Genomic DNA, 72089 nt, shown 5'->3' on the forward strand with positions numbered 1-72089 from the left:
AAATGAATGTGGTGGTAGATTGTTTTTCCAAGGGCTTGTCAGAAGGTCCCCCAGAAAAGGGCTGGCAGGAATGTAATGCTCTATGACTGCTCCCTCAGTGCACTTCGCATCTTGAGTGCTCACTGATTTAAGTTTCAATGGAACTGCAGATGGGGAAATGAGATTTGTGGGGGCTTTCATCCCTCATCCCTCTGCAGTAATGTAGATTACTAAAGGTTGTTCGAATTAGCAGAAATAAGGACAAATCCTTTCCCTAAATTGCAAAAAAAAAAAAAGAAAAAGAAAAAAGAAAAAGGAGAAAGCTGCTCAGAAGTTTGGTTTCACCAAGAAATGCAAGCCTACTGGGCTTGAGATTGTTGAGCCTGATTTGTTTGCAATACCTTGGGCTGAAAGAGCAGACGGGGTAGAAGGCTGGGCACTGACTGAAGCCTGCCTGGATTCCTGCTCCTCAGTCAGAGCTGCTGGCTTCAGCAACGGTGGGATCTCTAAAGACAGGAGTGCAAAATGAACTCTGGCACTTCTTACACAATGTAGCTGTAAGTTTAAGGAATGATGAATGATTTAATACAGAGCATGAAAGATGTTTTTACCTCCAGGTTCAGTTATTGCAAGTCAGATGACTGAGCTACATCAGATGATGAATTTCACAGGAAAATGTTTTTCTTTTCAAAGGTCCTCAGTATTAGGAATTCATGGAGGGAATCAAAGCAGCCACAGATACTAACAACCAGTCATGCTTCAACTAAAGGGCAGCAGATTGTGACTTCAATTAAAAGGCAGCAGCTGAGAAGAATGGACTCTTATATAGCTTTGGAATTATCTAGGTATATTTAGATTTAAATGGCATGAAGGTAGGTTTACTCATCTCTCTGTGGTTGTTTTTTTTTTTGCTGTCGGTTATAAAGAGATGGTACAGAAATCATTCTGAAATCAAGAACAGCCGTACCTTTCTGCTTTCCTCAACATGCCACAAATTTGTGAATGCAAGAATCAAAACCTTTCTCAAAATTGTTCCAGCTCTGTGTCTTCCCAAGAGCCTGCTTTAACACCTGTGCTTCATAGTAGCTTCAGAGTAATTCAAGTCAAAAGAGAAAAAGCTTTATCTTGGGATGTTATCTCTAAAATCTGACTGTGTGGAAAGCTGTGAAATGCTCTGAATGTAAACCTCTGGCCACAGTCAAGGCTCTGGAAAGGACAGAGCCCTGCTTGAAACTGAGTTTGTTATTGGGAGACTTCGGTGTGACTAAGTAGTGGTTTAGCCCCAGTCAGCAATTAAGTACCACACAGCTGCTCCCTCCCCCTCCGCCTCGGTGGGATGGGGGAGAGAATCAAAAGAGCAAAAGTGAGAAAATTCGTGGGCTAAGAACAGTTTAATAATTGGAACACACACACAAATTGTAATAAGAAGGAAAACAACAAGAGAGCAAGAGAGGAACAAAACCCAGAAAAAAACAAGTGATATAACCCCTCACCACCTGCCGACCAACGCCCAGCCAGTCCCTGAGCAGCGATCGCTGCCCCCTGGCCAACTGCCCACAGTTTCTATACTGAGCATGGCATCATATGGTATGGAATAGCCCTTTGGCCAGTTTGGATCAACTATCCTGGCTGTGCCCCCTCCCAGCTTCTTGTGCAGCTGGCAGAGCATGGGAAGCTGAAAAGTCCTTGACCAGTGTAGACACCACTTAGCAACAACTAAAACATGAGTGTGTTATCAACATTATTCTCATACTAAATCCAAAACACAGCACTGTATTAGCTACTAGGAAGAAAATTAACTCTATGCCAGCTAAAACCAGGACAGACTAACAAAACCTTGGAAGCCATTTTTGCAAGGGATAGGGTGATCTTGACTAGGAGCTGCTTGACCTGTTGTGCATGTAGAGAAGGAGTCATAATAGGATGCATAACACATAACTGCAGGCATTAATGCACAACTGAGAGAGTGTACCCTGGAGGTTCCTTCTGTGATTAAACTGATACCTTAAAAATACAGTGGCTTCTAGGATGTATGTGGAGAATCAGGCTCCAAACAGCATTATCTCATATGCTTTCAAGCGGTGTCTAGCCAAGATATTTATAGGCTATTAGCCACCACACTGAATGCCATTACTCAACAAGTGGAATAATCCTGTACTTATGTCACATTACTTTGGCCATTTTGTACATTTTAGAGCCTTTAAGTTATCTACTTTCTCTTGGGGTCTGCAGTGCGAGATCAGCTGATGATGCTCTGTTGAAGCTGGAGCATTCCGTTTTTCTCTACTATTTATCCCCTTCTTTTGCTGCTCCCTAGCATGACGGTCACATTTCTATCAAGGAAGATTGCTTAGGACTGTCAGAGCTTTTAATGACACTCTAAACAAGTAATTTTCAACATGTTTTGATACTTAGAATTTTTAAAAAATGCTAAAGACCCCTTTAGAAATTTCAAGTACGTGGATTGTTGCAGAGTCTATGTGAATTTGCTACATCTTAGCAACGTTTCACAGAACCCAGAGAAATAACTGACGGGTACCAACAACCCACAGACCAGAAAACTTCTAAAATGCCTCAGACAGACTGCTCCTTTCATGTGAGAGATGAAGCCATCTTAACCACTTTTTCAGTCCTGAACAAAATATTCCATTTCTCCAGGATTTTTCTCCTATGCCTGTTGCATCTTGCTATGCAAATAATCTTTTATCATAATTAGAATCTTCTTTGTCCGAGGTTGTACTTTTATACTTCTGTTTTCACATATTCGCAAGCCTTCGTTTTGTGTGTTGTTACCTTAGCAGCAGTAAAGTTCTGTTTAATCTTCCATGAAGATCTGGCATAACAATGAATCATTCTTACCATGAAATCTTTAGAAACTACCCTCTGCCCCCCATAAATTCACATTTTCAATGCCAGTCTTAGAATGCAGTGTTTCTGTACCTCCTGTAAACATGGAAAACTGCTCATAAATCATTTTAACGATGTTTTTAATTTATTACAGTTCTTTGATTTAACTAAATGTTTGCACCATTTGGTCTTCAAGCCTCTAGAACTGTACAATAGAAATGGAGTTAAAGGTATGGCCTCAGGACATTTAACAGCAGCGGCTGCAGGACGGAGGGTGATGGCCAGTCTTAACCTGTACACCACCCGAAAGTGCAAAACATCACGTGGCAATGTCCGATAGGTTTTACCCTCCACAGAGTAATAGTTCTCTGCTTAGGAGTCATGTAAAGTAAGAGGCTGCTCTACAGGCTTTGAAATCTTCAGCTTCTCAGTGCAATATTTCTTTTTCCTAACTTTCTGGATTACTTCCACAACATAACTAGTTACTTTGTGTGTATGGAAACACTAGCAAAAGAGAGAAATCAAAAAGCTGCCTGGATTCTCACGGCCCATGCTATATCAAAGTTGATACTGGGAAGTTATAGGTGCAAGATTTTTAGCCCAAAATATTATAAATTGACTTAAAAAAATTGAGAATTACAAGAAAATTCATTGAAATACAGCTTGAGATTGTTCAAAATGTGTTTCAAAGTGTGTTTGAAAGGACACTTTAATGAAGTTGCTGCATTCATTGTCAAGTGGTTGAATGCAGGCAGGAATCCCCCTGCTCTGTCTTTGATGGTATCTCTAAATATTTGTGGAATAAGGATGCTGAAGCGTTGGCTAGAAGCTGTGTTAAGTGTGATGGATAGAAGATCTCCATGAGCTCTGGCACTTTAGCTCAATTTGGGTCTATCAACTCTGGCCATGAATTTGGCTGCTCAGACTCTGTTTTGAAGTTCAAGCTGTAGGAGTCTACTCACCCAAGGGCTACAGGAACAAAAGGGACACTCTAAAAACAATGAAAAGAAAAATGTGCATTGGCTTGGCTGACTGGGGATCAGTTTGGGGCATTTGAAATGGAATAGTGGGTTTGGATTTTTCTAACCGGTGCTGTTTTTACCTGGTTTTACCTCTTTTTTCCCATAGCTTTTGAGAATTTATGCAGCTCTGTAACACTTTCAAGTGAACTGAAATGAAAGTAGTTTGTTTTCCAGATGGGAAAAGAGACTAGATTTGTGGCTTTTGGAGCTAACAAACTAGAGGGCTCTTACAAGGAGAGGAAACAACCTTAAAAGTACCTTAGTTACAGTTTTTACAGTCCCACCAGAATTTCTTAATTTTCTTATTTACATTTCATGCTTTTTCCAGTTAGTGCCATTGCCACGTGGTTTCTCTAGGTTATTGGTTATGTGTCAAGGCTGTCTCTGAGAGGTAGGAGCATCCTCTTCTTCTGTTTAGTGAGAGTTAAAGATGTTCAGCACTCTTCAGAATCAGACTTTGCTATCTTTTTTTCTGTTTTGCTGTATTTAAGAAACATATTAGAAGGCAGGAGTTATTAATATTATAATTTAATGCTATATATTAATGCTGTGAGAGAATCAAATACAACCAGCTGCAGTGAGTTGTCCTGGTTCTATTTGTTTCATATAGTAACAGTAGGGCCAAACTAGAATATTAAAACCAGTATTTTCTAGTAGGGAGTAAATAGGGAAGCAAGTGGGAAGTAAACATCTCCATCTTTTAAAGAAAACTTAGAGAAACACAGGAAAATATGTTGTCAGAAATAATCCTGCAGTGTGAAGGAAATTCACTGAGTAAGGTAATGGGGATTTTCCAGCAAATTCCTATAATTACTTCCCTATCACAGAATTTTAACAAGTTACTTGGGGTTACTTTACAAACCAACATAAAAAAAGTTTGCCTCCTTTGCTCCCTTTCCTGGTCGTTCAGCAGCAATTAATCAGTAAAAACTTGTTGGTCACTGGTTTGTGGTTCCCACAGTTAAGCGTTGCGCTCAAATGAAGGCAGGAGCACTGAAGCCAGAAAATCTTAACCTTTGTACCTAAGTTTACTCTGATGAAGTTCACTCTTTCAACAAGCACTCTCATGAAAGCAAAGTAATGCATAGTTATAAATCTTAGCAAGATTGGTACCTGAATTCCCATTACAGGATTGGACTTTATATTGCTGATATTGAGCTCTGCTCCAGAGGACAGTGAAGTCAGTGGAAAGCCTCCCAATGACTGCCACAAGGTATAAATCAAGCTCAAAATGAGCACTGAGCGTCCTGATTATTTTTTATAGCTCTTGCTACGTACCTTCCATGAGACCTGCAGGATTTCAAAATAAATGATCAATATTAAAATATAAAGAAAGTTTCAAGGACATATTTGGCAGCAAGTCGAGGTCTGTGCTTAGTCTGGACGGTAGAAGTTCACTGAAGGAGGTGGTGATGCAAAAGGGTGAAGGAGCACTTCGCCATCGGGGTGAAACGGTGGGAAGGAAGAGCTTAGTCAGAGGGAATGAATAACCATCTGGCTGCGTGTAGGGAAGTAAGAGGATGAGGGTTATGACTGTAGTAACACGTATAAGGCTGCCAGCTACATGGTTCCGAGTCTTTAAATAAAGACCCAAAAGCTGATGAGGGCTGTAGGCATTCCCCTCAGTCACTTGCAGATGAGCTGACTGATGAAAGGTTATTTAGGATTATCTGCTTATCCTGTTGATTAATAACATCTGTTCCACAGCTGACAATATTGAGAACTGTACGTCTATACCAGGGAGTGAAAATAGACAGCACTGTTTAACTCCTTTGAGATGTAGGGTGTAGGAGAGCCCTTTCGCCAGTGGCCTACCTCCCTTGCGTTGTCCCTTTTGCCTGCCCTGACAGGAATGTGCTGTGCGGCCTGTCCAGAACGGCACCATTTTCCACCCCTTCACCACTGTAAATGGCGGCCAGCGGGGCCAGGCCCAGGCCTGGTGGAGCAGAGGTGGTGCTCCGCATGGGGTAGGAGGACCAGGAGCGGCCAGGCGGGCTGAGCTGTCAGGGAGGAGCAGCCCTGATGGCAGAGGGTATGAATTTAAGCACGTTGTTCATCATGCACTGGGGCCACCTCAACCTGTGGGCAGCACACCTGGAGGGCAGCACAAGCCCCTTCTCAGCCTCTCAAACGCGAATGGTGGCACTTGTCAGCCCCGGGCGTTGGGGGCATGGCAGCTTGGAGCACGCAGGCTGCCGGCTTGGCTCGGTTTCGCTGGGGAAGCACGACAAACAGCCGGCTGTCCCCCGCCCGGGGAGAACTACAGCGCCCGTCGGCCCCTGCGCGCCGCCCCCACCTTTCCCGCCTCTCGCCGTTATCGCCTGCCTCCTGTCAGCGAGCAGCCGGACCCGGCTCGCCCGAGAGGGACTGCCGCGGCGGGGAAAGGGGGTGCTGCGGGTGGCGGCCACCGTCGGGGAGCGGCGGCGGGGTGGAGCGGGGCGGCCCCGTCTCCGTCTCCGTCTCCGTCCCGTGCGGGGGAGCGGCGTCCCCGCAGCCTCGCTGCCGTCCCGTCCGGTCCCGTCGCCGCGGCGGCGGCGCGGCTCATGAGGTGAAGATGGTGATCCGCGTCTTCGTCGCCTCCTCCTCGGGCTCGGTGGCGGTGAGTGGGGGCGAGCGGCGGGGAGAAGGGAGAATAGCGGGGCGCGGGGCCGCCGCGGCCAGGGCTCAGCCTCCGGGGCCGGGGACAGCGCGGGGCGAAGCTGCCCGGTGGTTTTCAGCCGTCGCTCGCCGTCCCCGCGGTTGCCCAGCCTGCCCTCAGCTCCGAGACCTCGCCCCGCACGCCGGCCTGGACCTGAGGGTCAGACTTGCGAAACGCGGGTCTGAATTTGCCGGGGTAGCGTGTGCGATGGGGGAAAAAAATGACAACTCCCCCCCGCGAAAGGCTGCCAAAGCTTAACTTGTTCGTAAATTGCCTTTGGCAAACCAAGCCCCCCTGAAACCTTTTTGTAAGGGACAAATATTGTGTGTGTTTAAAGGGTCTTAAAGGTGATTAAAGTGGGCTAAACTTGCCTGCTTGGGAGGGGGGTTCAGCGCCTTGGTGCAGGGGGAGACCACCCTGCGGCACACTGAAGCCAGTCAGGTGCAGTGCCTTGGTGCCTGCCAACTACTGCAGGTTTAAAAAATAAATAAAAGGAGAGCCTACAGACAAACTTCAGGCCACTAGCACCTCTCTGCGTTAACAAATACTCTGGAAAAGGTACAACTCCTTTCAGACTCGGTTTTGAAAGGCATCACTGTGTCCTCTACTTAACTGAAGCTCTTATAGCTTTTTCTTGTTGAATTAATTATGCATGTGACCTAGGAATTTCCATATTTTCATATAAAGTGACAGCTCTGATTTCCGTTAGGGCAATCTGAGCATAAGCTTTCTACTGAATTTGTTCTTTAATGAGAAACATCAGAAGGACTGAGATACAATTGCTGTTCTTTATGCTTCAGCAGTGAAGGCAGCAGCATTTTTGCGCTGCGGAAGGATGTAGCACTGTATTTTCCCATCTGAAGGTTTATTGTGTGTTCACTTCATTCAGCCTTTTACTGCGCGAATCTTGTTTTCAGTTCAGTGGCATGGTGACAGGTATGTCTTCTGATATGTTTTGGCATGAAGTGTTCAAAATGCTTAGTGGCTGCATTACAGCTAATAAAAACTAATTATCCATTTCAGTAGCCAACTGAGTAAACACAGAGCGTCTTCAGAACTCTATAATCCGTGTTCATCAAGCATCCATAATAGAAACATCTCCTTCCCTGCATGGGCAGTTGGTTCCTGCTGTGGTAGCTCAGTATTGCTAGGTTTAGTTTCTGTTTCATGCCTCATAGCTTGAACAATAATGCCTAGTTTTATATTTTGCTTTTGTTGAAGGGGGGGAAAAGGGCCACATAATTAGCTCGCCCATATCTCCTGTTCTAACCAGTCTGCAAATAGGTTATTGATGGGAGTTTTTAATTCTGCCTTCTTCTTCCCCTGTCTCTGCCTGCAAGGTACATATCCCGTTAGCAGCAGCAACATAACCCTCTTCACTATCTATTAACTCAGCAAACCAAATCGGAGGTTGACAAGCAATTTAATTTGCACATCAGTTCATTTGCTGACTTTTTTCTGGGTTGAACAACAAGAAGATGACTTATAATATGGATAACAGTTTGCATACTGGTGATAGTCAACTTTCTTCATCTAGACAGCAGTACATCTGAGTATAGCCTAGCCAGAGAAGAATAGATAATTTAGCAATTGAAGGTACTGTTACACAGGACCAGAGCTGTGACATCTCTTTTCTGTCAGTTTTTCTTCATCTGTGTTATCACAGTATTTAGGAACCTTGGTTATGGGCTAGGTTCCTGCTGTGCTCAGTGTCGCATCACCAAGGCTTTTTACTGTGGGCTTTGCAGGGGGTGTCCATAGATCACAGCTAAGTGATTGAGGAAAATGACAAAGAAAAAATTATTATCAGCTGGTTATGTGGGAATCCGCATCTGGAGAAATGGTGGTTACTGTATTGCACGTCTCTAAACAGGGAAGTTTTAAACTTATTTTCATTCTCCTGGAACTAAACATTAGTAAAAGGAAACAAAAAGTATTTTGAGTAATGTAATTCCTTGTCGTCTCCTCCAGCCTTCAGCACAACTACGCCAGCTACTTTTTGGGATCCTGTGCATGAGACAGGATGATTTTCCTGTCTACAGAAATGAGTATCCCTTATAGATCCTACTCTGTCTTCTGCTAAAAGCAGTGTCAGAATCCATGGTTTAATTTCCACCTGTAGGTCAGCTTGAGTCAAATTGTAGGCTAGCTGCTTGTGAGAGTGCATGTGGCTGAGATTAGTATCTGTCCTGGTGTAATTGACCAAAACCTTCTATATGTAATATTTGCTGATAAAATAAAAGCAATGTCATAGTGACACGATTCACTTTGCTAATCTCACTAGGGATATTTTGTTAAATTACTCTTTATTTTAAAATGAAAAGTCCATCTGGTCTCTAGAGTAAGCTTTTGGTTTTGTTTGTTACCTCACCAGCAGTGTGCTGTTAAAGCAGGGGCACTTCTCAGTCCTCTTTCCTCTGTGCCTGGAATAAGACTGGTTTGAGTTTGCAGAGAGGGAGGGGTGAAAACACTGATTTGTTTAAATAAAAATAATATGCAGCAATTTCCTTATGTTAACTGGTGAAAGAGATGATATTACCTAGCAAATATAATGAGCTAAACTCTTTGTGTATGACTCCTTTTCAAATCTTCAGAATACCCAGGTCAAATGATAGGCATTTGGCTGAAACATTCCTGAGAAATATACTGGTTGTGTAGGCAGCAAAGGCTTCAGTTTGCATAAATATAACTTTCCCCGGAAACTTTTGAAATTTTTATTGATCTTGATACTTGATGTAATTTATTTTGTGCTAAAGATAAAAATACGTAATAGTCATACATGGTTCTAAGAGTTCAGTGCATAAAATCTTTTGGGGGTCATTCTGGAGAATGAGAAAAGGAAATAATTGGAGTGGATGCAAGGAAGCCAAAAACATCGTGAACCTTCCCTCCATTTGGTCTTGGACTTCTCCCTGCAGCATCTTCCTCACATCTGAAGGTTCTTAGACCCCTGAGGTGTTAATGGTAGTAACTATTTTTTGTTGTTTTTTTAAATAAAACTTGTGAATATAAATGCCTCATGAGATCAAAAGAGCTCACAAATCCCAAAACCTAGTTGTTGCTTGAGTGGAAGCATTAATCTTCAGTGTTTATGGAAGCTGAACTGTGGGTTTACCATGTAGGGATGCTGTAGACAAGTTCCTGAGACCTTCTTGTGGGAAGGGAGGAGAGGCATTGTGTGTATGTGTACATTTCTAAATAACCTCTTGTTGTTTTAAGCATGCATTAGGCAGATCCAATTGAATCACAACGGAAAGCCTCCGAATAGGCAGGCAGGCATGTTTCTACAAGCCTTACTATCTCCTACTTTTTCTGACCTGAATTTCTACTTGTTGTTGGTAAGCTGTGTCTCGAATTCCAAGCACTTCTTTGTAGGACTGGAGAGGCAGGCTTTGCTACTCCTCCCTGATAAGGACAATCAGTGTTCTTTTGTGCTTAGGAGAAAGGCTACTTTAAAATTAGCGTTTACTTTTCTCTCTTAGCAGTGCTTCACTGTTTTCAGGAAATAGTTTATGCCCTCGATTTTCACCAAATCATTCCAAGGTGACTGTAATTTAATCTGTTTCACATTTTCCACTCTATCAATAAAAATTTACACTTGTGCTACCATACCATGTATTGACTCAGTTGTTAAATGGTTTTCAGTGTTTTAAAGCAGCTCTACCTTTGACAGGAAGCTGGTAGTATGAGATAAGTAACTCTGTGCCTGGAATTCCCACAGTTATCTAGAGATGTCAAACCAGGGGAGACTTCGGTCCTCTTGCAGTCAGAGGACTGAAGATCAGGTAAGGGGAATGTCACTGAAGAGCTTTCACATGATGGAGAAACTTCAAACAACTGTCTCACTTGTACTTTCTCCTCTGTGGTAAAAATTTATTGCCTTGCAGCTTCATCTGTTAAGCTGAACAGATAATATAGGGGAGTTACTGAAATAATGGAACAGCGGATAGAATCTACTCTGACTAGTGAGAGATGTGAAACACTTTCCCATTGAAATTTTTGTGTGTTCACAACATGTGAAAAACGCATCACTGAAATTAATTCCATTTAGCATACAAGGGCAAGTGCTGCTCAGCCACATTCTCCATGAGAACATGTTTAAGGGTACAGGAGGGTTTGGGGAGGAACAGCACCAACCTGAAAATAATAGACTTTTTTAAATGACTAAAACTTGGACTTTGACTCTTGCTACTGAAGAGAATTATGGATTTTTTACTAGGAAGCTGGATAAGATAGGTGCAGTTATAGTTAAATTGTTTCTATAGCAAATATTGGTTTTATGAGACTAAAGCTCTGCTTTTGTTTAAGCATATTATGGAGGTCAAATGAGTTGGAATTTTTGTTTCCTGGAATTACTTTAAATCACAGTATGAAACATCAGAATGTCAGAATAATTATGGTCATGTTTGTTTGATTCATGTGTTGTTGGATAATTTAATGAAGACAAATACAATGCTAGCATTCTTAAGGCTAAGCTTGTCTCTTAGCGATAATGATGAATTCCAACTCCACCCTTGCTTGTACAAAGTCATTGTACCTCAACATTTCTCATAGCACTTCTCAGGAAGAATGTGCTTCTTGTTGAGAGGTGTGAAATAAATTAACTTAGAATATGTCAGTTCTAGAATATCCACCATCTAACAGATTTTTTTGCTTCTCTGCACCACAAAAGAACAACAGGCAAAACTGAAAGTGATTTGGTTGAGTGATACAAGTGCCTTTTGTGAAAACTGTATTAGTTATGGTGGTCATTTGGAGGGATTTAGAACTTGTTGCATGTGATTTACGGAAATTCAACTACCTATGATAAAAATATTAAGCTTTGCAAATTATAAACATTATCATTATTTTTTAATATTACAAGGTTGTAAAATCAGATCAGAGCAGCAGGTAAGTTAGCTTTTCAGAAATGAGACAATAATCTTTACAATTAGAAGTGATCCTGCAATATTTACATGGGAAATAGCAGTATTTTAAATGCATAACCACAGTATTGTCTAACATCTGTCAGCATGCTGAGGATATACCTGTTGGATTGGATCCTCAAAGCCTGATTTATGAATCTTACGTGAACATTGTACTGTGTCACTTCACTTGGTCAAGATGGTGGTGCTTTTGGTTGTGCACTTACAGAGTGGTGCTGTAGCAACAGCAGTGATACTGGAAGAAAAGTTCAGTCCTTGCTCAGTCACAGGACATGGCATGTGTTTCCATGTCTTGGACCGTAGCAATTATATCGTGCCCATAGGAGAGATCTGGGGACTTTCTGGATCTAGTCCCTTTGACTGACAAAATTAGTTCCCTCATCCTTCCTCAAGTTTCTTATTGTCAGGTCAGGTGGCTCATATCCATCTTTGCTGGCTTCTGTCAGTCCTGTTTTGCGGGATTCATGTGGCAGAGGGAGCCTGAGAGTCTCCTCGTTCGCAACTGTGAATTCTGCGAGGCAGGGAGATCAGCGCTGAAGGCTTTAGCTATTTTTCACCCTAAGGACCCTCTGTGGATCTAGCTCTCAAGTCTGTATTCCAAAGAAGTCTAAATTCTAGTTACATCTTCCTGCCTCGTGATGGAGAGAACTAAGAGCCTCTGAACAGTGGTTCAGATAGCTTAAGGAACGTGTTCAGGAGGGAGCCGGGTGAGAACCCTAGTCACAAGGATACAGGTGGAATTTAGACCGTATATGTATGGTATTCAGTACCTAACTGTTGCACCATTCTTGTGTGCTCTAGCGCTTTTCAAATATTTACCTTTCTTCTTGGCAGATAGATTATGTCGGAAATAATGCTACCTTGAAGAACATGCTTTAGACTATGAAGTGTCATGAGCAGGAGGACCATTACTGACCTTTGATTGCAATTGTAGCTGTAATAAAACTTCAAAGGAGGTATTGTTCTGACTGGGTTTCTGAACACTGCTTGGAGTGTGTGTTTCAACTCTCCATATACTGATCTGCTTTGTACAGGCATATAGTTCAATGTCTCTAACAACTATATAGTGACATTTTCATTAAAGATTTAGCTCTATATTTTGAATATATTCACGTGAGTTGGAAAGAATAAAATGAGTAATAAAAGGCAGCTTGTTCATTTTGAGAAGGTTTTTCCCCTCTGTTTTTCTATAGACAGTACAGCAGTGTCAAAGTGCAAGTCCCTGAATGGACATACTTCACTGATGGTGACCTATTCTCCTTAATCTTCCACCCATATCATCAAAGCCTAGAAATTCTTTTTCCTAACCTTGGTCATAGTGTCAGTGATCACAGGAGGTCACATATAACTGAATTTGGTTACATTAATGAAAAAAAAAATGAAGTAATAACTAACTTGCATGCAATTTATTAGTACAAATTACTTTTGGATTACTTTTATTTTCCACATTGTTTTGTGAAATGAAAATTAATTTAGGCAGATAACTCACCTGTCTGTTTTCTAGAGGGTACAACCCAGGAGGAAAGGGAAGGAATGAAGCATATGCCACTCTTTGGTTGTCCTCATTTGGTTGTCTGGCACGAGTACACCAACATATAAACTGCCACATTTACGGTTGTCATCATCACATTATTCTCTGCCAACGTTGCTCCTGCAGAGAGAAACTCTAGCGGAGGGGCAAGGCGGGCAGCTCTCATGCTATAACACATTGGATCATTGCAACCACTTGCTTCAGTGCTGCTGAACTGGAAATCTTGGTACCAGCAACTTTAATCTGGTGAATTCAAATTGAAAGCAGCATGTTTTCCATATGCAGTCTACTGCAGGCTTGGTGTCTGGTTTCTTGTCGCTACAAAGGTTGCTCAGCCAAGGGACAATGAACTGAATTCCATTACGTTTGGGCATCACAGAACTGCCTTCACAAAATTTATTCAGCTATTCTTCTGTAAACCTAGGTCAGATATTCACTTCTTCACTAGATTTAAATTTTTTTTCCAAGAAGTCTTATTTGGGCAAAATATGCTAAGCACCAGAGCGTCAGTATTTTTTTTTTCTTTTGGAGCTAAGTATCTTTGTAAAAAGAGATATTAAAAGAAGATGTTGAATTAAAGTCACTGCCGGACTAATGTGAATCCTGTGATCTGCAGTCATTTACTGGGATGTGGTGTCTAGTGTAGTAAATTCATGTAAGATGTGATCCAAAGCTTGTTGAAATTGGTGAAAACATCTTCATTGACTGACTGGGCTTTCATCCAAGCCAGGTGGCTTCCATGCTTACCATTAAACCTGAATGGTGTCTGGTGTGTGTGAAAAGTTCAGGACTTTAATAATGTTTATTGTTCTAAATGTTTTTGTTCATGCATGTAAACGGTACAACGCTGCTGGCTCCAACTTGGAATTGCTCCAGTACTGTCTGCAAACATAACATGTCCTCATTAGCAGTAAGGAGAAATGAACCTCGGGATTTACTCTTCTACCTAAAATGAAAGAACTAGATTGTTAGTAGGTTTGTATTGGACTCCTAAGCCTCTGTCCTTGGGCAAACCATAGCAAGTTAAGTACCAGTTGCATGACTTACAGACCACATTCTAGGCAAGAGAGCTGAATTTCCTGAATTTCCACCATTCTAGTGGACAGTGAGGCTAGAAACAAGTAACTAGCTCTTGCAAAGTTATGTCTCTCTTCTATTCCTGAATACTTCCCCATTTTTAAAATTTAAGGACCTATAGATAAAATTCAAGAAACAGCGAAGATATACCAGTAAATGTGAAAGTCAAAGTTACCTGATAGTACCAAAGCCCAGCAAAGCTTGCCAATGTAATGGGACAATACTTATTTGGAGTAAATTACCTTTCTTAATACTTGCAAGAGCTTAAGAAAACCCCTATATTTTAACTGATATATTGAATATTCTGGTTCTAATAGTCTTGTCAAAGGTGAAGTATACTGCTGAGTAAGTCCATTTCCCTTGCTACGTGAATGCTTTTGATTTTAATTAAAATCCAAATAAAAATTAAATCTATAATGCAACATGTTTCAGTTGACCTCTGTTAGATTCTCTCTGGTACTCTTCTGTACAATCCATCTTCCAATTTAATTATTTCAGGCAGTTTATACTTCTGTTTATCCAAAGAGGGAAATGTAGAAGAAATTAGGATTTGTGGAAAAATAGTCAGCATTTAAGGAAGTTCTTTATTGTATAAAATCAGGATCACTTTTGTCTTTAGCAATCTGAGCGCAACTTGGAGATAAAAGAATTGTCACTAAGCTGGTAACCCAGAGTGTATCATTTTGCTAGCAAGTGCACTAAGGGCAACAGTTTTCTCACCTGCAGCCTCAAGTGCTGGTCTCCTAAGGGAAGGAAATACTGCAGGAAACCCAGAAGGAAATACTGCAATCTTTGTTTTGCTTGCAGTGTGAAAGCTTGGTAAGAAGAGGAATGAACACAGAAATGCTGTAGTCCCTGGAATCTATTCTTAGTTGAAATCTACTGGATCCAAAACCATGATCATGTTCCAGCATGTCAGTAGTTTTTACCAGCTTAATCTTTTGATAAGTTTTACAGAAGATAGTTAATGTTTTGCAAGTCCCTTAAGTTGGTGGATTTCCTTCTTGGTGAGGTGAGGGGAAATGTAGAGGTGGTGGTAGTATTTCTTACCTGTGACTGTCAATGGAAACGGTCTGCAGTTAGCTGCAGTAGCTCGGAAGACCTTCTGAGTTCCTCAGTAGCCATGAGATTGTTTCCTTAATCGTCTCTCCTGGGGTTGGTTCGTTGTTTAGTCGGCACCTGTTGGATGGGCAGATGGAGTCAATTCAGAAACCTAAGTCACTGTTGACTCTCATTTCTAAAAACAAACATCAGATTCATTTTAGTGGGACTCATGTAGGTGAGCGAAGTGTGACCTGATCATTCACGAAATGACTCAGAGTCGTTGGTGAACTTCAGCTGCATTGACTGGGAGGAAGGGGTGACTGAGATACAAACATTGTGCAGGCAAGTCATTTAACATAGTTTGTCTCATAGCAAGAGAGCATGTATACAAAATCTGCTTTCTTGTCTTTCTTGGGCTTTAGGTTTCTGTCTGTGAAGTATTTTGGGGTGAAGTCTTTTGAGTCTTATGTTCAAGGCTGTGGCAGTCCTTCCATTCAGGTGTGCTAGTTTACTCTAAGTTATTTTTCACCACTCTGAAGGGCCTGAGTCTAAAGCATGTGGATATCCTTCTTTTGGGGTGGTAAGAGCTATAGTGATGAGAAACCTTCTTAAAACAAGTTATTTCTATCTCATTAGTGGGGGAAGAGAAAAACAACTGGATTTTACAACAGTAAACAAGCTTATTTAGTATAAATTTAATATTGTACTTCACTATAAAGTAATTGAATTTGGCACAGAGGAAGGGGAGTAACTGTCTTGCTAGCTGATTTATGAAGAGAAGCTCTTAGCAGATGCAGGTTGTTCAGTGACTCATGTTAATGATCAATAACAGCATGCCCTTCTGTTGTTGCCCATCTCCCTTGGGAAGGATAGAGCTTGTCTTGACAGTTAGAGTTCCAGGATTTGTTGTTGTTGGTTTTGCTGTTTTACTTCTGAATAACTAAGCCCCACCATTCCTAGTAAGACAATGGGGAAAACTGCAAGATGTTTCTCATTTTACTGCAAGGAATAAACTTGTAGAAGTTAATGCCTGGGAGTGACCTTTGCATATGTATCAACCTGCCTTTTGTTTGAATATACATATGTAGATGTGTATTTTTGCATATACACTTACATATTGATATATATGTATGTGTATATATATCGTATGTATATGTTATGTATATTTATATCTGTGTATATGTGTGTGTATGTTTCTTAACCTTGGAATCACTGATAGATGGTAATTATCACTTGGTAAAAATAAACCACTGATTTTTGCATCCCCAGAAGAGAAATAAAGAGAACGTCCTGGTGCCTCACATTGGTTGCTCAAGATATGTCAGCATCTGTTGGGGCCCTGTCAAAAATGACTGCTCCTTTATTTGAACGGCTGGACCTTATGGAATTGTAACTATGGATGTCTGTCTTCTGCGTAAGCTAGAGTGCTAAAATCACAGTGCTTGCTCAGCTATCTCTCTTATTCCATGTGTCTGGCCTACACTTAAGAGCTTTACTTATGTAACTTATTTCAGATAATGAGATGCTTACAAAACATCAAAATAGTTATACCAATATGAGATATCTGCCGATATAATTGTGCTGGCTAATGGGGACATAGAGTGGCATAAATATTTCCCTTCCTACCTAGGAAAAAGGTAACAGTGTGAACAATGTTATGAAGATTTTTATCTGACAGCTCTGACAGCGCTAGCAGTGGCAGTTTAAGACCTTACTGCTGATAACTTCAAAGTTGCTCTTCTGCCTGTTGCAGAGCTCCAGGACAGAACGCGTCCTGCATTCTAGCCTCTTTTGTTGCAGTATTGTGTGTTTGCCTTCATGGGTGCTGCAAGTAGGCTAGTAATACATTGAACTGTGAAACCGAGCGTTTGCAGCACCAGGACATGTCCAGTTTTGCTGTTGTTGCAGGGGAGATGAGAACTTTCGGCAGGAGGAGGGTAGCAAGCTTCTGCTTGTGACAAAGCCTTAAGCAGCCACAGTTTCTGTCTTTCTGAACATCCCAATTCATGGGATTGTTCTGCTGCAAACTCTGCCAGCAGGGTTACCCTCAGAGCTTTTGTTTGTAGGCAGAGCCCTGAAACCATGAACTTGTACTCCATATGAAATACAAATCAAAACGTGATTGTGTATGTTCCTTCCACACATGCTGATAAGTTTTTCCTGCTGGATTTTGGCTTTTGATGCTTTTACAAAAAGACAGAACTTTGTTTACCTTCACATGCTAGGAGATACAGCCCGTTGTGATCCTTTTCACCAGTCTGCTATGCAACATGGGTCCTCTGAATTCACTGGATAGCTCCCAGTTGAATTAAGAGAATGCGACTCAGAAAAAAAATGCATCAGTTTAATGGTGTAAATTCCATCACAACTTTCACAGATTTGTTTTATTTCCTGACATTTTCATATGCTGTAGAGGATGATATTGGGTATTATCTGTGCTATTAAAACCCTTATGAGTGATTATTTGGAACAATTTAATAATAACATTACAAATAAATTAAACACTGGTTTCTTATTCATGGAATTGGGGTCTGCTTTTCAGAGAAAGGCAAGCGAATGTTTGTGTGTCTTCATTTGAAAGAAAGCTTCCTTTGATCTGATGAACAATAGAGCATCAGGAACTGAAACCTGTCATTTGCTGCAGGGTTAGTGAAATTATCATCCCTGTCTAATCTAAAGAAACACAATTCAAGTATGCATTAAACCTTTGATGTGGATCTGCATCTCCTAAGGTCAGACAATCTTTCTGAAGCATCTCTAATTGAGTGATCTGATATGTTTATATAGAAGCAGAGACAGGAGTGGCATTTGAAGGATTTAGATAGCATCAAATTCTTCAGTAGGAACCTGCGAGGAAGCTAAAATTAGTTAGAAAGGAGATAGAAAACTAGTCTTTGATCAGAGAAGACAGCTGCCTTGAAGGCCCTGATGTGCAAGCAGTCCTTTCCTACTCTGTGAGACTGGCTTGCCTGTAGCAAGGTCTATTTTCTGGTAAAGGTTCCCAGCATCAGGCCCCAGGAGGGTCTGAAAATCTATGGGTTCATTCAGCGATACCTTTGGCTATGTGGAGGTGACTCCTGTTGACCTTACAGGAGATGTGTCTGCAGTTTATGGGATAATAATCCTCTGGCTGCTGTGTTTAGGGATGCAGCTAGTCATTAAGAAACAGGGCTGCAGAATTATAAAGGAAAAGGTAATTTGCACATATGGAGCTGCAAGAACACACAAGCTACATGGATATAGTTGTGTTTGTTGAAAGAGAAATAATGTTGATGTTTGTTAATAAAGTTAGAAGCCTCATTCTGCTCTCACTTGAGTCAAAGGTGATTCTGTTATTGATCTGAATAATAGCAGTGGCAGTCAGCCCTAGTTTAGAGAATGATATCAACAAAATCCATCATCCTAGCCTTACAAAACCATACTGATAGGACTTTGCAGTAATACAGTCCCATTTTATCTGAAATCTGACATTTGTCTAGAGCCGCAAATGCATTTTTCTGTTGCTATTTCATATACTGCTGGGAAAACCCGTAAATATCCGTAAAAACTTAGCACAACAAATTCTGAATGACTAGCACTGCTGTAACTGCTGTTATTTTGAAGTGCATTGTCAGGGATGTGTATATCTGTAGTTGGCAGAATGACACATCTGTGCTGTGCAGATAGTAGCTGTCAGGAGAAAATAGTGAAAGTATTGACAGCTTTATTTCACAAACTTGTTTTTCAAATTCTTTGGCGTGTTTTGGAATAATAATATCTCTGATCCTTCAGCATGAGAAAACAAATAAATGCAAGCATAGTCCTTCTTAGGGAAAGGCTAGATGTTTTATTCCAAGTGTCCAATCATTCTCTCAAATTCATGGTGGGGGGTTAGTAGCTGTGTGGGAGAAATATGGATGTAACCTTGTGTTTATGTGGGAACAGGGTTCTCCATGAAACCCCGTATACCACTGCTGGGCTAAGGCAGTACTGTAGTCTTGGAGTTTGCCTTAATGTCTCTTTGAAACTCTAATATACTGTCAGGAAACTCTCTGCTGCATGTGGGCTCCACATTCTTAATCAACTAGCTCTTGTTTCAGAAATATCTGGAGCTGCCATTGGGTGTAACTGGGTGTTGGGCTATGGGTCCTGAGTGACAAAATATAGAGGGTGCAGCCTCTCAGGTAGGGCAGGAGGTGGCCAGCGGGACTTACGTCTTGAGCTAACAGAACTGAGACCCCACCCAGACAAAACAGGGCTAATTGCTACATCTTATAGGCTGCTAGGTGTTTTTATCCATTCTAATATAGATAAATATTCCTATGCCACTGGGTTTTGATGTTTAAAGCTAATGAGAAGGAAGACACATGACCTTTATTTTTAGTGCCAAGAAATTTGCTTTTATATCTCATTTTCAGTAAGTACAGAAAATACAGCTGGGGATGCTTTATTCATTGTTACAAAACAATGTGACTGATAAATACATAGAACTAGTTCACAACACTTTCAGTGCTCTGTTGACTCACCATGTCACAAAACCCCCACAATTGTGTGTTTTCGTCTTAAAAGTTCAGGTGATAAACATGTTACATAATAGGAAATGTGTGTGAATTTCTTGTTGGGGGATTTTTTGTTTTTAAACTTTATTTTTCTTTGCAGAATTTAGAATAGAATAGAATGTTTCAATTGGAAGGAACCTACAACGATCATCTAGTCCAACTGCCTGACCACTTCAGGGCTCACCAAAAGTTAAAGCATGTTATTAAGGGCATTGTCCAAATGCCTCTTGAACACTGACAGGCTTGGGGCATTGACCACCTCTCTAGGAAGCCTGTTCCAGTGTTTAGCCACCCTCATGGTAAAGAAATGCTTCCTAATGTCCAGTCTGAACCTCCCCTGGTGCAGCTTTGAACCATTGCCATGCATCCTGTCATTCCTTCCAGCCCTGTCACCAGCTTTGTTGCCCTCCTCAGGACGCATTCAGGGACCTTCACATCCTTCTTAAATTGCTGGGCTGTCCTGGTTTCAGCTGGGATAGAGTTAATTTTCTTCCCAGTAGCTGGTATAGTGCTGTGTTTTGGGTTTAGTATGAGAATAATGTTGAAAACACACTGATGTTTTAGTTGTTGCTAAGTAGTACTTATACTAAGTCAAGGACTTCTTGGCTTCCCATGCTCTGCCAGGTGCCCAAGAAGCTGGGAGGGGGCACAGCCAGGACAGCTGACCCAAACTGGCCAAAGGGCTATTCCATACCATATGACATCATGCTCAGTATATAAACTGGGGAGAGTTGGCTGGGGGGCTGTGATCACTGCTAAGGGACTGGCTGGGCATTGGTCGACAGGTGGTGAGTGGTTGCATCACTTGTTTTTCCTGGGTTTTGTTCCTGTCTCTCTCTTTTGTTGTTATCCTTTTCACTACAATTTATTACTATTGTTATTGTTATTATTGTTTTGTTTTGTTTTGTTTAAATTAGTAAACTGTTCTTATCTCAACCCATGAGTTTTCTTACTTTTGCCCTTCCAGTTCTCTCCCCCATCCCACCGGGGGTGGGGGAGTGAGCGAGAGGCTGTGTGGTGCTTAGTTGGCAGCTGGGGTTAAACCACGACAAGGGCCCAGTATTCAAGGTGAGGCCACACCAATGCTAAATACAGCGGGATAATCACCTATTTTGACTGGCTGGTTATACTGTGTTTGATGCACCCCAGGATGCGGTTTGCCTTCTTGGCTGCCAGGGCACACTGCTGACTCATACAAGTATTATAGCATTTGCTTACTTTCCAAAACCTGCTTAGAAAACTGCTCTCTTCAGTGCTATTTCAGTGAACTTTAAACAATTACCAAATACTTAATACATTTTAAGAAAATAAAGAAACAAAACATAGCTATCATGTTTTTCTTCCCTCCACAAAATCATAATTCTACCAAGCAAGCTTGATTCACATTAACAAAGTGATATCTCTTAAATCTCTGCAGATTTTCGGCTATAGCAGTGTTGGACTTCTGTGTACAAGACACTAAACTATTCCCAGCTCTCCTAACTCCGCAGGAGGAACTGTGAGATGCAAAGGTCAATTTTCTGTTTGTCACTGCAGGACTAAGGGCTGAGTTTCCAATAGTTCAGAACTTTACAGTTCTCAACTACCTAGCTGAACTGGGACTTTACTGGGAAGCAAAGGATATTCTTCAGAATAAAATAACTTACAGAAATCAAAAGAAATAAACATGAATAAACGTAATATAGCATGGAGATAAGAGAACAACTTGCATTTAATTAGGAGGTACTAAAGAGTAGCTGAATTAATAAGGGTTGCAGTTATCATACTTGTATTTATGTGTAGTATATATTTTGAAAAGGAAGATAGATGTTGCTTGTTGAAAGGCTTTCTTTCATGATGCAAAATACTTGCTATAAATATGCCACTGACAAAAGAGAATAGTACGAGGAGGATTTAAATGTAGAATGCTAAACAGGAGATTTAAATTATTCTCTGGCAACTTTGAGAGGTTTCTGTTGGAAAAATGGATAAAAATAACACTTTCTTTTTAACCACTCTCTTGAATTACTGAAACATATGGTAAATTGCAAACAAAAACATCTATCTGTTGAAAGAAGTTAGCTGCCAGCTAGGGTTAGAATTGTTAGTCTTTTGAAATGAATTATTCTAGTCCTGCAGGATGGTTCCATCAGGAGAAGTTTTTGATAGCTGAAAATATGCGTTATGAATCCCTGAAATCCTCCAGGCTGCTCAAAGTTTCTCTTGTCTTTTGTGCCAGCCACTAGGATACCCGATCTTGTTTTTTTTGTAAAAAAAAAAGTCCTAGCACATAATTCTAATAATTTTGAAACTTCTTGGCTCTCTGTTGGCTGAGACATTTTTAAAAACAGATCAAGTTAGCAGCACGTTCTGGTAATCTGCTCTCTGTTTTAGCTAGAGGCCCAGCCGAAGAAGAACCAGTATGCCTTCTCAGTGTCCTCACAAGAAAATACCTATGACTAGGAAAGATCCTGTATCTGTAGCACAAATATAATTTCCAGCTTGCATTTTGTCAAATAGAAATGTAGAAGTTTTCAGGATAGTGTAATTCCACAGAATGGAGCTCTTGCTGTAGGTTATGATCCAAACTGGCAGTAGGTTTTGCAAGCTTCCCTACTAGAACGACCAACAGTGCATCCTGACCTTCAATCTGGCAGTCACCTGCTGCTTGCCAGGCTGGGCTGGGAATCCTCTCACTACGTTTCTCAATCTGCATGGACCCCTCTGGCTGCTAGTCTGTCAAGGTCTCTCTGGTTTGGAGCTACCTGCCTGTGCACTCAGTGGGACTTCCAAGTTCTGGTTCAGTTCCTGTTGTAAAGTCTTCAAGTTTCACTTTGGTTTAGCCATTTTTTAATTTCCACAAGCAATGCTGTTTTTTTGGTTTCACATTGATGCAACGGAATACAAATTCACGTCATTAATTGGAAGATCCAGCTTCAGGGTCATTCTTATTCTTTTATGGGAAGTAATGAGCCAAGATTTGGGTCTCATAGCATCTAGTTTCCTCCAGTCCATCAGAGACTCATATGTAAGTGGATTTGCAGCACTGTAGGAACACATTGTTACTACTGCCAGAAGAAAATGATGATAGAATCACTTACTTAATTTGTGTACATCATTGGCAACTCTTGTTTTCTGAAATAGAAGAAATAAAGAGAAGTAGACTTAGGAGTACTTGAGAGCTCAAAGGTACCCTGCTTGGAACTGGCTGCAGCTGATATTTCTGTAGAACCTTCTCTTTCTTCTTTCTTGGTCTTTCCCCTTTTTCTGTCTGTTCCATATCTGCCTCTCCTTTTCTCTTACATGCTTACTGAAATAATACCAAATAAACCCCTAGGCAAACTCCCATCATCTCTTGTTTTGCGCAGTGGTAGATGTATTTGTACTTGCTAAAGACTCCTTTGTGTTTCTAAGTGTTACTTTGTTACTTGCACAGAGAACAATAGTTTCTTAATGAAAAAAAAAATCTTAAATAAGAAACTTTCCCCGTCAGCTTGTAATAGACATACATACACAGAAAGAGATTTACGTGCATTTTATCATAGTGCAACATCTGACAAGGAAAATACGAGGTTAGCAGGCATTGGACATGAAGCAGTTTACTGTCTTCTGTAGCTTTATAGAAAAAGGAAATAATATGTTTTCCTTTGCTGACTGCTTGTGATTAGGAGTCTTTAAAAAAACAAATCTGGCTCAAATTTTAATTGCATTTCTTAAATACTGGACTCTTTCAAAGACACCATACATACATTGCACAGAGGTAAAGGTGTGCAGATTGCCTGGCTAAGCAGTGTCTCAGCAGCTCCCAGGGACCGGCAAACTTATTTTGCATAAAACTGAACAGATTGCCCTCCCAGTTCAATAGAGTATTTCATATGGCGTGTCCTTAATTATGTCTCTGTATGCAAGCAGAAGATTGCTGCTAGCAGGAGACCAGGGCAGTGCAGGCTGCATGTGGCCACTGTTCAGGGACTGTTCTATTTCTTTTCAGATTGAAAAGTTCCATGGTCAATTTTTAGGATATTGAAACATTAACATACATTTTTTCTTGAGGATGAAGTGTTGAAGGTGGTTTTAGCTATTTGGAAGTCTGTTCTCAGGAGACTGTATTTTCTTTCTATCACATGTAATGCAGTATTTGCTACAGCAGGTAGCCACTTACTTTACTTTTGGGGATAGTTATGTAATGCTGATTTTTTTAATTTTTATTTTTTAAACTTCTTTTTTACCCTCCTTCACCTCACCACAGCTTCTCATCTCATTTTTCCCTACGTACGTAGCTGAGTTGTGTTTTCCTGTGCCAAGAACAATGAATTAATCATATGAAACTTTGTAAAGGTCTGTCACAGCACTACCATCTCTCTTCAATAAAAATTGCCAGCGGTCAGTTGTGCTCTCCTTTCCTAAGCCAGGCAAAGAAAGAGAAATTTGGCAGGAAGTCTCTGTCGCTACAGGTTGCAAATGTAATGGGACACTGAGGATTTGCATGTCAGCCTTGGTGAATGTGTGAGATGATTGCTTTTCATTGCTTCTGTATGAAAGCAGAAACACAGTGGAAACAGAATAAAAGAATGCAAATGTTACCTAGTGTGTTTGTGAGAGGCGTTGCCTCCTCCTTGCTTTTCTAAGGAAGGTATGTGTAGGTTTGCAGTTAACAGTGTTTAGAGTTCTGTTCATTTGATGTGGTTAGGGCTTGCATCTCTTCGTTAGAGTGTAGTATCTCCTTATTATCTGGGAGTATGTATTAAGCCTCATCTGTACGAGAAGTGAAGCTTAGTAATCCTCTGCAGTAACTGTATTACATCTGCATTTTGCACTGCAACAATCCCTTTGGTTATGTTTGCATGACTTGTAAAGGCAGGGGCTCCTGTTTCATATTTTCAGCTGTGGGAGTGAGCTGGAGCTTGTGTTTATGTAACACAAATGCTGTTTATGCAGTTCATATTTCAAATACCTGTAGCTGGTCATGCTTCAGCTTCTGCTGAGCCATTTTCTTAGGGTGCGGTTTTGATACTGATATAAACCGATGAGATTGTGGTGTTGACATTTATTGATGTTCCTTCCCTTTTTCCCCTGGTTCCTGCATTATGCTTGTGCAAGGAAAGCTGCAGGAGCTGCTTGGCAGGAGGGAGGAACATTGCGTCGTCTCAGTGACAGCCAGTGGTGAGATCTGCTTAGCTGTATCATCAAACTGCACCCTAAAGGTGCCCCTGCCAAATGCCATACATTCAGTTTTCAGCTGAGTGAGTGAGTGGATAACATGGCTGCTGCAGTTCTGGAGTAAGGGCAGAGGTCAGGAAAGAGTAACAAGATTGAAAGAGGAAGGGAACCAGCAGGACCATCTCCATCTTTAGAGGCACAGGTCTAGATAGGCATATGCCAGTCTGTGAAACAAGTCTTTGAGGTGGACTTAGACATGCATTCTGTTTTATTTTTTTAAATGTCAGACCTCTAAAATGTGTTTGTGGTCTGACAAGCCAGCTTAGAAGATATTCATCATAAAGCCTTGTTCTCAGCATGTGTGGTCTGAATATTTTTTGGGGTGGGATTTTGTGTTAGAAGTTGTTCCTGGGATCTGTCTGCAATGAGTGGACAGTTCAAGTTAGGCTTTCAGTCCTTTCAGTTCCAGGATGAAGAGGCTGTAGGAGAGTCAGTGCTACACATCTCACTCACCAGCCAATGCACTGAATGGTACCTGCTGTCATTATCTCCACTTGCAGGGAGGAGGACTGAAGCCCAGGGAATGCCTTATCTCCAGAAGGTGGGGGTTAGAGTCCAGAACAGAAGACCAACCTCCTGCATCCACTTTATGGGCACCAGACACTCAGCGACATGCCTGCTGACATCGTGAAGAGATTTGAAACTGAGAACGTGTCTGCTTTGTCCCATTTATATTAACTGGGCTAATGAAATAAGGCAGAGAAGTTCTCTTTAATCATGGCTATTTCACAGTTTCTATTAATACTGCTACTTGAGTCATCTTGCCTGTAGTATAGTAGAAGTAATATTCACTTACCGTATCTGGGTTAGATAAATCCTGGACTAGTGAGATTTTTGCAGTGTATTGAATATCTTGGTTAGAATAGTATACAATAATGAAATACTGCTACCATTTAGTATTGGAAAGACCACATGATATCCTCCTCTGATTTGGCAGCTGTCAGTAGGCAAGCCTTTCTAGTACAGAAGATCTTCTGAAAACAGGTTCAGGAAGCATAGAGAGGGAAAAAAAGAAGGAAATTGTGACCTGTTGGAAGTTATGAGAAGCTTCCAGGGCATTTTGGATAGAGGCTGTGGTCTGATTTTGCTAAACTTCTCGTCCAGTCTGGACATGATTTAGGATGGTAACATCCTTATTCTGCTGTTAAATAAGTGACAGGATTTATCTTTTTACCAGAGATGACTGTTCAGGTTAGCTGGGAGATATGTTTCCCCCACCACATTAGTTGTATGGGAAACAGAAATCTTATAACAGAAAAGTTTTCAGTCTAGCCAAAGATATAAAAAGTAAAGTGGCTGAAAGCTGGAAGTGAGGTGAATTCTGAACAGAAGCAAGTGAATATTTTAAGTGAAGGCAGTTAATTAACTATGGGAACAATTTACAAAGGCTGGCAGATTCTCTGTTATTATCAGTTCAAGAATGGAGCTTAGGGGGAAAAAATCCAAAGGAACTTTTTACTCCTAAGAGGAATTAATTCAGGGATGCTGAAGGTCAGAACAGATAATCCCAGTGGTCCCATCTGGCCTGCCCTGAGGATGTCTTTGAAGTATTTCTCCAAAGCAGTCTGAAAGTGTATCTTCCTGTTACCTGTTGCAAATCAGTATAAAGAATTGAAAACTAGGGGAGAAAGCCGGGATACTTTAGCTGAGATAGATAGACTTTTTTTGTAAATCGGGCTACTGAACAAGTGATTAGCTCATTTTAGCAGTCCTGTATGTCAAAATGGACATCCTATTTTTCTGCTTTTTAATCCTAATAAGGAGACCAGCTCCAAATACCGGGATAAAATTGAGATGTTTCTGGGAGTTTTTTCCTGTCTTACTTTTGTGAATAAAAATATAGATTAATGGTAAAACCAAACCCACAGAAATGATGTTCAGAAAACAATCAGCCTGCTAAAAATATGGGATACAAACATTGTATTATGATAATAGACTATTAGCTCTATCAGAATTTTCTTCACCATGTTAAAGATAGATTAGGATCATGTTATGTAAAGAGACATGGATTTTGTTTCAAAGTCAGTGTTACTGCTTAATAAAAAGAGATGATATTGCCTGTTCCTAGTTGTATTTATGGCAAATACTCTTTCATGACTACAAGGAAATTTAAAAAAAATTGACATTGAAATACCTGTTTGAGATGAGATAAATAGGATGAATATGGAAGCTGCAGTCTCTTTATAGAATACAAAATTAAATGGGGGATGTGTTTTCCTCTGAAACTTCAGAATGGATATATATTTTGATGGTGTATCTGGCAGTGTCTTGTGGTGTGCTGAAACGTATTAAAACCAAAATATTTTGATGCTAAAGCAGTCTATCCTGTAAGAATACAGGTGATTTTTCAAAGTGATGTATGAATAGCCACGAACCAAGTTTTTCTGAACGTGGTACCTCTGATTATATGAATACTCTTTTCAGATTCCTTTTGGTTGCATCACACTGGAAACCTTGGAAGCAGCAAGGTACAAGGCTAAGTTTCACAAAGAGGACTGAAGTATCCACCTCCGTAGTTTGTCAGATGAGGATGTATTTTTCGCCACTGGGGTCTTGACAGGAGCTCAGATCCTCTGCATAGGCTAGTGAGGAAGGGAGAACTGACACTGCTCTTTGTGTCATGTTGTCTTTGCTCAGTGTTTCATGTGGTTGAACGCTGGAAGTTTTTATAGCTCAGAGTAACCATGGATGAGAGCTGCAGGCAGGATTGTGAGGCTGACGCACTCCTGCGGCACAGATCCAATTGTAGAGGAAGACAAAGGTCCTGTGGTTTTCTTGGGGAATAATCAACTGGCTTCTGTTGTGGCAGATGCTCTGAGCATCCATCTTAAACAACAAGGCATAATTTAATAGGATTTTTAATGTAACTAATGCTCTTGTTTCAGTTTACAGACTTGAATCAAATCACTTGGGGGAGGAGAAGATGCTGCTTTTCTGGCTAAAAATTTTCAGGGCATTTTGTTTAAATTTATGCAGCTGGCACATCCACAGCTGATAACTCATGCAGATGTCGTGTGGAGAATTGCAAGGCTTCTGGCTAAAAAAAGCCACCCCACAATTTATTTCACTTCAACATCTTAATTAGTTTTATAAAAATAAAAAGGAGAGATTAGGAAATGTGGGTTTGTGGGAGAATTCTCATGGTGTGAACAGTAAAATATTAGGGATCTGATTAAATCTGAGTTGCAGTTAAACTTATGCCCAGTGTACAGACTACTGGAAGACTGCAGATGCAAATGGGTACATGTAGATGCATGTGTACTGGTATGTGGCCTGGGCCTGAGCAATGGAGCTCTCTGGTACTCTGGTACTGTGAAACTGTTAGAACGGTTCCCAGCACAGACAGCTTTGGCCAAGGCTTACTTACAGTCTCACAAACAGTTCGTGGCCATGATTTAGATGTTACAGCATGCCAGGGATCATACCCCATGTACAGTTTGCATGCAGCCACTCTGAGAGGGTGCAGCTTTAACAGATGTTGTGGTTTAACCCCAGCCAGCAGCTAAGCACCACACAGCCTCTCATTCACTCCCCCCCAGTGGGATGGGGGAGAGAATCAGAAGAGTAAAAGTGAGAAAACTTGTGGGTTGACATAAAGACAGTTTAATAGGTAAAGCAAAATCCACGCGCGCAAGCAAAGCAAAACAAGGAATTCATTCATTACTTCCCATTGGCAGGCAGGTGTTCAGCCATCTCCAGGAAAGCAGGGCTCCATCATGCGTAACGGTCACTTGGGAAGACAAACACCATCACTCCCAGCATCCCCCCACTTCCTTCTTCTTCCCCCAGCTTTATATACTGAGCATGACGCCATATGGTATGGAATAGCCCTTTGGTCAGCTGGGGTCAGCTGTCCCAGCTGTGTCCCCTCCCAGCTTCTTGTGCACCCCCAGCCTACTCGCTGGTGGGGTGGGGTGAGAAGCAGAAAAGGCCTTGGACTCTGTGTAAGCACTGCTCAGCAATAACGAAAACATCCCTGTGTTATCAACACTGTTTTAAGCACAAATCCAAAACATAGCCCCATACTAGCTACTGTGAAGAAAATTAACTCTATCCCAGCCAAAATCAGCATATTTGGCCTCAAGGCTGGAGGGCTGGCCCAGACACTATGTAGTTTACTAGTTGCTCAGACCAGTGCAGGAAGGAATTCACGTTGGTTTTAGCAGTACTCCACTATAAGGAAATGACCTCTCCCACACATCATTATAGACATCTCATTTCTGTTTGAACAAATACTTAATATTCGTGTTAAGAAAATCTCAGTCTCTGTCTCTTTTGGGCCTCTTTTGCAGCTTTTTTTGGTGAAAGACAGAGGAAAATATTTTTGTCTTGCACTTCTACATTGACAACAGAATTTGTCTTTGCAATTTTTAGGGAGACAGTGAAAGGCATGTTGTCTTGGGTACCAGCAGTGATGATGATACAGTAACTTTGCTGTTGTTGATAATGCATTATTTGCACACAATTTTAGGAGCTGCCTTCTGTATGAAAAAGTGATCCTTTCACATATGCCTAGAAGAGCCCACCAGTATACGTAAGAAAAGGGAAAAGAATAAGACACTGAGACACAAACTTACTATGCAGCCCACTTCTTAAGAAAGACAGTAATCATTTCAGAGCTTTGTCTTTGCAGTTTCTTGGGATGGTTACCCTCTTATTTCAAGGAAATTGATTCCATCAGTATTGCCTCTGAAAGTTATGTTTTTTTGTGGTGCATTTAGGTAGACAGAATGGGTTGTGTGACAAGAACAACTAGCACATGCACTTCGAAAATCCTCTGATTTCCAAATAGTATCTAGGTCATATGATACCCACAGGCATGATTCATCCACCTGGGCTTTATGCCAGTCAGCAACTGCGTGGATCTGACACTCCAGGAATACTGTAAAATTATTAAAGCTGTATTTTTTTCTTCAAATAATGCTGTGGATGATAACTTTAAAAAATACAGCATATAATTTATAGTTCCTTTCTGAAAGAATTAATTTCATTAAGTAGATGCAAAAAGTACAGTATGGACTGAAGAGAATGCAGAGCAGACCTAGCTGAATGAGCCCAGGTAGCTTTCCTTGGCCCTACAGACTTTCATTTCAAAGGTTGCTATCTTGATATAAAGTCCTATTTGAGGCAGAAGTAGTCTTCACCTGAGTGTATCTGCTTGAAGCCCAGCTACCTGTTAAGGGTTGATCTTAGTTAGCTACAATGAGCTAAAAACTGCCAGTGTTCTGCCTCTGTTAGGCTTTTGTATAAAGATGATAATCTCCTTGAGGGGCAGAAACCCCATACATTTAGTACAAACCTCATGCATTTTTTGGCAATGAAGTTAATTTTCAAGAGTTGAGATCATGCTTATTTTTAGGCATGTGTATTGTGCAGACAGACAGTCTTAATTAAAGATTCAACAAGCTTTGTTCAAGGAACCATCAAGCTGCATTTTTAAAAGATGTGTAGGTGTCTAGGAAAACAAAAATGTGTGTAGTTGGGGTGGTTTTTTTTTTTTTAGATGTACCAACATGTTTATCTCAATGAACACTTATCGGAGCAGATTCTTCTGGGGCTTGCCACGTTGCTTACCTTGCATTTCTAGGTGCCTGTATACTTTAAAAATGTAGGCCCTAATGGCTTTGAAAACAAGCTACCTCTTTTAACTCCTGCTTCTGAAAAGTCCCATACAGATTTTTTTTTTCTAAAGCGTCTTTAGAGAGTAAAGGCTGAAATTCCCACAGCTGAACTAAAGAGACAGCCTTCTAGAAATGAGGTGAGGAAGTATAACCTCTGCCAACTTGTAAAGAAACAACAGTGTTTAACTTTTATGAACTTAAAACTGAAAAAATATTTTCTCCTTTGTCTTCCTGAGTTTGTGACTTCCCATCCCATGAAAGTGGGATGGGAGAGGAGGAATGTTCTTAGGTTTGTAAGCATGTCTGGGTTATGGTGGACTTGCTCTGAGTATTGGTTTTTTTTTCTTTCTTTCATCTAGATAAAGAAGAGGCAGCAAGATGTGGTGAGGTTTCTGGAAGCCAATCGCATAGAGTTTGAAGAAGTGGATATCACTATGTCAGAGGAGAAAAGACAATGGATGTATAAAAATATTCCTGAAGATAGGCAGCCCGCGCAAGGCAATCCACTGCCACCACAGATATTCAGTGATGATCGGTACTGTGGAGTAAGTAGGTGTTATGGTTGTCAACGAATCATACATTAGTATACCCTGTTGCCCATTTAAAAAGCTGGGACTTGCTGTTGAGCTTTCTCTAGTAGTACCTTAATTAATGATGACAGTTCAGGGTGATAGGGGCAGGTGATGATCACACAGTGAAAATTCAGATCATTCATCTGTAAATCCTAAAGTTGTCCTCAGCTGGTGGATTCTCTCCACAAATGTAAGGATTTTTAATGTCACATGGTTCATGTACAACCTGTTGACGGTAAAGTCCCTTGTGAAACCCCACTATAAGCTGGGGATTTATGGTTTTCTTGCTACTTGGGTCTAGTCCAAGCATAAAAATTCAGAAGGAAATCTTTGGCACAGTAAATGAGAACATTGGCTAGATTGAGTTATATTGTCATTGTAATTAAGCTCCGTCTCTGCTGCTGTCATACTGTAAATTTCATTTATGCTCAGAGAACCCTTATGCAATCAGAGTCTCTAGGATAAATGAAAACTATTTGCTGTTTGAATTGTAGAACAGTTTTATTTTTCCCTAAAGCAAAGCAGCTCGAGACTTATCTTCCTCTGCTGAAAGACTGCTAAGCATGAGAGCCTGTGAATCTGACAACAGATTGATGGGTGGACTGGTTTCTCTGAGGGTGTAAGCTGCAATAACGTCTCCATCCACTAGTGCAAGCTGAAGCGGTAGCCTTTGATATGTTAAGAGTGGCATCATATGAATGTTTTACTCTCCTGCTTAGCCAGCAATGGTATGCTGCAGCTCTGAGTCTTGGGCACTGTTGTAGTCTGGGAGAATCTTCCCAGAACTTTTACTCACCTTTGAACAACATGTTGTAAAAAGACCACAGCTAGGCCCTCTTTGCCTTGCTGCATCTTCAACCGTGTGACTTGTATATCCTTTAGGAGGCAGGTTGGAGGTACCTGTTGGACTAGCTGATGGGAGAAAGGGAGGTATGATGTGCCACCCTGGCTGCATCAGGAAGTGATTAGGTAAGGTTTGTCTGTGAATTCAGTAGGAGAATGAAATGGGGAAGAGGGTCTCTGTGGTTATAATAGCTGGACCAGAGTAAATGTGGGTATTGTGTGGGTTTCTGTCCTGGTTTTGGCTGGGATAGAGAAATCAACTCTATCCCAGCCGAAACGAGGACAGTTTCTGACTACGATGTGGTGGAGATACATCCAAGCTGGTTCTAACTTAGTCCCTGCCAGACTCAATGGTGTTGTAACTAAGCTGCTTCTGGCTGATGGAGTGTTCAGATCTGCTGAGAGCCTCTTGACTGCAGTGCAATTGTTAGCCTAATGTAGGAAGCGTATAAGAAGTGATTTAGAATCCTCTGCAGCAAACAGATTGGGTATGATGCAGCAGCTAACTGGCTTCTTGAAGCGAGGTATTTAACATTCCTCTAGTATGTTTTGTATTGGCCTTACTTGTTTACCTCAGCAGTATAACTCATATCTTCCTACTTCTGGGTAGAAATGTCAGTTAAAGAAACGTATCTGGGACATGGAAGGGATTTTTGACCCTCACTTATGGAGCAGCCCCTCACTTACAAATAACAACATTTACATTGTTCTGTGTGATTTTAGTTTGCTGGGAAATACAATGTTTTAAGCTGTTGTTTCTTACCCTTTCAGCTTGTCTTTATAGCATGTTTTAACCTAGTCTTAGAAATTGCTGTTTGGAATTAGCAAGGAAGAAGATGTCATGCAACATGTGAGATGATCTTGTTAATCTGTCTGCTCAGCTGATAGCTGTTTTGGTTGAGCAGAGTTAATCCTATTACTAGACATCACTGTCTGCATGAACATATTTAAAGAGCAAACATGCTTTGAAAGAAACTATTTTCTAGGATGAAGGAAAAAGTATGTGCAGGATCTCCAACATTCATCAGTTAGCCTACTGCATTAGTTAATGAAGTGCTTAGGTAATAGAGTGGAGGCAAAACATTAGGCAGGAGGCAAGGGAGATCAGTGCTGGAAAGGGGGTTAAAATATCACAATTAGATGAAGTCAGCAGACATTGCACAACTTGTCTCTCTTTGTCATTTCCACAGTGAATGTTTTCATATGTTCATCTTGACATAAATAATAAAAAATAATCACTATTAAATAACTTAAACTGAAAAAATACCCACTGAGTTTTCAGTTAGTTGGGTTAGTGAAAATTGTGGCTTATCATTCCTGATTTGTGTCCAGGCAATTTCTAATCCAATTTGCTCTATTAACAAACACTGTCTGTTTTTCTGCCTGCCAGTTCTACAGTCTCACCAGGAAACTGCCTATGTACTCATTCTGGCTTATACATTGTTACTGACAATACAGACTTACTTATAATACAAAGTGGTCAGATCTGTTGCTGTTCCTCTAAATGTATGAGGGCTAGACAAGGCAAAGCAAAATAGGTACACTTTTTATTTCGTTCATGTTATTTCAATAGAAGTTCACAAGGATATGGTCTACGAGCTGTGACTCCATGTCATGTTCATAGCCATACTGTTTTTTCTGTGTTAGTGAAAGCATTAATGTTTTTTTTTCTCTCTCCATTTTTGCTTTAGTAGAAAACTAAATGTGCACAAGGGTAGGATCTCAGAATAGATTTTTCTGGCTAGGACATTACCATTTGAAATAATCACTTTTCAGAATGTAACTGCAGTATAGAGTAAGTTTGTCTTCAGTGTTTTCAGTGCGTATCCAAAATGGGTTGGTGTCAGCCATCTGAACATGTGATAGCTGGTGTAAGGGGGGAGAAAGGTACAAAAAGATGACCAATGCTTACTGGTTCACAAAACAAAATGTCTTGTACCACAGGAGGAGGGATCCTTCTGGTACCAACAGACAAACTCCATGTTTTGAAGTGTGAGCAAAACCTTGAAATTTTTTGGAGTCGATATAATCGCAAATATGATCATTAATCTGTCTTGTCCTTTTCTCAGTCTTCTGAGATGCACTCTCCAATTTTTCAGTAACAAGTTCTGCTAATGGATTTTGAAATAAAGTAGTCGGCAAGAACCATTTTTATTTCCTGTGAACAAGATAGGAGCTGTGAGCACACAAGAACACAAATCATTTTACTGATAATCCAGTGCTATGTCATAGCACTGACACTATGATAATGTAAATATTTTTATGACTTTGCAATCTGTTGTTTCATCTTAGTGACATTGCTATAACATTGTAAGTGTGTGAGAAAAGAGTCTATGTTTCAAACAAATCAGATACATGAACCTACTCTTCTAATTTACAGTAGCGTAAATCTGAAATTACTACAGCTACCTTGCTCTAGTTAGTGCTATGTAAGAGTAAGGAAATGTTAGTGCCTAGTGCATGTTCCAAGAGGGAACTCCTACACTTTGCATAAAGAAAAGTAAAGTGGAGATGCTTTTGAAAAGATAAAAAACCCCAAACAAGTAGAGCCTTAATAGGAGCTGGTGTGTTGCATTGGGTTGTTGGGCACTGAAATCAGTTATGTCTTGCTTGGTTCCTTACGAGGCTCATCCTCAGTTAGTCTGAGTGGCTCCTGCTGTGGTACTTTCACATACAGCTATGGCATACAACTCAAATCATGGATTCTTTTCCTGCAAGGTTAGATTTCCTTGTGGTACACACCAGGTTTTCCCATCCTCCTGCATTACCCACCAAGCGCACCCTGGTCCTTGAGTAACAGGCATCCCATGAAAGGGTTTGCCTTTTCCTGAGGGAGGAGCAACCCACACTGTCTTTCCCAACCACTGTTCTCCACAGCAGAGAGGCTTTTACCCACTTGACTTGTTTGATCATGGCTCATGTTTCGCATTCATTTCGCACCTGTTCAGTGGCTTCGGTGGTCAGGTCCAACCCTCGATCACAAAGTGGTCTATACATTGCATCTCTTCCTAGGTGTCCTGATGTGTCATGGGCCCACTGAGCTATGAATAGCTCACCCTTATGTTCCCAGTCCAAGTCCACCTTAGCCATGTCAGTTCTGGCAGCCTGGTCTACCTGCTCCTTATTTCCATGCTTTTTGGTGGCACGGCTCTTGGGTGTGTGAGTATCTACATAATGTACTTTTACAGCGAGGTTCTCTACCCAGGCAGCTATGTCTTGCTACAATGCAGCAGCCCAGATGAGCTTACCTCTGAGCTGCCAGTTAGTCAGCTGTAGCCACCCCCACAGGGCATTTGCTGCCATCCATGAGTCAGTGTAGAGATAGAGTACTGGCCACTTTTCTCTTTTGGCAATGCCTAGGGCAAGCTGGATGGCTTTCAGTTCTGCAAATTGATTGTGCTCGATTTGCCTTTGCCTGTGACAGTTTCTGTGACTTGTCTTGTGGGACTCCACACAGCAGCCTTCCACTTCTGATGTTTTCCCACAATATGTCAGGACCCATCAGTAAATAGAGCATATTGTTTTTCATTTTCTGATAATTTATTATGCAGGAGGGCTTCTTTGACATGAGTCACCTCCTTGGGCGATGCTTCAAAATGTCTGCCTTCTGGCCAGTCCATGATCTCTTCCTCCTGCTCCCCCTCAGGAGGAGCTTCTTTCTCCTTTACTAAATGGGTCAACTTATGCTTCCGTTGTTTCTTCTTGACTGCACGAACAACTGTTGTAGTTGAGAGTTGGGTTTCTGATTTAGCCACAATGTCTATTTGTATGTCCTCACATCCAAAGACCCTCACAGTATCCATTTGTATGTCCTCAGATCCAGAGACCCTCACAGTGTCTGTTTGTGTGTCCTCAGATCCAGAGACCCTCTTGCTCCTTTGAGCATAGGCATACGCCTACCCCAGGCCCCAACACAGTGCTGGAAGTTGTGTCTTTATGGTATATGCAAGGCATCCTTCCTTCAAGCAGTCTGCCAATTTAACAGGATCCCACATTTGTTCAGGAGTGAAGTCCCAGACCATCGGAGGTGAAAACTGCTCTAGGCACCTGCTCAAATTCTCCCATACACCTTGCCACCGGGAACTGGTTGCCTCAGGGCACATTCCTGTGTGGCATTCCCAACTGGCTGGTTAACCTTACAGAAAGCCAAAATCAGCTTCACTGCACTCAACCAATATACCCTTCTGGTTATGCAGGAGTGTTCAAGAAACTGAAGGGCCATTGCAACAAGGGTGGAAACCTCTGTCCTGGAGTAGAGGAAGATGCCTTTCTTCATTTCCTCCACAAAGTGGCTCCTGGAGGAGAAGAGGAGAAAGGTGTAATTGCTAATTGTCTCTACGAGATGGTTCCCGGAGTACTGGGATGGCAGCAGTGCAGGGGCCAAATACCAGACTAGGCTCAAGGCCAATACTTTTATCATGGCTCTCCCAGGCAAAGCAAAAGATAGTGATAAACAACATGGCAAACAGCAAAAGCTAAAAACAGCCAATAACAAGCTCTCGAGTTTGATGTACAGGAAGAAAGGGAGCAAGCAACAGAGCAACTGAGGGAAAAAACAAATCAGTATCAAGAACAAGCAAGTCAACATTGTGACCAGTAATACAGCCTGCCAAGTAACAGCTAAGCAGGTATAGCAGCTGTAAATTCAGTCTAGCACACTCTGATCGAATCTGTCATTATCTCAAACCTTTTTGAGTCCCCGCTCAAAAGCCAAAAAGGAGTGTTGTGGATTGACCGCAGCCAGCAACCACACAGCTGCTTGCTCTCCCCCACTCCCCTAGCAGGACAGTGGAGAAAACAGGAAGAGCAAAAGCAAGAGAACTCATGAGTTGAGATAAAGACAGTTTAATAAGTGAAAGAAAGGGAAAAAAGCCCTAAGTGATGCAAACGCAATCACTCAGCATCTCCAAAAAGCAGACCAATGTCCAGCCAGTCTCTGAGCAACGGCTACCTTGGAAGACAAACACTCCCTAGCTTGTTATGAGCATGATGTTATATAGTATGGAATATCCCTTTGGCCGATGGGGATCGGTTGTCCCAAGCTGTGTCTCCTCCCAACCTCTTGCCCACTCCCAGCCTACTCTCTGCGGGCAGCAGGTGGGAGCAGAGTGAGAAACAGAGAAGGCCTTGATGCTGTGCAAGCACTGCTTGGCAATAGCCAAAACATTGGTGTGTTATCAAGGCTGTTTTAGTCACAGATCCAAAACACAGCAGCATTGGGGTTGCTGTGAAGAAAGGTAACTCCATCCCAGCTGGACCCAGTAAAAACAAGAAGATGAAGACTGTAGTTTATTTTCTAAGTTTTTGCTAATTAAATCCTTTGCTTTCAAGGTTACAGAAAAATTTCTAAATACTCTGTCTCCCCTTGTGAATTTATTTTACGCAGCCACATCAGTGATTTTGCATGTGAGTTATTCAGATTTTTCTAAAGTACTGCTGGTAGGATCCAACATAGTGCTAACTATCCAGTATCCTGCAAGTTAAAAACACTATTTAAAAGAATGAACAAATAATAACTTATCCTTACTTACTTGTTACTTACTGTTACCTTTTTTGCGCAGACTATGGAAAGTCCAGATAGATGGAGAAATCACTGCAGATTGGTGCATTAGGGCCAGATTCACAAAGGGACTATAGCATGATGCCAAGCACTGAAATGCCAAAATTTTGGACAGGTGGCTTCTGGAGTGGAATTTGCAGCCCCTAGCTAGGGCTATTATCTTCTTCACATGGTAGGCAAGGAGCCATAGGTACATGTATCCAAACAGGATCTGCAGCCAGCTGCAGCAATCAAGAAATGCTGGAGAAGTGATGTCTGAAATTAGGCCTGTGCCTTACACCTCTCTCTTCTGCTTTCTCTGAAATCTCCACAATTGAATACACAATGCTTCTTAGACTAGAAGTGCCTCCTGGATCTTTCAGAAGATTGGAAATCTCCACTTCCCAGTGAAACTGCACTCTAATTTTAACCTTACAAAGCTGCAAGTTAGCACTTTGAAACAGTGACAATTTTATATGCAGAAATCTGCCACTGATGTGAGACCGCCTGAAATTTAGGCCAACCAAAATTAAAAGGAAATCTGTTTCCAGGTGGGAGTTTGAGCTGAAGGGAAAATATTTACATAGCAGGCTGACTCTTTTTTTTTTCCTTTTTTTTTTTTTTTTCTTGGGAGCTGCTCATGCTCATATGGTTTAGAGTGTTAGGGTAAGTCCTGACGGAGTGCCTAGTGGGCACAGCAGTAGAGACAGGGATATGTGATATTTATTGTTCTTCCCTGAAATGTAATATATGGGTATCAACTCCATCAAAACAGCAGCGAAGACCTGTAGACAAGAAAGAAATAAAATAGGCTGCTGAAAGAGGTGCAGTGTTCTTGACAAACTATTCAATGCACAGGCAATTACTGTGGCACTGATTTCTTTGCACTGTTAACTATCAGTCTCTTCTGTTTTTTTTAAAGATCCTGGGAAGATTAATACACATTTCTTTTTCTTCCTTTTTTATATGTGTCAAATGACAAATCAGTAACTACTGACTGATAAGAGAAAGAAGAGGAAAGAGAGGATTTAAGAAAACTGGCTAGAGGCCACCTCAGAGTTTCTGCCCTGGTTTGTCGTTGGGGAGTTTGTCATTATTCTTGTGCCTACAGATACAGCTTGCCTACAGCTTGAACTCTGTCTCTCTAGATCCTCAAGCAATGTGGCAGAATTCACCTTAGCATGCCTGCTGTCGTGTGTTTACTTCAGGAGCTAGGGCAGTTGTGAGGCTAATTTGGTATTCAGCAAGTCTACATTCAGTTTCCTGCACCCTTGGAGATGTCTTACCTGACTCACTTAGCATCTTGGTGGTCTGGGTCTGTCTTTAGAAGAGGGATAATCTCGCTAAATGAAAGTTAGTGTGAATTGCTCAGAGATCATATAACAGCTGTTAATGATTGATGATGATGATGAAACTTTCCTGAATAATTATTTTTTCCATCAGAGGTAGAGTTTCCTGTATGGCCAGTTTAAGCTGTTTGTTTGAAATCGTTCTTAATTACCTTTTGCAGTTGCATTGGAGTAGTTTGTGACTCACGGGTGTCCACAGACCCTAGGCTGAACATGAGTGTCTTGGGGCCAGTGACACAGCACTGTTTATCTTCCTGATTAAGCCCTTTTCTCAAGCAAGGAATATAGAAGGCAAAGCTGGCTTTGGAAAGCAACCCCTGCCCATGGGTCTTCTGCATGTTGATAAGATACTGTTCAGACCATCCACAAGGTCTGTATGGTTGTAACTTACAGGCTATACCTATGCTTTTGCTGTCCACTTCACTACTTTTCTGCGTCATGAGGCAAAGAGCCTTAGTTCTGTGTGATACATACTCAGTAAAAGGAAGCATGGTATGAGAGGCAAAGTGTAGAGTAGCCAGCCTTTCCAGTGTTAGAGCTTGAAAAACAGAAACTCCACAACTCAGTAAAAATAAAATAATCCAATAATTTTATCTTCCCCAGGGCTGTTAGAACTGATATCAGTAATGTCTTAGTGCTGCTGTTCACCCTGTAGCAGAGAGAGTACATTCCTGTTGAGCGCCGCAGTTTTTATTTGGACTCTTTCCTCTCTGCTTTCTAAACTTCATGAATAGCTGTTTCAAGGTTAAGTAACAGGTACTTTCTTGTAAACTATCCCACCACATAAAGATAATAGCTGTCAAAGATTTGATACATCTCTGGAGATAACTTGCTCTCTTTTCAGACACTGTTTCCTAACTATAATAATAGAGGGTGTTTATGTATTTTAAAACATTTAAAGGTGACCAATATAAAATTAGAATTGTCACCTTTACAGGAGATAGCAGAAAATACCACAATTTTTTTTCTTTTAGGTTTTCATATTTATTACATTGATGTTCTGCAGAACTTATGGATAATCAGTAAGTGTGACAGAAGCTACTAACAATTTTGTTTGGGATCCTAATTCTCCTTTGCATGGGATGGAAACTTCCTGTAGTGCCATACTTTCTTAGGGAGAAGGGGTTTATTCTTGAAGGCATCATGACTACTTTGGTTAAAGTCTTTTATAAAGGGCCTGTTCTATTAAAATATACTGAGGAAAGGAAAGGAAAGCTTACTAGGTGACAGTAATACTTTGAGGGCACACAGTATTGCACAGGATATGGATGCAAGATGAAATAAGAAATTTAGTGCACCTCACTTTCACTCGTAGTCGTGCTAATATGATTAAGTTCTAAGACACACTTTGAAGACACAGCAAAGTTATAATCCATTTATAAGTAAAAATGCTGTTAATACATTGCAGTGCCATTACAATTAGTGTGGCTTTCTTCTTTCTTTAGTAGATTCACGTTTCTGTTCTTCTCTGAAGGAACCACCGAAAACAAAGGAAAGGTTGAAAAATGATTCTGCCGGTGTCCAATTCCTAAAATAAAAAAGTGGAAATCCATATCTCACTTAGTGCTCTGAGATGTCACCTAATATTGATATGAGTAAAATGTTCTCAAAGAAAAAACAACCAACACGTGGTTGTCATGTCCCTTGTAAAGTTACAGGTACCTTAAACATGTTGAAGTTAAAACATGTGCATGCAGAGCTTCTGTGTAGCACAGTCAATTTTTGTCTCTTAGCCATGATTTCATGTAAAAGGATGACTAACACAGTTAACTCCCTGACATTTCAGTCCCTCCCTCTCTCAAACTCCTGTCATGGTCTCATTTGACAAAATTCATATCCAAACAACTTGTAAAATAATATGAGCTCTAAGGTGCACAAAAGGGGGAGGTGGGACCTGTTATCATCCATAGTACTTACTGATTCTGCCACTAACTCCCCCTGAATATTCCCCTGCCCCAGGTGGGCACTATGACAGTTTGAGGTCTTCAGTGCTTGGATGGGGGAAGCCCTTCTGCACTTTGACTCCCTGTCTTAGAGAGTGAGGGATATCAGTTCTTAGAGAGTTGATGTCTGTGTACCCTGTCATGGTTGCTGAATGAATGGCAAACATCACATCAGCCTGAGTTTGTCATGTACTGTTCAAACAATAGAGCTGTAGCTGACATCTGCCTCCCTTTTATTAAAGCCTTTGTTTTTGGAAGCCTACAACAAGAGATTACTGAAATAAACATCTGGCCCTTACAAGAGGAGTAACAGGTTGCTTTGTAGACTCAATTGTATAAGCTCTTTAAAAATCCTGTGCAGAGATCTTATCAGAAGGTTAGCTAATTGAAAACTGTCATGTTTAGACTGTCCTGTGTTGTGCAGACAAGATCTTATTTTTGTGTGTTTATATAATATTAAAAAAGACTCACACACGCTCGTTCTCCAAGGAGAGTTGTGCTGAGTAAGAGCTTTCCATTGTAATCCTAATCAGATCAGTAAATGAATGTCATCTGTCCTAGAGAAGTGGACTGCTCTTTTCAGGAAGGATGCTAACAGTTCATTCTCAATGGCATACAGTATTAACTCAGTCAGTAGCAGAGTGCTGATTCAATGCATTTAAGTTAGGAGCTCCCCATTATTACTTGTAAGAGCAATTACCTTGCCTCTCTTATAAGAATGAAGAGATTATAATCATATATTAAAATATTGCTGCCAAAGAGAAACAAATTCAAACAGCATGCCAATAGACTTATCTTTTAAGTGCTGTCCAATAATTAGTGCATTTTAAAAAATCTGTATAAAAAGTAGTGCAAGCTACGTTTGGGCAGGTTCCTTGTCTTTCTGCTTCTTGGTGTGGTAAGCAATAAGGATTTGTCTGAGATGTGTAACAAGCTTGCTCTTTCTGTTGTTGCAAACTAAAGGCAAACAGCAACAAAGACAGCTTGCTATTTTAAAGAAACTTACTGGGAGGAATTTTATTCACAGTTACTGTCTTTGAAACTTCATTAGATATAATGTTCTCCTAATCTCAGTTGCAGTAATGGATAGACAGTGTCTGTATAATTGCTAATTGTAAATGCAGTCTACTTTGTGTTAATGTTTTACTTTGACCCAATGCCATCACACTAGTGTTATGTTCCTTGAAGCACAAATAATTGTTTATGCTGAACTGCAGTACTGCCAATTTTAACTCTGGTGTGCAGTAAATAGTTTCTCCCAGCAGTGACAGTATTTATTTAAACAAGCCTCAGTGTACCTGCTTAACAAAATGCTGAGCCAAATTAATTATGGCAGTGTCTGTAATCGCATCACTACAGTGATCTGGTTTCCCAGCACCAGGAATAAAACACACTTAAGGTCTCCGCATCACAGCTGGGATACAGCTGCTGCTGTAGCCAAGTTGAGCTTTGTGAACTTGGCAGTTGCCGTTGGAGAAGCTACCCTGGAAGTGGGATTTCTAAGGAGAAGAGAATTCCCAAGGACCAACAGTTTTCCTACTGGAGTAAATTGGCCTAAAACTCACGTGAATGCCAGAAGGACATAAGGCATTTGTGTCATAATGAGGAGTGAAATCCTGATTTCCTGAATGCTTGTCCACTATCTCAAAGACTAAGTTGCTCTTACTTCACTGTAGCATTTGGGCAGTGGATGGCTGTTGGGATTTCTGCATAATCTAGACATTAAGACAGTTCTCCTGCCTTTGATTAATCTGGTTTTAAAAAGGTGCAAAGCAACCACGGCACCTTTTGGTTTCAGGATGAACTGCAAGGACTCAGATTTTGAAAACAAAGCTATCTAAGTGTGAGGCTTGGGTTTGTTTTTTTTTCTTTTACCACCATACTAAGTGGACAGTATCACTTGACTTTGCTGATTATTTTAAAACTTTGTGTAAGATACGACTTAAGATAACACAAGTGGCCTTAATTGTGTGAGACTGAAGGTCCAGCTAGCCCAGTTTTGTCTCAAGAGTGGCCGTAAGCATATGCCTAGGAAAGACTACAAGCGAGTCAAGCATATAAAATACTTCTGTTGAGTATTCTCCCTGTCTTCAGCTATTTTTCTGAAACAAATATAACTTTAATGTATTTAGTAATCCTTATTACATTTCTCTTTCATGAACTTCAGCCTTCTGGTGAAGCCATGTAACCGTTTAGCATCCTTAGTGTGCTTTGGCAATGTGCACAATGGGTTCACTGAGCTCTGCATCTAGTACCAAATCATCCTGCCACCACAGTGAGCTTCACAGCCTTCCTCCCATTACCACCCGGTGTAACTTTGTTCCTGAAGACCTTTGCAGCCACAGCCTGCCTCTCTATCCTGGTTTAGAGTCACTCAGCAGGAGCAGGGAAAGCAAAGAAGCTCTTTATGCCATGCCAGCAAGATTTTGCTTGTCTCTGTAGGTGAGCTGTTGAAACTTCAGTACAGTTAGCTTTGCTGATTTTCAACAAAGCATTCTCGTGGTAAAACAGAGGGCTCAGACTACTTGGTGATCAAGCTGCCATTGGCTGTAAAAGTGAGGAGCTAGGCCTAAAGCAGTCAGATGGCTGTTACCTTGTTAAGTAACCTTTTCTGACTTGAAATAGCTTTTACTTGCCAGTTATACTCCTGTCACTTCTCTATCCCCTCAAACCATCCTGAGATATATTTTTTCTCCTAACTGGCATTTGTCATTCTCTGTAACATTTCATACCCTCGTCTTTGTGATTTGTCACCTGTATTTTTGTGGCTTTTCAACTTTTCCAGAGGGATTGAGCATCTGTACATCACTGATGATTCATGTCCACTGTCTCTATGTCCCGTTAGTTTTAGTAGCCTTAATCAGATACTAACGTTGCCAGAATTTTATACATTAATAATGTGTAATTAGCAGCTCTGGAAAGCACCAAGGATCATAATTTAAAGCAATATGGTCAAAATTATATCTGTGCACATAGTTGCCTTTTGAAGTGGGGCAGTGGGTGGCAGTTTGCCATGCTCATATATTTTTAGGTTAACAGCTGCTTTCTGAATGCCTCCAGGGCGTCAGTGGGAACCACTTCCTTGCACAGCTGCAAAGCCGCAGCATCCTCTGGCTTGGTAGAGCTGCTTGGCCCACTAGCAAGGGAATTGTAGAAACTTGCTACTGGTGGTGAAGCCTGGTGCAGAAACAGGGAACCACTGCCTTGCCAAAAACAGTGGATGGTGGTGTCCTTCCTCTGTGGGAAGCAGAGTGTCCCACAGAGTTTTTCCAAGTGGAACCTGTTGGCTCGCAAGCGAGTTGGGCTCTTGCCTGTGTATGAAGCTCTCAGCTTCCACTGAGCTTGGCACCATTTTCATTCTTCAGCCTCTGCATCTACTGCTGGTAGCAATGGGATGTTATTTAGGTGAGACAAGAATTTTAATGTCCTCACCCATGAATTTAGTGTCTTTACATGTGGCCCAAATGTGCACAGACTTTCTCTCCTTAAAAAGGTAAGGTCAAAGGCAGGATGTTTTTGGAACATCTGTTATCTTGCCTTTATTACAGGGAAGGCCAGGGATGCCCACTTTGAACTCCTACCACATGCCAAAGCAAAACCAATGAGTCCTTGAGACCGTGGTCCTTGAGATCATGCTTCTCAAAAATCTCTTAAGAAACTACCATACTAAAGTGATTTCTTTCAACTTTTATAGGACTGTTACGCATTTTTATAACATTTTTCCCATATTTGAATATTTTGGGATCATATGTTTTCATTGCAGAAATTAGTAGGAAAATTCTCCCATTTAAAATTTTACTGCTACTTTATCTAAAAGCATGATGCTTCTTCCCCCATGAAAATAAGGAAGTGGCAATAGCATTTTAATATGTTTTGCAATGCAGATACTTCAAAACGTCAGGGACATTGCTTCTGGTGGATAATCTCTTGCCATTATTAAATATTCTACTCCTTTTAAAATTAATCAATCCACTGGGTTTTGTGCTCTTTCAAACATACACTTACTCAGTTTAGCTCATTGTTTAACCTCACAGTTTTTTCAGCAAGTGAATCCAGGTTTGATAATCTGTGAAAATGTGGAAAAAACATACAAAATCAGGCCTGGGTACTTCTGGAAGTAAAAATTGATAACTAGCACTTGCAGAAACCTTTTTATGATTAAGTCTTAATTTACTGTACAGAGGTTAAGGTAAACAGATGTTCACAGATATTGGTGTATTAGCTGAGTCACAAAGTCACTTTCAGAGCCAGGAATGCAGCCTTATTTCTTATGACACTATTTTCAGGCTGTGAATCCTTCCCTACTCTGTTTTTCCTTCCAATTTATTAACAAAGAGTGAAAAACCCATGGTCTTAGAGCAGTGATGGTTTTAGAGCTAATTGAAGTACTAGGATTAAGACACTTCAGGAGAACCCCAGAACTTGAAAATGGTGATGAGAGATGATGACTCACCTGAACAAACAGAGAGCCTTCTCTTGGACAAACTGTTGAGACAAACAGGTGTCTGGGGGTTCATGAAAACTGCCTGTGTGCTTAGGAGGAAAGTGTGCTCTTGGCAGGGAGTGAAAATGATGGGCTGCTGCAGGAATGCTTGCAATAGCTGCCTGCCTGCAGGTTGGCTGCTTATAGTTTACAGGACTGTAATGAGCAGCTTAAGGCAATTTAAACCTGCCCTGATATTAAGGGGGTGCCCTTGTTCTTCTCGCTGTGGGTTGTACTCATCCACTGCTCCCCTGCCTTGAGCTCCAGACATAGTGTGACTCACTTGTAGATTAATCCAGTGGAGAAAATTAAGGTTATTTCCTAGTTAGATCAGGCACTGTCTTCACATGTGGTTGCGTGTATAGCTCATGTCCCTCGTGGCTTTTCATCTGCTTGAGCAGAGACAGGCTGGGCCGTTTTCAGGTTTAACAGCATCCATGCAGTTTTTCACGTCAAAGGCTTAATCAAACATCCTTCTGCAGAGCTTCAATATTACTTACTACTCCTCTAGGTATTCAGTGATTACATTGTCCTCTTTTCATCCATGGCATTGTTGGGGTTGCTTTCAGTACTGTTTCTGCTTATGCCATGGCCTAGTTGTGAGATCTGTCTTTTATTTGGATTTACTTTTTGGCTATTAATTGTGAATTTACGTTAAATCAGAAATTAGCATCAGTTCATCACCTTTAATGATTTTTTAATTGATGTAAATGTGTCTATTTCCTCTGTTTAATTATGTGTTTAATTTCAATGTTAGGTAGAACAGATCATACCTAAAATTAACAGTGAGGGAACTTAAAACTGTGTCTAATATGTTCATATGTTAGCATTTTAAAAAGTCACGGTAATAGTTCTGTGCTCATAATGATAAGAAGCATCATTTCCCCTAGCAGGGAAAGCAAATAAACTTGACTCTTCCCATAGAGTGAAGTGACTAGATGGTATTCATTGGAAATTATGTATCACACATAGAGAAAACCGTGGAACTGAAAACTAGATAGAACAAATGCGTTTTGTACTCGGCACTGGTGAAGTGAGGCCACACCTTGAATACTGTGTTCAGTTTTGGGCCCCTCACTACAACAAAGACAGTGAGGTGCTGGAGCGTGTCCAGAGAAGGGCAATGAAGCTGGTGAAGGGTCTAGAGCAGAAGTCTTATGAGGAGCGGCTGAGGGAACTGGGGTTGTTTAGCCTGGAGAAAAGGAGGCTGAGGGGAGACCTTATTGCCCTCCACAACTACCTGAAAGGAGGTTGTAGCAAGGTTGGTGTCAGTCTCCTCCCCCAAGTAACAAGTGATAGGATGAGAGGAAACAGCCTCAACTTGTGCCAGGGGAGGTTTAGATTGGATATTAGGAAAAATGTCTTCACCGAAAGGGTTGTCAAGCACTGGAACAGGCTGCCCAGGGAAGTGGTTGAGTCACCATCCCTGGAGGTATTTAAAAGACATGCAGACGTGGCGCTTAGGGTTTACTGGTTTAGTGGTGGACTTGTCAGTGTTAGGTTAATGGTTGGACTCAATGATCTTAAAGGTCTTTTCCAAGCTAAATGATTCTATGGTTCTATATATATATGTGTATGAAAGCTGAAAGGATCAGCAGACATAAAGCTTAGTCCTGGAATACTGACTTATTCCCTGAGTCTATAGCACAGCAGCCTTTTAAGAAGGTGATGACAAAAAGCCATGCTAAGAAATATGGAGTTCAGCTGCCTTAGGACTACTCTTCTTGGAGGTTTCCATTTTAGGAAGTATTTTGTTTGCTAAAATACAAATCGGAAACCCGGTCAGGAACTTATTTGCATTGTTAGGCACTTAAATACCTTTAAAATACATCCACAATAGATTTCCTTTGAATGCAAGTCCATGTTTGTATTTTCCTGTCAAATAAAGTAGTGAAAGGTGTTGTAGTTAGAGAGTTTATGTGCTTTTTTTGCCATTGTAGTTGGTGATATCATTGCAGTTTAGAATAGCTTTTAGGTTTGCATAGGAGAATATGGGTAAGTAACAGTATTTTCCTGAGCATTATTACATATCACCCTTTAGTCTAATACATGATGTGGTAAGATCAATCAGGAAAACATGAATACAAATGTTGACTCATCTTTTTTTTTTTTTTCTCTTTAGGATTACGATGGCTTTTTTGAATCAAAGGAGAGCAACACTGTCTTCTCCTTTCTTGGATTGAAACCTACTTTGGCATCAAAGGTCAGTGTAGTATTGCAGACTTTTCATGGAATTCTTGAAATATTGAGATTGAATTTTCTTTGAACCAAAAGAACTCTGTGTGTTCAGATGCACCACTGCCTTGATCCATACCTTGTCCATATCAGATTCATGCTAATGAGGTGATTGAAACTGTTGCCATGAGAAGCAAAGCGTTTTAAATGAAATCAAGCTTATGCATGGGAGTTAATTTGAGACAGCAGATAAATGAAGTTTAAAGAATACATTCTCCTTCACATTATCAATGTAAATTGAAAGCAACTGACTGAATTATAACAGGAGACAGAACTAGAATCTTAATCACTGGAATATCTGTAGCTTATGTCACCAAAACATCATCTTACTGGGCCAGCCTGGTATAATGGCTCAACCAGGACAGCATTTATTTATTAGGCATTAATTTATTTTTTTTAAATGCTGAAATGCTGGAGCAGTCAGGAGTTATAGCAACTTTCTGGATAAGAATTAAGTTTTAACAAATACATATATACAGGTTAGAACACAAACCCAGTTAACATCTTTCTGTTGAGGGCAGTATAACAGAGGAGTTTTTATTGCCATATAGAAGCCTGGACACTTGTTCAAAGAGACTGTACAGTGCACTTTTGGGCTGTAGGTCAGACACATAGGTGAGGATTTTTCTTCTCTTGGCCACTGTAGATACAGCTGTGTTTGGTAGTAGTACTGTTTCAGGCCTGGATGGTAGCTCTTGCGTGCCTATAGAGTTCCTCTTCTGCCAGGGATTCATTTATTTCTGGACCCCATGAGGGAGAGGAGTAGGAGGGAACCTCAGCAGGGAACTGCAAAAGCAGGTTATTTTGGCAGCCTCGCTTCAAGCTTTGTAGCTTGAAGAACTAGTCCTAGGAAAAAGATGATGTCCTACAGAAATCAGAAATAGCAGCTTCTATGCAGCTCTGTTCCTGGGAAATAACCTGTTGTAGGCCTGGAGGAGTGTCTCTATAAACTTGGCCAGATCACTGCTTCAGTCTGGTAGTACTTCAGAGTGATGCATCCTCGGCTGCTGTGTGGACCAGGGTTAGGGGCACCTTATATGTGAAGGTCACAGACACAGGAGACGAGAATTTATTCATAGCATTAATAATCTTTTTTTTTTTTCCTTTTCTTTTAAATAGGAGTCAGAACCCTAGAAAGCCTATCTGAAGTATCGACAAGCACATCTCCTGGATTAATGACCCTGTTCTTCTGCACACAACAGCTTCCCTAATGGATCACTGTGATAGAGCAAACATGCATCATTAGTAGTAGTCTGCTTGCCATGGGACGGTGCTCTCCAATAATGTGGAGTTAATAACATGCATATGAAACAGGATTAAGGCCAGGCTACTCATCTTCCTTTTTAAAAATACTCATTGTTTATGTTTCACTTTTGTCTTTGGATTGCTTTTGCAACTGGCACTGATATTCTAACAGACACATATGTTTGAGAATAAGGAGTGGAAGTGTAGGGCTTCTATTGTTCATGGATATACTGATATAGGCAGATTCCTTACCTTTTTCCCAACTACTGTAGTTGAAATTAGCTCATCATGATAGTTAAAGTGCTGGTGGTTATTCGAATGTTTGTGCTGGCTATGATCCAGAAGGTAAAAATCGTCAATCTTAAGATCTCAGTCTAAGCCAATAACTGCTGTATTTTTGCTCTACATTTATTTATTGTAATGTTTATGCTAGATCATGTTTATTTTAAGACACATGGGCTGTTAACCTTGTTCATGAAAACTTGATTTGTCTAATGATGCACATTGCAACTGGCTGTTTAAAAACAGTTGCTATCATGGAGGAGGTGCCAAAGTGAAATATTCGGACGTGGTTCCTGTTCCAAATGCGGGTGAAATGTGCAAGAAAACACTTGGTGGAAAATACTGGATAGTTCAGAAGAAGAGGTCTCATAGCTAATTATAATATTGTTATCTCTTAACTGAGAAAGACTTAACACCCAAAGTTGGAGCTGTATAGTTGGGCTGTCTTAAAATGAAATTTTGCCAAAACCTTGAGTTTACCGTCAATAACACACAGCTCCACCATTAGCCACATGAAAGTCAGGGGGATGCTTTGAGAGCCAGGTCTCAGTCCCATAGATGGTTAAACACTCTACCATGGTCCAAGAGCACACCTACTTTGCCCAGCTGTTGTCCTGGTTATATCCCCAGGTATGGAAATGTGGAGGTGCCTCAAAGACAATGAGAAACCTGAGTGTGTGCTTTGCTGGATGAGGCCACAATGGTCAGCTCAGGTGAGGAACAGGAGCCAAGTAAAGGAAGTGGAGATTGTTCCAGTGGGGCTGCATTGATGCACATAGCAGAACTTAAGCCCATGACTTGCCAGTCACCATTATAAAACATATTCTAGACAGAAGTCAAATTGCATTATGCATTTTGAATCATCTGGCTATGAAAATAACAGCTATGCTGTAATGTAGCTTTTACTCAAGTGATTTCATAATGACAGGGTAGTGCCATTCCAATAAATGTCCTTATGTCTTTGGGTAAATGAAAGACAACCATTATGTGGGAAACCTTCTTTGCAATCACAGCATCACTCAGACTGTGTGGCTTGAAGGAAGCCAAACTTGTAAAAAGTGTCAGAAAGCAACACTGCCTGTGCAACAAATCACATGTTCTGTTAAAATCAGTAACAGTGGCATTGGAGACATGTTAGTTGGCAGGGACAACTGGAGGTCATCTTGTCCAGCATTGTCAAAATCAGGGCTAACATGAACACTAGCTTGGATCAGATATGAGTTTGTCTAGCAGAGTCTTAAAAATATCCGAAGATGAAGATCTCTAGGTAACCTGTGCCAGTGCTGCAGTACTCTCCTAGTGAAAACTTTATTTTAACGTCCAGCCTCAACTCCTAGGCTGTAATTTGTGGCTGTTGCCTTTGCTATGTTTTCTGGCACTCACAGGAAGAGACTGGCACCATCTTTTTTGTAACTGCCTTCAAGATAGTTGTAGGCTACCATTAGATCACCTCTTAGCCGCCTTCTTACCAGACTAAACAAACCTGGCTTCCTCAACCTCTCTTTGCAGGCTGTGTGCTTTAGGCCCCTGGCTGCTTTGCTTTGGTGGAGGGCTACTCTTTCCAGTTTGTTCACATCCCTCTTGAACTGGGAGAAGGTCCCAAAATGATATTTCAGATGTGCCCTCACCGGTGCTGAGTAGAGGGGGATAATAACTTTCCTCAGCCTGCAGGCCACACTTCTCCTGAAGTAGCACACTGCATGCTTTCCCCTATTTGCAGTGAGTACGTTGCTGGCTTATGATCAACTTGGCATTCACTAAAATCTCCAGGCCCCTTCAGCAGGGCTATTACTCTGTCAGTTGCTTCCCAGCCCATACTGATGCCTCGCCACCCCTAAGGGCAGAACTTTCTACTTGTCCGTATCGAACTTCATGAGGTTTCTGCTGGCCCAGGTCTCAAGGTTATTGAGGTGCCACTGGACTGAAGCTCTGCCAGCTGTTACCAACCACTGAATCAGGTTCAGGTGTCATTCACAGATTTGCTGAGGGTGCACACTAGGTCATCATCCAAGTCCCTGCTGAAGATGCTGAAAAATAGGAGAACTGTAGCCTCGCAGATTTTGGACAAGGGCTTACTCACGACTACAGAGGTATGACATGAACAATGTTCATGACTACCAGTTGCTGGAGTAAAGAACAGGTTACCTTCCTGTTCGTGTTGTCTCAGCTACAAACTGCTTACAGCTGTGTGGCTTTTCCCTCTAGTACAAAGGCAAGAAAGCTTTAAAAAAGGAGATGTTAAAGGAGTCCATCCATAAATCACTTTCTCTTCGGATCCTCTGATGCCTCCTCAGCTCAGTTAAAGGGCTAGATGGAACAAGAGCACACACAGATTTCAAGTCCATGGTTGTATTTACCAGTCAAAATCTTAGCTACAGCACCTTCTCTAGAGGAATCCTGAATGGGAGTTGATAACATGCATATACAAATATGTATATACATTTTTAAGAATCATGTTGTCTGTGGTAAGTTATTTTGACATTCTTGTCACCAATCCCATATTTTCGTGAGACTTGAACCTCAGTATAGGAAGGGAATGTGACATGAGGTGGAGCTGTAGGTTGTTAACTTCACCTAGTTCAATATAACTGTTCCTGAAAAAAGTGAAAGAAAAATACTTAACTTTGCAAATGCATACAGATATAAATTTACATAATTATGCAGTTGATTACAGAGAAGCCATCCTGGATTTGTCATGTACTTGATATGTTGTAAACTTTGAGAACTGCCTGAAGTCCCAGTTTTGAAAAACTTAGACCTAAGTGTGTAAGTATATACATACCAGTAATCCTGGGCAAAATCCCAGGCTTACTGATGTGAAAGGCAAAACCACACTGATTTCTCCAGGGACGAAATTAGTTTCACAAAACTCCTCTTGAATTTTGCTAGTTGTAGAATAGAAGCCTCCTGTTCAGTGGAAAGCTAGTCATGTTACAGCTGTTAGGTAAACCTAGCTTATTTCAGAGCACGCATGTGGGCATAATCAGTTGTATGGAGGACAACACTAGCTCCAAAGATATCCTGCTTGTTTGCATGGATCGGCAGTGTTAGTCCCTTAGAATATGTGCTTTTGAATTATAAGTGGCTAGTTTAAAAACAAAAAAGTATATATGTTGCTTGAATGTGACTTTGGTCTGTTGTGCAACAGCCTTATTTTTGTAATTAAAGCAAGTAGAGTTCTAGTTTGTTACACAAGATGATCTGAAATTTTTTAAACCAGTTTTGCAATAATGAAATGTAACTTATCAGGTAACTGAAGAGGTCTGTGGAAACTAGAGCCATTTATTTAAAGAAATAGCAAATTCTTAATTCTGTTTAAAATACTTGCATATAAAGGTATGCTTGAGAACCAAATGATCCTAATTTTTAGCTAATACTTGTAACTACCCCACTTTTTAAAAGGAAGAGTAGTGTGAATTAAACTGTAAATCTTTGTACCTAGCTAAAGTTGCTGTGTGGGCTGACGTGCATGCACACATTCACTGTATCAGTGGCTTTGACAGAGGTGTTTTTGTTTGTGCCACACACTACTGGATAGTGCCTTGCCAGAAAGAGGACTGTTTCTGTAGCGTCTTCTTAGATGTGCTTAAATGTTGAACGGAGAAAGGGGTAGTTTCTATACTGCTATTTTTTTAATAATGCAGTAAATTGATTTTGAGGCCTGAGTCAAAAGACACACGCTTTGTAAGGTTGAGACAGTTTTTGATGAGTCTTCTGAACTCTGTTTTTTTCTTAGTGTGGCTTTCTCTTTTTTTTTTCCTTTTCCTTTTTGTTGACTGTATAGAATCAAACCTTCAAAGGGAAGTGGACCTGGAGTAAAGCCCCTAAATCCCTGTTTACACTTTAAAGTAACTATCTGATTCAAGTGTTGAGCAGCCCAAGTGCTATCACTGAAATGAAGTGGAGCTACCAAGCTCTCAGTGGATTTCTTGGTTGTCCTTCCCTGCCCTGTCCCCCCATCAGGCCATTTATTTAGGGAGTCCAATTCTGGGAATTCCATGATTCAGAAGTAGGACCCTCAGATTTTAGGCAGTGCCTTGTGGCACTTCATAGGAGTGGAGGAGTGAGGTCATCGCCAGGAAAGTGCAAAGTCCCATTAGTCTTCAGTGACTTGTCCACTGATTTCACCAGATCTTGGCGCGAGCAGTGGGAGGAGGAGGGAGCCCCAGGTGTTGGCCCTGCACACAGAGTGGGAGTGGAAGACACGGTGCAGAATGGCCCACGGCTTGTTGACAGCACCCTGAGCAGCGGTCCTCACAGGGGCCCTTGGCTGCCAGTGCCATGTGTGAAACCACACAGCGCCGCTCTCCACGGGACTCCACCTCCATCACGGCCTATCCTTCACCTCTCGCTCCCTAAGAATTTGGGAGGGAAAATGGAGAAGAGCTTCTTGAGAGCAGTCCTTCAGCCAGGGCAGGTCTGGCTTACTCTTTTCTTCCTATGCTTTACCTCTTCCTCATGTTCTTCGTCCTGTCCCGCGTAGACCTACCTGCGCGCAAAACTTCCACTCCTGACCATTTGTAACACCCCCGTGAGGTTGCAAACGCAGAGCTGGTGTTCACCTTCACGGCGCCAGTGTTTCGTAACTCAGTGGGGGAAGGAGCACGTTGCATCCTAGGCCGCGTACACTGGAGTTTTAAATTATATATTAAAATCGTGTTCGTCTAATAAAAAGTATAATTCAAAAAAGACATTTGAACTGTGTTGTATGTGCCAAAGAAAACAATGAAAAAATGCGAGTCTTTATCCTTGCTGCAGCTCCCTCTGGTGACAGCCTGGTGCTGTGGCTCGGGCAGCCCCGGCAGCTGGAAGCACTGCAGAGCTCTTCGCCTGGGATGGGTGAGCCTGACTCTGTAAGATGCTGAGCGCCTCTGATCCCTGTTACTCGGTGGGAATTGCAGTGTGCAGAATACCTCCTGGGTTAGGGTCTAGGTCCTCCCCAGGTAAATAGTAGTAAAGAAAAAATGAAGGGATGATTTATTGTCTTCCATTTTTGTGCTTGGGTTAGTTGATAAATACCATGGACATAAAGGCCAGATCCTTTGGGGCAGCTTGGGCAGTGAGGCCAGGAAGTTTTCTCACACTGAAGTTTTCTTCCTAGGGCTAAAATCTTCGGGAGCGCTGCTTTTTCTTGCCTGAAAGGAATGTGAGTTCCTGGTTTGCCTATCCACTTTGCCAATCCGTAGAAGGTATTTAAATATGTTTTATCCAGTAAGTGGCTAACCAAAGGTCCAGGTTTGCGTCACTGCAGTATTTCCCTGATTCTCAGTCTAGTATGTAATGTTTAATACCTTATTGTTACTGTTTAAAACTTTCCCATTATCTCCAGAGTGAACACTGCTGTGAGAACTCGACCCATTTGTGGCTTCTTTTGCACCGTGGAGCGAGGTTCTGTGCCACCTGCTCTAAGACAGGACGAGTGAAGGAGATACGGTTGGGGAAGGCAAGCCTGAAATGCTTGGAATGAGATCCTCAGCTGATGTAGGATCAGTAGCACCTCTCTGAAGTGAGCGGAGCAGTAGCAGCTCAGCTGTTGTGTCATGGTGGGTAGAAGCAGCCAGATTTTGCTGCAGGGGTGGGCGGAAACTTCTTGATTTCCAGAGAGGAAGATGAAGAGATGTTCTGTATCACTTTGCTCCTGTAGCATCACTGCCTGCGCTCCATGGCGCTGCCATTCCTCCTACATGGCTGTCGGAGAACACACAGAGGTCACACAACGTGGGATGCTTTGCCACTAGCTGTCATCCTCCCATGTGTCCCCAGCTCTGCGTGTGCTCTCTGCGCCAGGGGAGCATGAGTGGGTGAAAGTACTTAAAAGTCATCTGTATGTTTGCACGCATGCATGCATGCATGTGTCTGTCTACATCTCCTTGTACCTACCCCAGAGCAGTCCGTCTGGGCTGTGAGAAGGTTCTCCTGAAGTGGCACATTCACTTGATTTGCTTTTTAGGTGCCAGAAGGACTTTCCTTTTAATTCTGTAGACTTACCAAGCTGTCACTGAAGGTGCCTGCATGCTGTCATCTGAAGTAACCTCCGTCAGGCTACACGGTGCAGCACAGGCGAATGTGGTTCTGGGTGCAAGTCCTCCATACATCGATTACTTTAAAGATGACCATTGCATGTAATTCAATCCCCTGATGGATTTGGGAAACATTAGAAAATTATAGGATTAAGGAACTATCACTCTAAAGAAAAGGTCAGCTGCAGCCTTGAAAAGTTGTGTTTAGAAGGCAAGAAAGAAATTGTTAGATTCTGACATGGAAAAAGGGAGTTCAGAAGCAGAGTCCTTGAGAAACGTGTGCCAGTCCCTAGCTGCTTGGTTGCCCTATCCAGTTTAGCTGTCCACAGTACGTACATCTGCGTTCAGGAGAGGCACCTCACACTCTCCAGGGAAAGCACACACTTCTGGCCATGACTTATTTCATCCCAGGGCAATATGCAAAAGTCAAACGAATCGGGTCTTAAAAATAATGCCATCTCTCCCCTCTAGAGGAGCTCAACTGCAAAGCCAACATAGTTAGGCATAGTAGGGGGAATTCCTTCCTTTGTGGCTGGGGAAGCAGGCAGACCCTGAACACCCCATCCGTCTCCCCGCACTCCAGGATGTCCCCGATGGGGTCACCCTGTAAGGGAGAGAGCCCTTACACAGTGCTACTCTATCCTCAGAAGACACCTCACACCACGCAGCAGCCCTGCATCCACCTGGGGATGCTTCCTGCTCCCTGCTGCTTGAGAGAGAAGGTATTTTTCACCTAACGGGAATAAACAGCACAATGTTTCGGCACCTCTCGAGTCCCAAAGATTGTACGCCTCTTCCAGGTCCAGGTACTATCTCCCATAACTGTGCTGCACAGCAAACTGCACTTACCTTTTCTTTACACCTTGTTGGAGATCAAGAGCAATTCCACTGAAATCGATGAACATTAAGATGTGTAAAACAAGAATTGAGCCTACATGTCTCTGCATTACAGCACCTTCCATAAATAAATTTGGCAGAGTAAGAACAAGCAGAAAAAAATCAGTAGTAGCTTGGTTTTTTTGCCTCATTTATTTGGATGAGGCGCTTCGAGGATCAGTGAGGTTTTGCAAACACCTCATTGTGAAGTGCCAGAGCTGAGACCGTAGCAGGACTTCCAGCCCCGGCAGCCAAACAAAAGCTGTGGCTGGTTTTCCCTCTGCCTCTCAAAGGGACTGACCCACCGTTGGCTGCACCTGTGCATGAGGGATTTTTTTCCCTGATGTGCGACCAAAGGAGTAAGAAGCAGATCAGCTCTGGCAGGGAGAGAAGCTGGCAGAGGGTGATTAGGTGCCCGTGGGCAAGGTCAGGTGAAGAACACGGGGCTGTAGCGGGTGAGGTTTGCTGAAGATAACAGCTCAGGTCTGTCCCAGCCTGCTCCTCCAGCCGCTGCTACCCATCCCTCCTCTTCTCTTCCTTAAATACTTCCAGCTCACACCTTCCCAGTAGGAAAAGGGTAATTATCAGATTTGATGGCTTTTGCATGCATTTCCAAGATAACTTCAGCCAATTTTCTTTCTTCCCAGCAAATTTGTGAGCCAACTTCTTTTCCACAGGGCAAAGCTGCAAGGATGGCACGCATGGCACTGGAGATGGTGTGGGCACAGCCGCTGAGGGGCTCCCAGTCTCACAGCACGTAAACACCGGCCTCTCCTCCCTTCGTTTGCAAAATCCATCCCACGGAGTCTGCAGCCAGGGGTGAAGTGGCTCTAACAGCTCTTCCCTTCTTCTTTTTCTTTAGCTTCTCTTAATTTCACGGTTTTATAGCCTTAAAGGGGGGAGGAGGGAAGAATGTAGGTGTGAAGAGGCAGAGATGGATGATGTACTGACCAGCCTTTCAGATGTGAGAACTACGAAAGCTGAATCACTCTTAAGCATGATATGAGCAGCATACTAACGTGTTCAAATACATAACTTTTATAATTTCATTATAAATTGTCTGAGTAAAGCTGTATCTGGAGAGGAGTCCAGTTCTTTCTGCCTCAGCTTCCTTTGCCAACATACCCATATTGTCCTTTTTTAGCTATTGCCTAATGACTGTCTCTGCTGGGAACGGCCCTTGCAGAGCCCTTCGGTGGCGTTACCTGTCTGCAGCAGTGACACGGCCGTATGTCATCTCCAGAAGATGGGAAAGCTGCTTGCTGAGCTGGCTGTAGCCCCCTGAGCGCTGGCCCTGGCCCGTGCTGAGACCCATTGAAGGCTGGGTGTCCCACCGCTGGCCCGCTGTGCTGCGCCCTGTAATGGCTGATAATGGCTTTCACCGCTGACCCCCAAGCTAATGGTCTTACTACTACGAGACTTTTATAATCGTTGGCACAGCTGGTATAATTATCCTTCAACACATTTTCTTCTCTGGGTTTTCATAGCTTTAAATTCTTCTGGTTTTCTTCCTGGTTTTGTTGGATATGCTTTTTCTTTTAGATATCTTCTGTGAGTGACACAAATTTGAGTTTAAGCCATGAGAAGGCTTTTAGATCAGGACAGCTATACAGCATTGCTGTGAAATACGCTCTTGAGTCATTAAGGTAAATTGCTGTAGCATCAGTACTGCTCCAGCCGGGCTATAATACTTAAGCCCTAAGTGGCCATTTCATGTCCTATGGAGCATTCTCACCCTGAGCAAAGCGTGGCTATCCATCAAACCCACTTACACCTGCAGAAACCTGCAGAGGTGATGGCATTTCAGTGCAACAAAATTTCATGGTCTGCATTAAATAGTCAACCTAGAGGAGATCTCTTAGGTTACAGAGCCAAATCCTCTGCCGTTTCTGTTGTCACAGAGTCTGTTTCATAAAACTACCCAACTCCAGCTAAAAGCACCAAACTGGGTCTGGGCTGATATTTTTTCCCTGTGTTTTTTTGGCTCCGCTATGCCAATTGGAAGGTTGTCTCAAAATCCCACTTCTCTTGCACCAAAAAATAAACCTTCTTCCAAATTCCAGCTGAAGTTTATTCATGGCCAGCTTATCTCCATCGCCCTCACAGTCCTTTAATTTAAATAAGTCTCCCTCTCAGGGATTGCCTGCCGTATGTACTTGCACAGTGGTTTCCTCTACTGCCTTAGCTGCCCACTGTCAGGCAGAAGAAGCGTCTGAGCCAGTACAGAGTCAGTCCGGTTCTGCTGCTGGAGCCACTGATGTCCAGGGGCAACTGAGATCCCTGGGATGAGGAGATCTCCCCTATACAATAGCATGGAGTAACTCCATGAAGCAAGTCCAGAAAGAGCTCTCTAATTACTTCAGCTAGCAGAATTAATCATTTAGAGGTGTAATGAAGACAGAGATGATCCTGATACTTGCTTTCAGCATCTTGGCAGAAGTCTTGCCATTTAACAGTTTCTCATTTTAGCCCTGACTGAGCTATTGCTCCAGTTTAGCATATTTCCTGAGCATATTGTGTGGGCAGATGAAAGCACTGCACTTGCTAAATACATGAATTAAACATTCTCTTGACAGACTTTAACCTTTGATTAATTCAAAGGTGTCAGAAAAATCAATAGCTGGGGACGTGCTCCTTGAACTTACACCAGCTCCAGGAGTGAAATAGAGATCTTGGAAAGACCATAAGTAGCCAGCCATCTTTTAAAAATTTATTTCAATTTAATATATAGACATGTATATCCTCGGTTTCAATACAGGCTGGGGGATGATGTGATTGAGAGCAGCCCCGTGGAGAAGGACTTGGGGGTACTGATGGACGAAAAGCTGGACATGAGCTGGCAATGTGCGCTCGCAGCCCAGAAGGCCACCTGTATCCTGGGCTGCATCAAAAGAAGCATGGCCAGCAGGTTGAGGGAGGTGATTCTGCCCCTCTGCTCTGCTCTGGTGAGACCCCACCTGCAGTACTGCGTCCAGCTCTGGGGTCCTCAGCACAGGAAAGACATGGACCTGTTGGAGCCACAGGGAGGGCCACAAAAATGATCAGAGGGATGGAACGCCTCTCCTATGGGGACAGGCTGAGAGAGTTGGGGCTGTTCAGCCTGGAGAAGAGAAGGCTGCAGGGAGACCTTATCACAGCCTTTCAGTACTTAAAGGGGGCCTATAGGAAAGACGGGGACAGACTTTTTAGCAAGGCCTGTTGTGACAGGACAAGGAGCAATGGTTTTAAACTAAGGGAGGGCAGATTTAGAGTGGATTTAAGAAATAAATTTTTTACAATGAGGGTGGTGAGGCACTGGAACAGGTTGCCCAGAGAGGTAGTGGAGGCCCCATCCCTGGAAACATTCAAGGTCAGGTTGGACGGGGCTCTGGGCAACCTGATCTAGTTAAAGATATCCCTGCTGATTGCAGGGGGGTTGGACTAGATGACCTTTAAAGTTCCCTTCCTATCCAAAGCATTCTATGATTCTATGATATATTAAAAAAAGTTGGTAAAGGTAGATCCTAATTCCCCACTAGTCTGAACAAGGAACATGACTCTCCATGGCAGACAGCAGTTACCCTGGCATAAAAACCTGTATGTGAGGGGCCTGAGACCTGTTGCGGTTGTGGCTTTATTTGTGCGTGCTGTGGTAGTGGGATAAGGGCAATGGCCGCTTTTCCCCGAGCACGTACAAAATCTGTCTCCTGCCTTTCAGCAGCCAAATGCTGCCTGCTGTTGCTGCACGGGGCTCAGGCTCTCCCTTCCCGCTCCTCTGCCAGGTCTTGCTGCTGCCTCTCCTTCACCTCCCGGTGCACTCCTGCTGCCTGGCTTTCCTGCACGTCAAGCCAAAATCACTGTGTTTGCCCCAAAAATCACGCTTGTGGTGTTTGCTCCAGCCTGCTCCCTGCACGCATCCCTCAGCAGGCTCCCACAAATGAATCTCCCCGCCTTGTTGTACCATCCTGGCTGGACTTCCAGCACATTTATCAGTGTATTTTCCAGTCTTCTCACTTTACACCTTGTCATGTCTTCAAATACAACTTCTGTGTCCGTGGCCTCTTCCCTTTGCGTCCCTCCCCAACTTCACGTCAGTCTCCCTGCCTTGCCTTGCATCACCAGCCAAGAGGGTATGAAATATATGAGATATTTTGGGGATATGTGATAAGGGGAAATGTAACAAACAACTTGATTATCTTCTTCCTGGGATAATCTATTGCCATTACAAAGCACCATCCATCAGAAAACACCTCTCACTAAGTGTTAGCTGGGACCTCATGGGGCAGATGCATCACTGCCCCAAGGGGTTCTACAGGGCTTATGCTCTCCAAACCCCAATGGGACAGTTAATAATACAGTTAATAAGCCATTAATTAATAAGTTAACCTTACGGTTAATAATAATAAGAAAAACAGTGTTGTGTATGTCCTAAAACCACTGAGAACAAAACACGAAATGGTGACTACTTCAGCAGTTTGTCCCAGCTAAAGACTGGTAAGAGTTTTGATCACTGTAACTTTACAGGATCTTCTTTACCATTAACACTTGCTCGACACCCTCTCAGGGTTACATACAACCTAAGTTTAAACTAATCTGTCTTCAGGGATGGTGATGGTTGAAACTAGAAATACACTTCAGATTTTCTTAGCTTCATCCCACCCAACTGTGCATCACGCTATCTGTTTGTTAGTAATGTCTTCAACCGATCAGAAACAAAAGTCCTTATAAAAGATCCTCTTACAGGGATTTAACACTGCATGGGATCAATAAAGGCAGAATAAATGATGATTGCACCTTCTGGAAGGCCTTTTTGACATCCTGGGGGGATAAAAAGAGTGGGGAATGAAAAGAGGGTGAAGTTAGAGAATGAGGTGTCTAGTGAATATGGTCTTCACATTGTGCTGACTGAAGGTCTTCACATTAGAGAGGTTTAGAAAAAGGTTGTCCACTTCCCTTGTAGAATAAAATGATGGAAAATAAGCCCACACAATAAATAAATGAATTATTTTTCACATCCTCCTTAAAAGATAGAAGCCCCAAAGAGAGTAGGCACGTTGACCATTTTTTGTACATTTTCACCCAGCTCATTTTTCACTGAGAAAGGCTTTGATGGAAAATTCTTTTACCAGCAGCACCATTAATAAGTTGACCCTCATATACATTAGTATAGCAAGTTGTTGAATAGCCTTTTGTTTCTCCTGCACCTCCTTATCTATCCGATGTTGAAGATCCTCCTGTAACACCATCAGGACACGCCGGCATGGCATTCCCCATCCTGATCAGGGGGTTGCAGCAATCCTCCTCCACTCACCTCTGAGAAGCGGGTACCACCTTTGGGAAAGCACCCCCATGTTATGTTGGTGACCTGGATGGCCTGGTCCTACCAGTGCATAGCGAGAAACTGTATTACCAACCATTGGTAACCCATGGGAACATTGGAGACTAGTCTTTTCAAAAAATTAGGTCACTGATTTGCATCTCAGCTTGGTTTGGAGGACCACCTCCTTTGGTGCTGCCGCGAAGGGTCAGTTCCATCACCAAGACAATGAAGCCAGGGAAGGGGAAGGAGGGAAGAGTCTGGCCCAGCCATGACAGGGTGTGGGTGGGAGAGGGGAGCTGGGATGTGCTGGCTGTCATTGACATCTAGAGGACAGCGCAGACAGTACGTGTATTGTAACGCATTATAAAGTAACCAAACCTGGGGCGTGACAAGTCTTACTTTGCCCTGGCACTTCTCATGGGCACAGCAGCGCTCACAGCTGAAACTTGCTGGCTTTCCAAACTGATGCTGAGGCTGTCTTTAAGCACTTTACCCAGTTCGAACATTGACATTGCATTTTTCGTTGTCAGTGAGACACCAGCACTGCTGTCTGCTGCGAGGGCCTTCTCATTTTCCTCCCCCCCCAGCAAACACACAAAATTTGAGAGTGACAAAACCAGCCGGCACTGATGGACATTTCCTAACGGGGAACACACCGGCAGCTCCACAGACTGCCATCACCCACCATGCCTGTGAAGTCCACAGGCTTTACCCAACTGGGTGAAAGAGGCCAGGCACCAGCAGAGCCCCTGTGGCTCCGATGCTGGGGTCCATGGGTACCTGCTTGGCACCCTGTGCTGAGCAAGGTGTTGGCAGGAGGCTGTGGGGTGCTGCCGGGCACTGCACGCTATAAACCCTGCTGCAAGGTGCGTCTGCCACCCCGCTGCGCCAGGGCTGGGGGCTGGATGGGGTCCTTCTGGTCGGAGGAGCAACTGGGAGTGTTACGAGATCCTGTCGTCATCCATTTGTATTATGAGTATTTTACACCTGCCTATAAAGAATATGTTGTTCAAGCCCCTGTTAATGAGAGGTAAGCCAGCTTTTTAAATTAAAGAAAATAAGTAGGGAGGCTCCTGGGAAATTAGTTTTAATTTTAGAGACATATTTTCACAGTAGGCTCCTCTTTCTGGCACAGCTAACGAGGATGAAGATGAAAGCTGTTATAGACAGGCCACCTTCTCTGTGTCTTTCTGCTGGCTTTTGCAGATGTAGAAAACAACGGAAGAGGCTGAAACAGCAATTGACACCATTTCCAGGAAGCTTTAGTGCTATTATTTTTAACTGTTTTTTTTAAAACTGTTTTAACTGTTTTTTGGGCTGGGCTGGTTTCTTTTGCCCCAGGAGGCGATCAGTAATCACTTCAAGCCAAGGGGCTGCTTCTTCCGCTCAGGGTGGCTGAGCATGTGCACAGCAGCTCATCGCCCTGCTTAGACCATGCCAAAATGGTATTTAATGGGGCAATTTCCCAGGATCAGCAGATTACCCTGCACCTTGGTTTTCCAGCACTCCTGAACAGGCTGTCCTCATAAAGAGACTGTGAACAGAATAGTAAAAGGATGAGTAAACCCTTTTGCACAAAGCTAATAAAAATTTTTAGAGGGATTTTAACTGAGCACTGCATTTAGTTAGCTTTTCCCATGCTTTCAGCTTTGCCCTCCGGATTTACAGGTCAGCGAGGGCAGGTAACGTGGTAGGTGTGACCCGTGCCACTGCTTCCCAGCAGCTCTGCCCGTCGGCGGAGCAGCACTCCCACCAGCCACCCCCATTGCAGCCTACTTTGCAGCTGGGAAGGCTCATACCCATTTGCTTTTGCAAGCAGTGGACACCAGTGGCTGACATTTCCAGGGGCTTATTTTATGTTATTGGATTGATGAAGGATCCCCAGTAGAGAGAGGTCACGAGTGAGCATGGTCCTCATGCTGTGGTGTTAGAGATGGCCCTTCTGCTGTCCCTGCACGCCATGCCAGGAACAGACGACAAACACAACTGGTAAAAGGGTGAAAACCTGTTCATCTGCAATGAAAGCGTGTTACGTGTGGGAAATAAATTGTGCAGTGGACACCTGATGGTGTTTCAGTAGAGCTGGATGACACAGAGATTGACTTCTTCACAAAGCTTTAAGATTGCAAAGTTCGTCCAGTTGTGCCCTGGGACAACACCCCCAAATCTTTATTGTTTCCCTTTACAAACCAGCCAGTAGCTACTATCCTTAGACCAAGGGAAATTTCGTCAGTGGATGGAAAGAGAAAGGTTACTTTATTCCTCCTCCCTACTCCCCCAAACGAGGGGCTGTCAGGTACGGTTTCAGCATGGATCCTGGTGAAGGAGATGTATGGATGAGGCAGAAATGCCCCCACCTCAGGGGACAACACTCCCCTGGCACAGAAGCCACCTCTCCGGAGTGCTCCGGCATGAGGACAATGGTTTTGGGGGCTGTTTTGCACCACCTGAGGCAGCCGGCGCGGAGGACAGTGCCTGCGTGCCCAGGGGAAGACTGATTGAGGCCAGTCCGGGGGCTCAGCTCAGTGCCATGCAGGAATGCCCCAGCGCTTAAGCCGGTTGCTAAAGGAAATAAATTTTTAAAGCAGATGGTTTAACTAGAGCGCCAGGCTCCCTCATTGTAATGCTGTGTCTTTAGATATTTTTCCTGTTTTATTAACAAGTCTCGTACTTATTTCTTTCCCATTACTTGACAGATGCTTTCACCAGGGTTATATAAAGTCCTATTTTCATCCCTGCTTTGCCTAGAAATAGATTAGCTGAAATACAGATTAATAATGATATGGAGAGCAAAATATTTACCGTATACATTTTTAAAATAAAAAATGCAATTTTAAACCAGTTTTACAGGAGTTGATGCTTCACAGCAGTATCTGCCTGCCCAGGAGTTGTTTCTCCAGGGAAGCAGCTGTTTTGCTGAGGCTGATAGGAGCTTTGTGCTGCCAGGGGAAAGCTGGAGCAAAATGCCTCTCCTCGCACGGGCACACAGAAATGGGGAAAACCCCTCAGAGAATTTCAGTGCTGCTGTTGTCAGACAGCAAATTAGGCTGAGATTAGACAGCCTCCCATTAAAACATGTTGCTTCTGCTGGACACGTTTCTGAGCAGTCAGACCAAAATTATATAGAGTGACACAAGTTCACCAAAATTTGTGGGGTAAAGTTAGCCCTCCTTATTGCTGGGTTCAAAGAAGCCCTCACAGAAAGCAGAAGCTTGCTGGCAATGGTGTCCTTGCACACTCGCTTGGCTGGACAGTCAAAATGACCAACAGATGTTACAGGTACATTTTGAAAGCAGCTGTGTGCTTTCTTACAACCCAAGCCACCTAAAGTACAAGTTCTTTTAAAGCAAACCATGGTCATAGCAGCCACAAGACATAAGTAGCACCATTTTCAATTGTTTAAATATTGGTTACAATCCTTCAACATTAACAATGTCATCAAGAGCATAGCAACTCTATAAATACCTTCTCAAACCCCCTACCTCATCAGTTAGCTTTATCTAAATAAATAAGTCATCATTCTGTTGACATTAATTACAGTCCCACATGAATGCATCCTTTGGCTTTGTGGTTTTTTTATCCAGTTTAGGAAACATACGAAGAGAGGGATGTGATTTAGCTCCATTTAAGATACCTGAATGTACGTTCTTATGTGAACAAGGTATCAAAGTTCCCATTGCTGCCAAGGGACATCGAGGGAAGGCTCAGTTCAGCTGCCTAAATGCAGGCGTTTGGATATCCAAGCCTGGACCCAAATCTTGTCTTTTGTGGGAAAGATAACTGATCTCCATATTTTATCCCATGCCCAGCTATCACAGCTCCCAAATCTCCAGGGATGCATTTTCTTTCTGCTTGTTCTACTACAATTGCCCCAAACTTTAATACAGTCACTCTGAGGCAAGGCTTTGGGAGGGAAATGAGAAAAAGTCTGCTTGAGGTCATTTAGCAGTGGTTATCTTTTAGAGAAAAAACTTATTTCAGCATAACATGAAAGGCCGAGCAAAGCCAAACTGGTCTTACAAGAACTTTCAAAGTTTCAGCTGTGTTCAAGAAGATTTTCTCCAAATCTGTATGTTTACATTAATCGAAATAAATGTAAGTTCAGAAAATATTTAACTTTGCATTTATTTTAACTGGCCTAACTATGGTTCATAAAGAGGCCTCGTGCATCATTATCTTCTTCAAATAAACATCTATAAACACCAGAAATAGTCTATGGAAGGGTATTTGGCAACAAAGTCCACTCTTGCCAGATGCAGAAGTATCTCCCCATAGCACCTGGAATCACAGATCCTCACCACGCAGTGAACGACTCCGACCTTCACCTCCTGCCTTCTTAACGCCAGAACAGGCAACGTGTCACCACGTGCAAAACACAGGCCATGGCATCACCTGTGGGGAGCAAAGGTCCCACCTTCTGAGTGCTAATATGGAACACAAAAAATATATCATGAGCCTGCTTCCCTCTGCAAAGGGCTGGATTTCTTTTTGACTGAAAATATACTTATTGCTAATAACGTACTAACTTGGTTGTGCCTGGTTTGACGTATCAAAAAAGAGCAGAACATCCTTGAACTGTTCTTGAGGGAAGGACCAGCATGTCAGGGAACAGGACGATGTCAATGTTCCCTAAGAAGGTGCTTTTAACAAACAGCATTTAATGAACAGCAAGCAGTACATGTTACGGCCTCTGTGTAGTTTAACTGAAAGAGGCCATAACCCTCTGGAGTGCTTTGTATGAACTGAAACAATTTGTCTGACATCTGACTCTACAGCAGATTTCCCATAGCATCCAGCTATTCCAATTTATTCATAATTAAATAACATCAGAGACAGCTGCTTTAAAAGTGGAAGTAAACCTTCCACAGCAGTTACAGCTGCATGGTCTTGATTTTATTTTTTCAAAGCAATGGGACCATCTTCTTTTCAAAATGACCTTTAATTATTAATCTCCTTCTTCTAACTACCTCTATAAATACTACCATTGTCCATGGCTTGTTACCACAGTAAATTACTGAACTAGAAACAATACAGAATGACCTTCTTTTTGAGGAGATTACTGGGGATGCAGCAGCAGCAGGAAGGACCATGAGGGGCACAGTGCTTAGCAGAAATAACACTGACACGAGCAATGATAACCTTAAAAATGTTTCCTATGAACTGGAGATCACGTAAGAACATAATCAGGCCTTTATTGATACAAGATCACAGAAAAAAAATCTTACACGGGCAAGACTCACAAACCTTTCTACTCAACTGGCATTTCATCTGGTTTAGGTGTTGGGAACGAAGATGAAGCAATGGAGCAAGTGACTCTTTTCCCACTGGCCAGCTCCCTTCATAAAGTGTTTTATAAATGATGATGCATAGAAATATGTGGTTTATAAATGATGATGCATTGTTCACTTGGGAAGTGAAATATCACTGCCTGTTTTTTCTCGGTGCACTTTTGTTTCAAAGGAAGCCCAGGTTTGTTCTGTATTTTCCTCTATGCTTTCTTCGGCTGTCCTGATCATAACACCCTATTTTCAGCTTCACGTAATTGCTTGTCTTGAATTCGCAGCCAGTGGCTGAGAAGGTAACTGGCCAGCTGCAGGGACAAAAGAGGTCACCCAAAGCTTGTGTTCCTACTAAAATTACTACAATAAATGATTTATCACCTCCGAGGAAAATATCTGCCAATAGAAAGCACCTTTCTCAGATACTTATAAAGGAAAATTGCATTGGCCCCATCAGATGTCAAGTAACGTGGCAAAATATTTTGGTTTTTTTACTCCCTTTTTAGCCAAATCCAGGCTTGGCCACTTCTTATCAAAGGTGTACCCTCCACTGTCCTGGTTTCAGCTGGGATGGAGTTAATTTTCTTCCTAGTAGCTGGTATAGTGCTGTGTTTTGGGTTTAGTATGAAAAGAATGTTGATAACACACTGATGTTTTGGTTGTTGCTAAGCGATGTTTACACTGGTCAAGGACTTTTCAGCTTCCCCTGCTCTGCCAGGTGCACAAGAAGCTGGGAGGGGGCACAGCCAGGACAGCTGACCCCAACTGGCCAAAGGGCTATTCCATACCATACGATATCATGCTCAGTATATAAACTGGGGAGAGTTGGCCCAGGAGGAGCAATCACTGCTTGGGGACTGGCTGGGCATTAGTCAGTGGATGATGAGCAATTGCACTGTGCATTACTTGTTTTGTACATTCTATTATTATTATTATTATTATTATTATCTCTTCCTCTGCTGTCCTATTAAACTGTCCTTATCTCAGCCCATGGGTTTTACCTTCCCCCACCCCCGATTCTCTCCCCCATCCCACCGGGCGGTGGGGAGGGTGAGTGAGCGACTGTGTGGTGCTTAGTTGCTGACTGGGTTTAAACCACGACATCCGCAAAATGTGTTTGCTCCCTGGAACAAAGCATCAGTGAGCTCATCTGCTCAATGGCAAACCTCAAAGCAGACCCAGATCTAGGCACACCTAAGCACCAGAGACATTTTGTGTCCCCATTAGCCTCCAGTCAACAGGAGGTTGTATCTGTCCCGTTGCCCTACCCCTGCTGCGCTCAGCCCGGGTGTCTCTCCAACACTGGGAAAGCATTGCCATAGGGCACTGGATTGCAGAGGATCAGGACAGTGTTGAGATGGTGCTTCTGTAGGAAGTGGGACGGTGTCCCAAGAACATGTCCAGGCCAACGATTTGTGACTGAGCAGCAAAGGGGGAGCAGGATGCACTGCCAGCATGAAAACAGAGTGAGAAAAACATGTTACAGGATGAGTTTTGACACGATTGGCGTATGGGAAAAGACAGTCCTTGAACTTACCTGGAGCTGAGTAGAGGAATCAAGACACAAGCAGGATGGCATGTCTCTGAAAGTAAGGTAAGCAAACTGAAATCAGGATGAACCAAATAGTTCAAGGGGAGTCTGGAGGCCCAAGGGGAATGGAGCCTTGCAAGGGCAGCTGTACCTAGGAAACCATGTCATTAATGGCATATAACAGTGAGATTGCATACATAATAGTATCAATAAAAATGGAATTTGGAAATGGTGGTAGCAAAACAGGGATAACAGGGTGGTTTGTTTGGGAGCTGAGTGGGTGGAGAAAGGGAGGTAAAGGCGGAGAAAAGGAGAGCAGAAAAGGAAAAAAAATGGAGAACAAGAAAAGAAACCAGAGAACAGCAGGAGGTGGGACGTTTGATGGCAGGAGTGTGGACACCTCCAGGCAGTGCTGAAGCTCACAGGCACATCCCAAGCCCACCGGGATGCTGGAGGAAACCCCTTGGATAATCTGCTGGACTCTCCATCAGGTCTTGTGAGCAAAGGGGATTGGAAGTGTACTGCAGTAACACATGGCGTGGGAGGGCACAGGGAGGGCTGGCAGAGCTGCGACCCTTTGGAAATGACCAAGGTGTGATCTGCCAGACTGTTAGAGTTTCCCATTACAGCTTTCAGTCTCATAAACAGATAGATAAAAATGCAGCCAATCGCTGGAAAAATAATAGTGCTATCACCCATTCTAAAAAATAAATATAATTAAAAAATGAATATCACCTATTCTAAAAAAAAAAAAAGATATTTTGCGTGGTGTTTTGAACATTGTTCTTGTTGATGGAAAAAAATCTTTGCATTCAACAGACATTTCTTAATACACGCGCAGTTAAGGTGAAATATTTGTTCACCGATACATAGTTAACTTGGATTTTCCTCTTCAGGATGAATGATGAGGAAACATGTATGCATTTAGAAAGTGACAGAGTAGCGTTCATCATTTATGAGCTGTCTGGTAAACTAATAATGTGGGACTGTTCCCTATTAACCATCTGTTCTGGCAGATAATGGTTCAGCGCTGAGTACCGTCTTACCAAGAATGCAACAGTCTCTGCAGTCTTGCACATCAACATGGGCCTGGGAGTGCAAAATACGGAAAGGCTCTCATTGGGTTAAGCAATCAGAAACTCTCCAAGTGCACCCATAATCTGCTTACTGGTTAAGCTGGTTGGGAAGCAAGAGGCTGAGATCCTGCTGACCTTGCCCAGGGGGTCATCTCAGTCCACACAAATTTCGGAGGGTCTCAGACTGTGCAAAGGCGGCATGCTGGCCCCGCTCAAAATTACTGCTACTGCATCAGTCAGAGACATGTTGTTCTCTTGCCTGCATGAGTGCTTAGAAGAAATCTGGGTGTGATGATGATAATCAGCTGTTAATTTGGGGAGGTTGACAAAATACACAAAAGGCAAATAGCCATTGCAGGAAGAAAAGCTGCATTTTCCAGCAGTACTAATAACACTGAATTCAAGTGAAGAGCAGGGAGAACTTTTCCATGTCTGTCACTGAATGCCTTGAAGCACAAAGACTCCTGTGCATTATATTATATTTAGAGTTTTTAAATATGTATAAATATGAGTGTGATCCAATTTGAGGGGGCTGGCTGGCTTGAGGGGGGGTGGGGATAGAGTTATGCCTCTATCTTTGTATTGGGTTTGTGTGGCAAGGTTTTGGTAGTGGGGGGGCTACAGGGGTGGCTTCTGTGAGAAGCTGCTAGAAGCTTCCCCTGTGTCCAGGCTGCCCACAGGACCTGTGACCCTGTGGATAGAGGAGCCCACGCTGGTGCAGGTTTGCTGGCAGGACTTGTGGCCCCGTGGGGGACCCACGCTGGAGCAGTCTGTTCCGGAAGGACTGCACCCTGTGGAAGGGACCCACACTGGAGCAGTTCGTGAAGAACTGCAGCCCGTGGGAAAGACCCACATTGGAGAAGTTTGTGGAGGACTGTCTCCCGTGGGAGGGACCCCACGCTGGAGCAGGGGAGGAGTGTGAGGAGGAAGGAGCGGCAGAGACAACGTGTGATGAACTGACCGCAACCCCCATTCCCCGTCCCCCTGCGCCACTCGGGGAGAGGAGGCGTAGAAAATCAGGAGTGAAGCTGAGCCCAGGAAGAAGGGAGGGGTGAGGGGAAGGTGTTTTAAGATTTGGTTTTATTTCTCATTACACTACTCTACTGTGATTGGTAATAAATTAAATTAATTTCCCCAAGTTGAGTCTGTTTTGCCTGTGACAGTAATTGGTGAGTGATCTCTCCCTGTCCTTATTGTCGTATGAGCCTTTTCTCCTATTTTCTCTCCCCTGTCCAGTTGAGGAGGGGGATGTGATAGAGTGGCTTTGGTGGGCACCTGGCGTCCAGCTAAGGTCAACCCACCACAGTCTTGAAAATGCAGTGTGATATACCACTGCTTACTTGTCCAAGTTATCACTGAAAATCTGCCATTATACAGCCTTTTATTTCCTTATTTTAAATATTTATTTATACCTCAGATGTGGATACTATAATGATCATTTACGTGATGTAATATTAGGTCTTTTATTCTTCCTTTTCCCTTCCAGGAGGAAGCCACATCCAATCCCAGGGATTCCTAAAGGCTGGTTTTACTGGGAAAGGTCAAGGTGAAGAAGGCATTGAGTACCTTGGCTTCGTCCAGCACCTTCCCAGGGATCGGCTGACATGTCTTTAGTTCCCTGGATCCTCCTTCTTGCCCTTATTGAAGACAGTACCGACATTTGTTTTCTTCCAGTTCTCAGGAACCTCTCCCAGTTGCCATGACCTTCCAAAGATGATCAAGACTGGCCTTGCTATCACATTTGCCAGTGCCCTCAGCACTCGTGGGTACACCACATCAGGTCCCGTGAACTTGTGTAAGTCCAGTTTCTTTAAATGTTCCTAACCTGATCCTCCTCCATGGAGGTTAAGTCTTCCTTGCTCCAGACTTTCTCACTGGCCTCAGGGACCTGTGATTCCTGACGGCTGGTTTTACCAGTAAAGACCAAGGAAAGAAAGCATTGACTGTGGCTTTTTCCCTGTCCTCTGTCAGCAGTTTTCCTTCCCCATTCATCAGCAGGCTCACATTTACCCTGGTCTTCCTTTTGCTGCTGATACACTTGAAGAAGCCATTCACTTTATGTCCCTCACCGGATTCAGCTCTGGAAGGGTGTAACTGGCCTCCTCTCTTTCCATCTGTGCTGTTCCCACAGTAGACCATCTGCATTTAACCTTAACAGAATCTACCTTTTTTCAGTAATTCTGCATGATTTCCTGTAATCATTTTATATTATTAATGTACTCCACATTGCATTTATTTTAAATTGTCACCATACTATGGGCAGATATTTGTATGTGAGTATTCGAGATGACTCCTCACTCCTTCAGAAGATCTTGCAGAAGCAGCAAGCTGTTACCATGTCAAAGGTTTCATGTTCATGTTGTCATCGTTTATGCTTAATATATGTTTTCTTTTTCTAGGATGAAAGGAAGGGAATAGAGAATAGCTGGAATTTCTTCCTGCACATGTACTTTCATTTTTTCTGAAGTTGATCAAAATGGATTAGAATTTCTCTGCAGAACCATTTCCCAATTTGGACTCTTTTTTTTCAGGCTTTGAAGTGGTTTTGTCTGTGTAAATAAAGTAAAGAAAAAATTAAACATTCTTACATTTATATTTGTTATAATTTCCTGCGGGGACACACGTTATTACAGAGGTATGAACTTCACACTTGTGGGAGATCAGTGGAATGAAACCCTCAGATATGTCTGTGGCCCTGTCTTGCCCTGACCATGCATGGATGGCCTCCACACGGCTGTGGCTCTTGAAGGGTGTTCCAGAGTTTATTGCCATCTCATAGTGTTTCCTACAAGACACATTTCTTTTCGCTATGATGCTAGCTTGATATATTCCCACCCCAAATGCCTTTGCCTGAGGCTGCTTGTTCCCCTTCTTGGTTTCTCCATCCCCAGGCATCGCAGTTTGTGGCCACTTCAGCAGTGTTGCTCTTCCTCATCTCCCTGATCCTGTTTGCAGTGTGGACCTCAGTGAACAACGGCAGAATGGGGGACAGAAAATGAACTGGGGAAAGGGAATAGTGGCACAGACTTCTGCCTTGAGGAGGACTGACTTAATCCAGTTTTGCATGAAGCCAGTCTATTATGCAATTATGATTTT

At 42.4% G+C, this 72089-nt stretch overlaps 1 protein-coding gene across 1 annotated transcript; it reads left to right on the forward strand.

Moving 5' to 3' along the window:
* Positions 1-6018: 6018 nt before the first annotated feature.
* Positions 6019-53595, forward strand: SH3BGRL2 (SH3 domain binding glutamate rich protein like 2). The gene is made up of 4 exons (XM_072855892.1): positions 6019-6447; positions 30781-30966; positions 47273-47353; positions 48505-53595. Exons 1-4 carry the CDS (start codon positions 6019-6021, stop codon positions 48517-48519), a joined length of 711 nt encoding a protein of 236 aa, XP_072711993.1. The 3' UTR covers positions 48520-53595.
* The last annotated feature ends 18494 nt before the right edge of the window (positions 53596-72089 follow it).

The sequence above is a fragment of the Ciconia boyciana genome, chromosome 3 (assembly GCF_034638445.1).
Source record: "Ciconia boyciana chromosome 3, ASM3463844v1, whole genome shotgun sequence".
NCBI lineage: Eukaryota > Metazoa > Chordata > Aves > Ciconiiformes > Ciconiidae > Ciconia > Ciconia boyciana.

Excerpts from the sequence above, each read along its gene's own strand:
- SH3BGRL2 (XM_072855892.1), top strand. The coding sequence starts at position 6,019 with ATGGCAGCTTGGAGCACGCAGGCTGCCGGCTTGGCTCGGTTTCGCTGG. Across the intron at positions 6,448-30,780 it reads CCTCCTCGGGCTCGGTGGCG|ATAAAGAAGAGGCAGCAAGA; the intron begins GTGAGTGGGGGC and ends TCTTTCATCTAG. Across the intron at positions 30,967-47,272 it reads GTGATGATCGGTACTGTGGA|GATTACGATGGCTTTTTTGA; the intron begins GTAAGTAGGTGT and ends TTTTCTCTTTAG.